Source organism: Aedes albopictus, chromosome 1, assembly GCF_035046485.1.
Source record: "Aedes albopictus strain Foshan chromosome 1, AalbF5, whole genome shotgun sequence".
Classification (NCBI taxonomy): domain Eukaryota; kingdom Metazoa; phylum Arthropoda; class Insecta; order Diptera; family Culicidae; genus Aedes; species Aedes albopictus.
Genome location: NC_085136.1, coordinates 132,162,290 through 132,234,378, shown reverse-complemented (window position 1 = coordinate 132,234,378; position 72,089 = coordinate 132,162,290). Strand labels below are relative to the sequence as shown.

Genomic DNA, 72,089 nt, shown 5'->3' with positions numbered 1-72,089 from the left:
GTTCGAGTATCAGGGACACTCTCGAGTTGCTTCGATTTTCGATGAGGGTTACGGCAAGGTGATGGTCTTTCGTGCTTGCTGTTCAACATTGCTTTAGAGGGTTCAATAAGGAGAGGGGGGATAAACACGAATGAACGATTTTCACGAAGTCCGTTCAGCTGCTTGGTTTTGCTGATGATATTGATATTATAGCTCGAGACGATGGTGGAAACGTACATCCGACTAAAGAGTGAAGCCAGGCGAATCGGCAAAGTACATAATGGCAAAGGGCTCCGGGGAGGAATCTCCGCGCCCGCCACTCCGAATTTATATCGACGGTGATGAAATCGAGGCGGTTGAAGAATTCGTGTACTTGAGCCGACAACGACACCAGCAGAGAAATTCAGAGGCACATTGTGACAGGAAATCGTGCTTACTTTGGACTCCGCAGAACTCTACGATCGAATAAAGTTCGCCGTAACACGAAGTTAGCCATCTACAAAACGCTGATTAGACCGGTCGTTCTGTATGGGCACGAAACATGGACCCTACGCGCCTTTGGAGTTTTCGAACGGAAGGCGAAGGCGAATGAACCACAAGCTGCATCAGCTGCTAGGAGAACCAACCATCGTCCATACCGCGAAAGTCGGGAGGCTACGGTGGGCGGGTCACGCCATCAGGATGTCGGATAGCAACCCGACTAAAATGGTTCTCGAGAGTCATCCGACCGGTACAAGAAGACGTGGAGCGCAGTGAGCCAGGTGGGGCGACCAAGTGGAAGACGATCTGCGGACCCTACGCAGAGTGCGGAACTGGAGACAAACATCCATGGACCGAGTGGAATGGAGGCGGCTACTATGTACAGCAGAGGCCACCCCGGCCTTAGCCTGATCGGTAAGGTAAGTAAATAATTGAATTGATAAAAAAAACAGTAATAATTACTAGGGCTACTTTGGGATTCGCCATACACGTACAAAAGTCATTTGCTTATCCGGTGAGGAAGATGAAAACAAGCGGGAGAAGTATAAAGTTTAATCGATACGTAGGTAACGAATTTGCACGCGGGGAGAAGTTTTCTCGCACACGCGTTGACGATGGTGATGAAAGAAGTGTTACCGGTAGCCGGAGGGAGAATTACAGCAGAGGGTGACCTACTCCGAAACAAACTTGCCCATACTGTATGGAAGCCCCTAGCCCTACGCACCAACACAGTTGTGCGTCACAACGAGAGGGTTTTTTTTAGAAAATTTATTTTGGTAAAACCTGTATTTTCAACAGTTTGCTTCAATGTTGCTTGGGAATTCCCTACTAATTTTCAAATGTGTGTACAAAACTGACATAATTAATTTCTATTATTCATCATAACGTGAAGCGAAACTATCGACTTTCGCTTGCACAATGCAGAAGTCCAAAATTTCGTATGATCAGTTCTTGCCAAATTTCTGACTTCATAAAACTTTCACATTAAAGTAGTGGTTCAACATAGGTACTACCCACTCTTTTCCCGATTCTTTGCCTATGAAACTCCAAGTATAATGCTGATCATGTCATCCTCTAGAACAAAAAAATCCATTTTAACAAGCCGTTTACAAAAAGCCGAATCATGATTCATCTATCGGTCATACCGTTCAACGCCATCCGAACTAAGTTGTCCTGTTCTGAAGAGAAGCAAGCACATTTCCCATAAATCAGCTCACCCCTCATCCAACCGTTTACCAATCAACATGTTACGCTTCACATGTTCATCCCCCATTGAACACTACTCGGAAGGTATCTGTTGCATTGTCCCACCTGACAGCACCAATATCATCACTCCAAACAAACATGTTGTACTTACCAATTAACTCTAATACTCTTCAAACGGGGGAGGACTTCCAATCCCCTCCCCAACGGACGGCCCATTCTCTATGACTACGAGGACACAGTCATTGCAGTCACATTCGATGCTAACCTGCCTGCCTCTACCTACAATGTGGATACACACGGTTGAAAGCCGGAACGACAGAATCGCGCACCGTACAAAACCAAACAACTAAAACCGCCACCAGAGAAGACAGGCCGTGTCATTCCACGCGACCACAAAACCCACCACGCCACGGCACCTTCACCGCACCAGTAGGAGTAGCTCAGTCAATGCTCTTCCAATTCAACCATTGAGGATGTGCAACAGACTATAGAGGACGTTGCGACCGACCGACAGCCGACCGTGGAGGATTCATCCTCAATTCAAAGGCCGAAAGGGAGAAATCAACCAAGCAAACAAACGATGGATGACGACGTGATGGCCAATTCAAACAAATGCACTTTTTTGTGTGCGATTCCGTTCGTATACCCGGTAGCAGTAGTACCAGTGATGAATGCCGGAAAAATAAAAGAAACAAAACTCCCCCTCCGGTTACTGCTGTTGGCTTGGCGCACACAGTTAGCCAGCATAGTGCGCCTGCCGGCCACCAGTGAAGATGGGCTCCAGTGAGTGATATGAAGCCGTGTGAAGTGTCCAAAATCCAATATATTGATTGGATATCATGGTTGTTCAAACATGAACCACCTCATCAACTCTGACTACAATCTGGAGATGGTCAAGCTGTGCCTAAACTCTTCGTCATTGACAAAGTACGGAACCGACGGTCGCCTCAGAACGACATAGAGCGACAGAAGCAACCGGATTTCGCCTTAGCATAAGCGCCAAATCTCGAGCCAGTATTGAAGAACGCGGGTGACCTGGATCTTACTCATTTACTTACCAACTTACCAACCGATCAGACTACGGCCTGAGTGTCCTCTGCTGTACGTAGGAATCATCCCCATTCAACTCGGTCCATGGCAGTGGATCTCCAGTCTCGCAGTCTGCGAAGGATCCGCAGATCGTCCTCCACTTGACCGATCCACCTAGATCGCATCTTGTACCACGGCTTCTTGTACCAGTCGCTCTCGAGAACCATTTCGGGTTGGTATCCGACATCCTGAGGACGTGATCTGCCCACCGTAGCCTTCCGATTTTCGCGGTGTGGACAATGACTGGTTCTCTCAGCAACTGATACAGCTCGTGGTTCATTCGCCTTCTTCATGTCCCGTCTTCCATCTACACTTTGCCGTAGATGGCACGCAACACCTTTCGTTCGAAAAATCCAAGGGCGAGTTGGTCCTCTGCCCGTAGGGTCTATGTTTCGTGTCCATAGAGGACGATAACTTTGTGCGACGGCGAACTTTGTTCGATCGTAGAGTTCTGCGGACTCCAAAGTAAGCTCGATTTCCTGCCACAATACGCCTGTGAATTTCTCTGCTGGTGTCGTTAACGGCGGTCACCAGTGAGCCCAAGTACACGAGTTCTTCAACCGCCTCGATTTCAACACCGTCGATATAAATTCGGGGTGGCGGGCGCGGTGATTCCTTCCTGGAGCCCTTTTCCATCATGTACTTTGTCTTCGACACAATAATGACTAATCCGAATCGCCTGGCTTCACTCTTTAGTCGGATGTACGTTTCCGCTATCGTCTCAAATTTACGTGCAACAATAACCAATCAGCTGAACAGACTTCGTGGAAATAGTAGTTTCGTGAACAGCAAGCCCGAAAGACCATCACCTTGTCGCAACCCTCTGCGCGACTCGAAAGGACTCGAGAGTGTGCCTGATACTCGAACTACACACATCACTCGATCCATCGTCGCCTTGATTAATCGTATCAGTTTATCCGGGAATTCGTATTTGTGCATAATCTGCCATAGTTGTTCTCGATCGATTGTATTATACGCTGATTTGAAATCGATGAACAAGTGATGTGTGGGAACGTTGTATTCGCAGCATTTCTGCAACATCTGGCGGATGGCGAACATCTGATCCGTTGTAGCGCGTTCACCCATGAATCCAGCCTGATATTGCTCCACGAACTCTCTTGCGATCGGTGATAGACGGCGGCATAAAATGTGAGAGAGTATCTTGTAGGCAGCAGCGCTCAGTAGTAGGATCGCGCGGTAGTTACCGCAATCCAACTTGTCGCCCTTTATGTAGATGGGACACACGATACCTTCTATCCATTCCTCCGATAATACTTCCTCCCGCAGACACGAATGCCACTACCAAGCGTGGTAAAGTGTCTTTAATAATAATAATAATAATAATAATAATAATAATAATAATAATAATAATAGGAAGTAATTCAGTAGGGGAAACGATCGAGCATGTCGTTGCAGGCTGTTCAGTGTTAGCTGGATCAGCTTACCTCGATCGTCACAACGAAGTTGCCAAGATTGTGCACCAACAGCTTGCTTTAAAGCACAACTTGGTCGACAGATTTGTACCCTACTACAAGTACCAGCCGGACCCGGTTCTGGAAAATAGTTGCATAAAGCTGTACTGGGATCGCGAGATCATTACGGACGTCCTCATTCGTGCCAACCGGCCTGACATTGTGGTTTTCGACAAAAGGATGAAGCGAGTAACTCTCATCGACATCGCTGTACCGTTAGACCATAATGTCCAATCAACGTTCTCCGGCAAGATAACCAAGTACCACGACCTAGCGGAGGAGTTGAAGCAGATGTGGCACCTGGAGGACGTCCGTATAGTTCCGGTTGTCCTCTCGGCAACCGGAGTTGTCCCTAAATCTCTCCTGAGGTCCCTAGACGAGCTGGAATTGAAGAAGGACCTGAACAGCATCCTGAAAGCGGTGATTCTTGGAACCTGTAGTATAGTTAGGCGGTTCCTGAATCATCACAACTGAAAGTACATCCAAAAGCAGACTCATTAGGATAAGCTAAAAAACCGGCTAATGAGATCCACAGAGCCTAATCCCCTTTGGCATTCCGATTGCCCGGGGTAGGTGAAAGTTTCCAGCAATTTTTGCTGAGAAGTGCCAAAACTCTATAATAATAATAATAATAATAATAATAATAATAATAATAATAATAATAATAAAAAGTGCCAAAACTCTATAATAATAACTTCCTCCTCCCAAGTCTTGGTAATAATCCAGTGTAGTGCTCTCACCAGTGCTTCTCCACCAAATTTTAGAAGCTTGCTTGGTAGTTGATCTGCTCCAGCGGCTTTGTTGTTTTTCAGCCGGCCAATTTTCTCCTCAATCTCTTGGAGGTCATGGGCTCGAATTCTTTCACCCTACGCACGTACTTCATGATCTTCTACCACAAGCACCGACGGTGGCTTGCAACGTCACCATTGAGGTGCTCATCGTAATACTGCCGCCACCTCTCGACCACCTCACTCTCGCTCATGAGAAGATTTCCGTGATTGTCTCGGCAGTCGGCACATGTCGGCTTGTGACACAAAACCTCTGCGAGAGCGGTTCAGCTTCTCGTAGACCTTCCGTGTGTCATTAGCGCGGTACAGCTGTTCCATCGCTTCGCGATCTCGTTTTTCCTGCCGGCGCTTCTTCCTCCGGAAGACTGAGTTCTACCTGTTTCGTGCCTGTCTATAACGTTCCTCATTCGCCCTCGTACGGTGTTGCAGCATTCTCGCTCATGCTAAATTCTTCTCGCTTTTCAACTGTTCACATTCGCCGTCGTACAAGTCGTTTCTGTGATTCGGAATCTCGAAGCCTAGTAGTAGTCTCGAAGCCGAGGGTAGTACCTATGGTGGATCTGATGTCCCTCCAGCCATCTTCAAGTGTAGCTGCGCCAATCTGCTCTTCCGTTGGTAGGGCCACTGCTAACTGCTGCGCGTAGTCTTGAGCCACTTCTACGTTACGCAGCGATTTCGACTTCGACGCGTGGTAATAACCGTCGAAAGTTATGAGCGCATGCATACAGCGACTAGGTAGCGATCCAGAACTATATTCTCACTGCGGTATGTGCTGACATTGGTTATATTCGAACGTGATCCATTTGGTTTTCTGTTTGATGATCAGGTGATCTCCAGGTGACTTTAGGGATATCTTTGCGGGAGAAGAAAGTGCTTTGGACTAGCATACCACGGGAGGCTGCAAAGTTTGCGCATCGCTGCCGTCATCATTCGATACGGCGTGCAGGCTGTTTTGCCCGATTACCAATATGTACATTTCCTCCCTTCCTACCTGCGCGTTCATGTCGCCGACAACGATTTTCACGTCACGCGGCAAGCAACTATCGTATGTTTGCTCTAACTGCGCGTAGAACGATTCTTTCACGTCATCAAGTCTCCTTTCTTATGGGCAGTGCACGTTGATGATCCTTGCGTTGACCATTGGCCTTCCGATCAAACGTTGTCGATTCTTGTCCACCACTATAAATCCTGTTCCTAGTTCATTGGTGGTGTCACAGCTTTGGTAGAAGATTGACACTCGATGCCCGCTTTTCTATACTTGCTGTTCAGTCCAACAAAGTTCCTGCAGCGCCACGATGTCGAAGTTGCGCGGATGTAATTCGTCGTAGATTAACAATCCTGTCGCATCCTGTGAAAACAAGTGATTTGCAACGCTAGGACGACCACGCTGATGATGGGGCTACGCTACCACATTGGATCTGGCTGGGAGTGATGCAGACGCTGTTTGAGCCGCACCTCCTTGGTAAACAGACGCTCGGGACGTACCTCCTCAATCTAGCTGAAGTCAGAAGGACAGCAATGGCCAGACTGTACTACCAGCTAAGCAAACATCCCTTAGCTTGCGGTCTTTGTAATCGTTTGAACTGTGGAAGCATAAGGTAGGAACTAGCTATGTCTGGACCAGAGCTATGTTGGACGCTCTTCTTATCGACTAACCGTTTTGCAGCCCTTGCTTTGAGGATACAATGAGCAAAGGTTTTCCGTAGTGATAACGTTCAGTTACGAAAAAGAAAACTTTTTTTTACCGAGATTTATTCTAAATTTTCCCACTATATGTAGTGGAATGATGACTCCCGTTACGAAATCTCGTTGGCGATGAGTCTTTGTTTCGGTCTTTTTTTTTGCATTGAGTGCCGCAGGTGCAGGACTGTAAACTGCCTTCCTGACTGCGTTGGTTGGAATGGCAGGTAGCGGAATTGTCAGCTTGCCGTCGGAAGTCTATCACCGCGCCATTATTGGCGAAGGCATCGGCATGACTTTCTTGTCTTCGTTTTTTCCGCAAATGTTTCATAGCTGGAAAAAATGCTCTGCGATTTTAGAACGAGCTTTGATGAGTGGGGAGCGAATGGAACTGGGAAGGGGATTTTGCTCAATTGACAAGTAGGAAATGGCTTTTGGTAACACAAAAAAAGACGTGTTGACTATTTCACAGTAAGATGTCTACCCTTTTTGCACCTTCACAATTATGATTGTGCTAAATTGTATTTGAAGATGATTGCCCGTGATTGCCCGTGTAGTTGCCGGCTTAGAACAGCACTACGGACCACCTGTTCCGGGGGTAAAAGTCCACCAAACAGGTAACCCCAATCCAAGGTGTCAGGCGACCCGTGCTGAGGGATGAATGGTTGAGGGGGTTTAAAAGATGCTCGATCTTTAACGGAGCCCGTAGCGTGGGTAGATCGCCCTTATGGGTTGCGTTGCGGTGATAGATCTACCAAACCGAAATCTAGTGTCGTCCTATTTTCCAATTTTGGAATATGTGTTCTGGCAATTCATGAAATAATAGTATTTAGTCCTTATTACTGGTGTTTTGGAGACTTCCAGTTTTTGAACAAAACTGAGTTTACCAACTTTACTTTGCATATAGTTAAAAACCTCACCATCTGAGGCTAAACTCAATGTAAAGGAAATCAAATTGGGTTAGGGATCCATGTATGTACTAACTCTTCGAAGACTGGAAAGTGCTATTACGCAAGGAACATACTAGAATCCTTATTACTGAACATATGTCCCATTATTTAAATGATATTGCTGCTAATGTTAAAACCCGGGCCCTAAAATTCCTACTGGGGAGAATTTAGCAGTAAAACAAGAGTGATGCTAGGTTTCCGATGCATGGCCAATATCAGTACTCTTGTTTTGTTTTCTAAGAAAACAAAACAAAAACTGTATCAAAATCGATACTTTATTGCCCCTCAATGGCAATTGAGTAATGCAACATGCACTACACTAAGGATACGGGTAATATCACAATAGATCTAAAAACTGGTCGCAGTGTCAAACCCGAACAGGAATAAAAAAAAAATAAATTTGAAGATAAATGCTGTTTTTTTACAATATGTCTGATTAAGGTGAAACATAAAGAAATCCCATTGCAATTTTGTATACAAACTTTGGAGGCACAAATCTAAAAACGAAGCATCGAACCAAGAAGCACTTGTTTATTCTGGCTTTGTTCATTTGCAAAGAGAGGCAGATTTATCAAATCGAGCGCATTAATTAACGAATTCTCAAGACAGGTGCTCTTGAAAACGTTGAAAACATGAGTAATGGTCCAACTTGGCCATTGTATCTTCCATATTTGTATTCTCTGATGTTTATCCTTAAAGGAAGTTCAGATTTTGGCACGATGTTTTTTTTTCGATCATACATATCACGTTATGATAATAGGGCCTCCAGTTAGTCTAGTGGTTAGGGCTATGGGTCGCCAATCCGGAGACGGCAGGCTCGATTCTCAATACGGTCGGGAAAATTTGTCGACTCTCTGGGCATAGTTTATCATTGTACTTGCATCACAATATATAAATTCATGCAATGGCAGGCAAAGAAAGCCCTTCAATTAATAACTGTGGAAGTGCTAAGTTGAAGCGAGGCAGGCCAAGTCCCAGTGGGGCCGTAGACCATGAAAGAAGGTACAATGTCTACAATGACAACAGATCAAAGCACATCAATGGAACCTTTTATTTTACATGAGAAAAAAGGTGGGCCTAAAGCCACGCAAATTATACTCGGCGAAGGATTGAAAGACATCTACTAAGGCCAATCAATTCTAAACACGGTTATTCTCGCAGAGAGTGTCTGTCAAGCCAATAGCTTTCGAAGAAAAACCAACTTCTTCCCAAAGCAGTTCTGCTGATAGACAACTGCAGTGCACATTACTGCGGCGGTGATACCTTATCATCTGATAATGGTATGATATCGCATCGATTGTCCAATGATAAATTATCCACTGGCATTCGCAAGATTACACTTAAAGAGGTGTTATGGTTGCACGAACCTTGGGAAAGTGTACTACCGAACTGGAAAAACTTGTAATTAGAAGGCACGAAATGTTGCTAATTGACAAATTGAGGGATGAAATTTGTGAAAAAAATCGCATTCTGGTGGGATTCGAACCCACGACTCCGTATTCGCTAGACCGGCGCTTTAACCAACTAAGCCACAGAACAAGTAATGGTTCTGCGGAATAGAAAGCCAAACTGATTCCGAAGCCGCACCGTGAACACTCCTATTTCACAAACTCATCTCTCTTTTCGGCTTAGATGCCAATCCACAACACACTCCTATTTGTGCCCACTAACTACAAGTGCGAGCGAATTATTTATGAAGCCGAGACTTACTCTCGCACTCCGCATACCTAGCCACCAGGCAGTTTGTTTTGCTGGTGTCTAATTAGTATGCGTCGAGAGCTCGGCACGGTCGGACGCTCGGACGACCGAACTGCGCCATGTGGCGCAAGCAAGAGTACTCTCGCAAGAGTATGTTTCTGACATACCAGCAAACCTGGTAAAATGCCAGTAAAATGGGCAATATGTATCATTGTTCTACCGAACACAATTGCAAAATCTTGAAAATATATTGGTTTGGTGCACAACGGTTATTTTATTGGTTAACCTTGGCGTACCCGACCCCCGACAACTTATTTTCAAAATGCTGGCATTTCGTCAATACTCATTCGATTTTTTTGAAGTCGCCCCCAATCGATCATAAATTGGATCACTTTGGTCAGGGGGTGGGGGAGCAGTCTGTTTTGACAAATGGCTAAAAATGATTATTTTGTGTGTTATTGTCTTTGAGAGGCCCCTGCGGAACCTTTTCCAGATGTTCTGGAGCAGCCACATCAGTTGATACATACTTCAGTTAATTTGTTGTGCCCCATGCTCTCAAAATCATGAAAACTAATACGGCGCATGGCATGTTTTGGTAGCATATCAGAAATGTCCCCGATGAAACCCCCGTGGAAACTGTGCTAGATGTTCCTGGGTGGTCATGTGTTGATACAGACTTCAGTCTATTGTTTCTGACTTAGTCATTCTAAATCATGAAGATTGATATGTCGCACGGCATGTTTTGGTTTAGAAGTGTCATGAGGCCCCGCGGAACCTGTCACGGGGATCCGGATAAGTCGACTTATTCAAATCTGGTTATCGCAGTTGTTTTTCACTGTTTGCAGTAAAATATCCGCTGAAAATCGATGGTTCAAACACAATACCACACGAAATAATCACTTCTAATCAAAATAAGCACAATCCGGAGTATCCCCGGAATGGTCCCAGATATTGCATGGCCACTCGAGTATAATAAACTAGCATCGATTTATGATCGATTGAGGGCGACTTCGAAAAAAATCGGATGAAAATTGACGAAATGCCAGCATTTTGAAAATGAGTTGTTGGGGTTCGGGTACGTGGAGGTTAGGATGATGTTTCACTAGCATTTCTGTTTCAATGTGCTAAGAGCTGAGACAGAAGGAAATTTCTTTGAAAAATTAAAAAAAAAGACGTGTTATAAACATTATTGTGATAGCCAAAACGTAAACATGGTGCTCGGTCAATCGATGATTGAATCTGACGATTTTAATGACGAAAAATGGGTTTACGTTGATATGGAAGAAAACTATAATGAAATGCAAAAAAAAAGATTAAATCTATCGTAGGAAATGTGCACACACAAGCTGTTAAATCATTAGACAAAGTTATATGCTGAGCAGAACATTGCTATCTAGATTAAGCAAATAAAATTAACCTCAGGAAAATTCGAGAAACAGCAATGAAAAAAACATTACAAGAATATTTTTTTACTCCTATTACTCGGTCTGATGTTTTGTTTGTTTACTTTTTTTGCTGTTTTTGTATGTTAGTGTATTTTGTTAATCAATCCATAAGAAAAAATACATGTTTCAATTTTATCGCACTCATGCATATCATGCGTTTTTTTTTTGTTCGTAATATAATCGAAAAAATATTATTCTGCTAGCTAGATAGTGTTGATCGCATACTCTTCTGTCTCAAATATTATGTCATTCAGTTGGTCGGCGGTGAGTCAGAGAGGACCATGTGTCTTTTACTTTATATCTAGAAAAACGACTTGAAGTTTGCAACTCTATAAGTTTTGAGTTTTTCAACTGATGTTCTTGAATTTTTGCCATGAATCTTAATAACTATGCATCACAGCATCGCTCTGTATTGATCGCGAAAAAACGTAAAATAAAGCCTGAAACCGAGAAATTGCTTAGTAATTGATTATACTTAGTCCACTCTGACTGAACGGTTTTTGGAAAATCTTCAACCAACTACAGTTCACACTCAAGTTCTTACATATTTGATGAAAAAATAATGCACAAATAGGACAACAGTTAATAGGAGTGGTGTATAATGTGAGCAGGAAGTTTGAAGTTTGATATTTCTGTTATTACACTGTTGATTACCATTTTCAATTTTTATGTTCAGTCAGAGTGGACCAAGTACAACAGATCAATATCACATGAAGGGTAGTCAATTAAAGAGCTTTTTAAGAATTCTTAACTTGAACATTTAATAGCTAACAACTTATGAATTTATTTTCATAGTTCGGTACGTTTTTGGAATATTGTTGTTACACAGTTCATAATAATTTATTCAGAGGACTGGCATTTTTCAAAAATTCTTTCAGACAGAGTGAACCAAGTACACAATTCTTAAATCTATCTATCTATATATATATATATATATATATATATATATATATATATATATATATATATATATATATATATATATATATATATATATATATATATATATATATATATATATATATATATATATATATATATATATATATATATATATATATATATATATATATATATATATATATATATATGTATATATATATAAATGCAGTGGCATACGTGGGACCGCGCATAACTTGCGAACGGATGGTGCGATTTGGGTCGTCTGAGTTTTGTTCTGTTAGTTTTCACCCAAGGAAGGTTTATGAGGCAAATCAACATGGAAAAATTGAAAGTTTTTGAACATCGGGTTTTCATACATTTTAAACGGGGACTCGGACTTGGCAAGACAAAGTTTGCCGGGTACAGCTAGTAATTGGTAAAATCAATTTCTTCATGAAACGGGTATTGGTACATTTAAACATGATGCCCAACAGCTACTAAACAAACATATTTTGATTTGGAAAGGATTACGAAGAATTAGGTAATTTCAACTATTTTTCTTAGAGACACATGGTACACTCTGTCTCACGCGAATATGCTTCAACACGATGATCTGTAAAATATGGCAACATCATAATAAAATGAAATTTCACGTGCTTTCTTGATCAATAATCATCAGAAAATGCGTTACGGAGTCATACGATTTGGAAACATATCACATTTTGATGATAAACTATTTTATTTATTGGATTCTAACCAATACATATTTTTTCAACTTTCTTGACATCAAGCATATGGTCCACTCTGACTGCACACTATTATCGATTTTTGCAGTTCAATCAAAAGAAAATTATGCTATAACTCTCGTTAACTGTAACATTAAGAAAATTGGGTGAATGTTCCAAGTAGCTTAAGTAATTCTTAATCAAATGCCCTAAAAATCTAATTTTCTCAATTTTGTTACTTGGTCCCCTTTGACTTAACGCCGACCAGTTCAAGTTCCATCGTATCAACATCTGAAGCTTCCTCCAATTCTTCGGAACAGCCGTTTTTGCTTTGATCGTCATTTTTCGGTTCAATATTGGCATTGATTTGGCATGGTAAAAGCTGGGTATGCTGCACAAGTCAGATCCCATTGTGATCCACTAGCCTCTGCCCAGCAACGCCTATCCCTACCTCCTCGTGGTACCGGCCGGAAACTATGAGCAACCTTAGGGAAGATCGGGTAACCAACCCCGGTGGGAACTTCAGTCGTAGGCTGACAGGGAAGGGGGGGTTTGCTTCGGCAAACCTGAGCGTCTGTTCTCCAGGAGGAGCGGCTCACAACAGCATCTGATCCCCATGTTAGGGGCGGCTGATCAACGTCCGAGTGCCAGGGAAGACTCTAAGCTCAACTGTGCATTATGGTCCTCTGGAAAGTAGGGGGTTGGTGTCAGGCCCTACGAGCCAGCCGTAAAAAATACATTGTAACGGAGAATCAGCAACAGAATAATACGAACCGAGACCAACGGCAACGACCCCAGCGAACAAAAAGAACTTGCGATTGGAAACTTGGTACGTGGAACTGTCGATCTCTCAACTCCATTCGGAGCACCCGCATACTCGCCGATCTACTGAAGGACCGCGGATTCGGCATCGTAGCGCTGCAGGACGTGTGTTGGACAGGATCCATGATGCGAACGTTTAGAGGTAATCATACCCTCTACAAGAGCTGCGGCATCACACGCGAGCTGGGAACAGCTTTCATCGTGATGGGTGATATACAGGGGCGCGTGATCGGTTGGTGGCCGATCGACGAAAGAATGTGCAGGTTGAGGATCAAGGGCCGATTCTTCAACTTCAGCATAATAAACGTGTAGGGGCATCTGGGGTAATACGCACTGTCGAGGCAAAACGCACCCCCTTTGTTTTTCAGGGATTATCGGTTTTAGAGCTTTGAAACCTTATCAGTCTAATAGAACGTCTTAATAAATGAGCATCTGGAAAATTTTACATATCTGCGTTACGTAATTAGTGAGAAAAATGAATAAAATTGAAAAGCACGATTCTGATGTAATTTTCCCGATCGTTTGTCGAATGATTTGATGGTGAAAACCGACCAAACATCTAATGCTGTTGTGTTTATTCAGTTCATTGAGGGCAATGCTAAGCAGAGGAAACATAACTTAAACAGTAATCTACGTAAATTATATGTTTTAAACTATTTTATTTTTTGCTATTGATTGGGGCAATATGCACTCCATTGGTTGGGGCAAAACGCACCTATAGAAAACAAGCTGTAATAATATCTATGAGTGCTCTGTAAGTAATCGCAAACTAAATTGAGCTATTGTTTGTCTTAAAACCTTATAAAACATGCATTTTGTCTAAGAAGTAGAAAGATTTCTAAACTCGACGGTGCATCTTGCCTCAATGTTGTGGTGCGTCTTGCCCCTTTGTTTGAGTGCATCCTGCCCCATTGTTGTTGTGCATTTTACCCCGAGCAAGGGTGCATACTGCCCCGCATAAACATACGAAGCCGTAATGTTAGTCTTTACAAAAAACGTTATTTTCAAGAGCTGAACTGTATTAAGGCTGAAATTTTGTTTGGTTTCTCTTAGAATGAAAGTATATGCAATTAATGCATGCATTAAACCAATAAATTATTGCCTTTTTATATGCATTTGGACGCATCTTCCTTAAGTGGTGCGTATTACCCCAGAATCCCCTACAGCCCACACTCCGGAAGTACTGATGATGACAAGGACGCATTTTACGCGCAGCTCGAACGCGAGTACGATCGCTGCCCAAGCCACGACGTCAAGATCATCATAGGAGATTTGAACGCTCAGGTAAGTAAGCCAGGAGGAGGAATTCATACCGACGATTGGTAAGTTCAGCGCCCATCAGCAGACGAACGAAAACGGCCTACGACTCATTGATTTCGCGGCCTCCAAAAATATGGCCATACGTAGCACCTATTTCCAACACAGCTTTCCTTATCGTTTCACCTGGAGATCACCACAGTAGACGGAATCTCAAATCGACCACGTTCTGATTGACGGACGGCACTTCTCCGACATCATCGACATCAGGACCTATCGTGGCGTCAACTTCGACTCCGACCACCAACTGCGCCCAAAACTCTCCGTCATCAACAATGTACGGTACTGGCGACCGCCACGGTACAACCTAGAGCGACTGAAACAACCGGATGTCGCCTCAGCATACGCGCAGAATCTCGAGGCCGCGTTGCCAGACGAGGGCGAGCTCGATGAGGCCCCTCTGTAGGACTGCTGGAGTACAGTGAAAGCAGCCATCAACGACGCAGCCGAGAGCACCATCGGGTACGTGGAACGGAATCGACGGAACGAATGGTTCGACGAAGAGTGCAGAACGGGTTTGGAGGAGAAGAACGCAGCGAGAGCGGTAATGCTGCAGCAAGGGACTCGACAGAACGTGGAATGTTACAAACAGAAGCGGAAACAGCAGACTCGCCTCTTTCGGGAGAAAAAGCGCCGCCTGGGAGAAGCGGAGTGTGAAGAAATGGAACTGCTGTGCCGTTCCCAAGAAACACGTAAGTTCTATCAGAAGCTCAACGTATCCCGCAACGGCTTCGTGCCGCGAGCCGAAATATGCAGGGATAAAGACGGAGGCCTCTTGACGGACGGACGTAAGGTGATCGAAAGGTGGAAGCAGCACTTCTATCAGCACCTGAACGGCGTGGAGAACGTAGGCGCGGGAGCCCACGGCGACGGAGGTAACGACGACGCCAGTGCAGCGGAGGACGGAAATGAACCAACTCCTACGATGAGGGAAGTTAAGTATGCCATTCACCAGTCCGCTAAATGGGCTCGTTCAGAAGTTAACCATCAATGTTTTCACGATCAGTCTAGATAGCTGTGTAGTGTCGGTAGCGGTTGTCTCAATTGGGTTCTTTAGGGGTATACAGATTATTGCATAATAGGAATCTCCATCCAAAAATAAGTCGAAATCCAAAATTCCATCATTTTTGGGGCCTGGGAACTATCTTTAAAATGCATTTAAAGTTTGTATGGGGAAATTTTTTTGTTCGGGGCGAACTGTCGCTTTATCGATTGAACTGTCATTCTATCGACGGAAATTAAAACTGTTTTGTTCATTAAACCATCAAAACAAAGGAATTGAAACGCAATAAAATCACCTCATACTCAGAAAAATGAGCTCTTTCGATTAGGCTAAAGAAAATGGCAATATTTAATTCACTAAACAACCCAATTGGCTAAGAATAACACTACAGGTGGTCAGGGGGTAAAAGTCCACTAAACAGGGAACCCCAATCCAAAGTGTCAGGTGACTCGTGCTGATGGATGAATGGTTGAGAGGGTTTTAAAGATGCTCGATCTTTAACGGAGCCCGTAACGTAGGTAGATTGCATTTTTGTGTTGCGTTACGGTTAAAGATCTACTGAACCGAATCCTAGTGACATCCGGTTTGTCAAGTTGGGGTCATGTGTTTTGGTAATAAGGATTCATGGTACAAAGTCCTTGTTACTGGTGACAGTTTCTAAAATTGCATTTACTCTGCCTTACTGATAGTTAAAGAATCGGACTTTGCCCACCCGAGACTACACTTGATGTTAGGAAAACAAACATGCTTTACGTATTTAATTGCGTACTAGTCTTTAAAGGACTGTTAAGTTCTGGTAATTCAAGGACTCACGTGCATTCTTATTGCAGAACACATTCTCTAATTTGACAGAGTTTTGCAAATAGCCTAAAGTCCCGGGTTTTTCTTTGTTGTCTTGTGACTAAACTAGAAGCAAAACATGGATGGAGCTAGAGTTCCGAAGCATGGATGAATATCAGTACCACCGTTTTCTTTTTCTCAGAATTCAAATAGATTGTGTTTGATTAGGGGGGGGACCTTTTCATCGCAATCGATTTCTCGCACCTCTGGGATAACAAAACAGGAACTGTACAGAAATCGGTGCTTCATTGCCTCTCAATGACAATGGAGTACAGGTACTCTACGGTATAACGTACAAAAAAATGTTTCTCTTTGTACGTTATATCGAAGTGTACGTTATATCGAAGCAGAGATAAATTTAATATTTTTTATGCTAGTGTTGATGTATTTGACGTGGAATTAACCCCAAATAATGATTTCCATGAATTTCACAAAACCAATAATGAAAAACATGAGTTTTCAAGAAAAACTAATTTCGTTTTTTGTACTTCGATATAACGTACACTAATTTTTTCCCCAAATTGTGCTAATTTTGGGTAACAAGGCTAATGCTGCAACACATCACTGATTTGAGTGAATTCGTAGTTTATCTGAGGGTTATTCCTGGGAAAAAAATCGCAAGAAAGGCGACCATTTGGAATGTGAGAACTTCATGGCGATCACTTTTTTGAATGCTGCCTACAAAGTGCTATCCCAGATCATCTTCCGTCGTCTGTCACCTAAAACGAATAAGTTCATGGAAAGTTATCAAGCCGGCTTCATCGACACCCCCTCCCCCTCTTGTAAGATTTTTTGTATGACAACCCAACATTTTTTTGTATGGCGCGTAAGATTTCTCAAACCCCTCCTCCCCCCATAAACCCTTACGTAATTAATTGACAGCCCCTTAGTGTTAGTTCTTTATATAGGGGGAAGATTACAAGTGGTAGTCGAAATACGCTTATCTGTTCATAGGATAAGCATAACTGGGCGAAACTCAAAGGCACAAAATTGATTACATTCATTCGAAGAGAGTGCTCTGCTTAGGGGGATCTAAAAGTCGGTAAAAGAAACTCTACATTATTTTATTAGCGCTTTTGCTTAAAAGTACACGCGGCATATCGCTGAGGCAAGGAACAGTCCAACTCTAACTTCATTCTTATAGGAGATATTTTTCGGCGTTTCCTCAAACGCGACTGCTTCTTCCATGGAAATACGCGTGTCGAAACATAGCAAGGGCCGTTCGGAGTATCATATTCGTGCGTTGAACTCAATACACTCAATACACTCAATACTGCGTAGCTACTTGTCTGCCGCTTCACCGGGCTCCAAATTATTCATCATGTGTTAATAAATAGTCATGAGTTAAGGTTTCGGTTATGTCTCAGACTTTACCCTCCCCGAGTTTTTCGGTACATCCTAGGTTAGGTGGATGTATTCAGATACCATGTTGGCTGCCATTACTGAACTCCTGTACCTATGTACTTAAAACCTAGGAGATAATGGATATGATCATCTGTACAAATAAGACTTCTTCGATTTGACTACAATACTTACCATTTGTCATCATGTTCTATTTTCTGAACTTGACTACTAGTTTGCACAATGCATTGAAGGTACAATTCCGTTTGAAAAGTATCGCATAGAAAAGTGGTAATCAACTCTTGTACGTTGATGTTCACTTCATCAGGCACATAATCTAACAAACGAATTCTCTTGTATGCGAGAGAATGTTAACCTGCGTCTCCCCTTAACAGGATTTCTTTCCGAGCACGAAATAAAATTCAAATCACTCGCGAATGTTAGTATCACAAATATGTAATTTTTATTATCGTTATTAAAATTCATAACTGGGTTACATACAATAATGACTTTTTACAATTTTGCTAATGTGTTTGCTGCTTTGGATTCTTATTGGAGATTTATTTTCTTCACAATTATCCTTACAGTTCGCTGACTTCCACGAATTTATTCCACCAATTTACGACGTACTTAAAATAGTAGCATTTCAATGGTTTCCGGTAATATTTTGTTGCTTCTCTGTCTTCTGTGTTGCCTGTTTCATTTTCATATATTTATAATTAAAATGAGTTCGTATAGCACATTTCAACTAGGTTCACTTCTCTTCATTGTTTCTGTGTGTTTTGTAATGGTTTAAGATGTAATCGTTATAACTTCGTCCACCGAACTCAAACCGAACGTTCTCACGGTCCACAACTACTGATCAATCGATGTTCGGCTGTCATTTAGTATACAGTTCAAATTGTTCATTTTTTTCACATTCACTTTCCTCTCTCACGCCGAGCCCCACACATTCACAATCCCATTCATGCGGAAACTAAAAAGCTCTAACAGGTCAGGAAATTTCATGTGATCCCCCGAGTTCCGATCTCGAGGAGCTTCGGCTCGTTGTTGTTCAGCTGCGATTCCATCGCGTTGATGTTCGATTTCAGTCGCAGCATCTGCAGCTCGACGCGGGCATTTTCTCGCTTGAGCTCACTGATCTCCTCGTCCAAGGTGAGAATGTCTTCGTTACCGCCGGGTCCGGCATTGGTTTGCGACTGGGACTGTGCCGGATTTCCGCCGATTGATCCCGGAAGCGACCCGATCCCACCGGAACCGGGTACCGAGCCCGAATCCGACGGGTGACTGCTCTTCGGGTGATGGTCATCCGAAGAGACGCTTCCGAGGACACCCCCAAGGGACGGTCCCGTTGCGATGGCCGATCCTCCGCTAGTGCCAAGCAGGCCATTCTTTGTCGGGTTATAATTCGTTGCCAGGTCTGTCGAAGCAATAGAGATCCAGATCTTTAGGACACACCTACACAATGGGTCAATCTTCGATCAGCTTACCGTTGAAAGATTTCGCTGCCGCCGAGGTCGAGTTCATAAGGACCTCGTCGCTGTAGCGTGGCTTCTTGTTTGCCTGCTGGCCGGCGGCGGTAGCTTGGGCCGTCGGGCAACTGGCCGTCGTACGATGGGTACTAAATGTACCATCGATGTGGCCGTTTCCGTCGCAACCCGGTGTCTGACACTGGAATGGTTCGAACTTACCGGCTGCGGCTTGGGCCATCGCTGCCTTCGCTTGCTCGATGGTGCCGCCACTCTCCAGGATATGCATCTTGTTGCGCAACGCTATCGGGCAGCCGGACGCACTGTTGAAGAAACCGACAGACATTGGTAAGGTTTTGAGGGTTTGGTTTGGTTTAGCTTTTGATGACTACCTTCGGTGTGACAGGAATTTGCCCGTGGAGTGACCGGATCCATCGCAACCCGGAATGGGGCATCTGCTTGGAGAAAATGGAATCGGAAGGAGAGAAAACACACGGCACAAATAAATCGTTGGAATTGTGAGCGGGCAACATTTGGGAATTACCTTAGCGGTTCCGATTCCTGGCCGTCACGTGGTTTACTTTTGGGTTTTGAGGCCCGCGGGCATCCGGAGAGACTTCGGTGTGAGCTGTAGTTGCCAGTTGCGTGTCCAGAGCCGTCACATCCTGGCGTTGGACATTTCAGTTCTTGCGATTGGGAGGGGAATTGTGGTCGATCCAGTCGTTGATACCCGGTTAGTCTGTCGGAAGGAGAGAATATAAACATGCTCAGAGATAAGTGCAATAGGTAATCGGGATTATATGGGTAAACAAATTAACCCTAGCAGGATGTTGGGATCAACATGACACAGACAAGCACGCTGAACGTACACTACGCCATCTTGTTGCAAAAATCCTAAAGGTTCCATTAAGCAGGGGTTCTCAAACTTTTTCAGCTTGTGACCCACTTTTGATTGTTATAGGATTTGGCGACCCACCAACATGTTTTTTCTAACCTTTTTTTGCGAAACATATGCAATGTTAAAATATTTAGACAGACTATTTATTCGAAAATTAACATTGTAGCACGTTCATAGGATTTTGATAAACTAACGTCACGTATCTCCTAATCTTACAAAATTTATAGTTTATTTTTTATGTACAGTAGTCGATTTAAAAATAAAGAAATCATAAAACTTATACACGGTTTTAATTAAATAAAAATTGGCAGGAAATGAAATGAAGCATTTTGTATCGTGTTTTCTTGTGCAAACATTCTTCAATCCAATAAAAAAGATTGGGCTGGAATTGCTAGTGTGTATTTACTACGAATTGGTAAGATTCATAGTACTGATAGATGGTAGAATTTATTCACTTATATTTAATTGATATCACTTTCAGCTGAACTGATTTCTGTAATAGTTCAGTTTTACGAAATTCAGCAGAATTTTACCGAAGTGAAGCTTTACCGAAGTGTGGTAAAAATAAATAAATGATTCGGTGGAGATAAATAAATGTTCTGCGATTTCTTCTTGAAATTTGGTAATTTTTCTCTGATTTTTGGTATTTCTGGAATTTTAACGGCTGAACTTGGTATGCACATCTTATCGAAAATGCAAACTACAAACAACAACTTGAGCTAATTTTCATTATAACACAAGGAAATCTAAAATTTTACTAGAATCCTGAGCCTTCTGATTGAAAACTCGTAGTTTTAGATTTGATTTCAGAAAGCAAACAGTAGTTCCAATATCTTTTGTACTCCAGACTAAGACTTATGATGCAAAAGTTTTAATAGAATTAAGCAAAAACCTAATTCCTAGAAAAAACTCCCGATTCTCCAAGAGAGTATTATTAAATGACTAACAATATTATTTGACAAGTCAATTAAGGCATATATTACAATATCGCCTAAGCCTTCGCGACCCACCAAAAATCAGCCCGCGACCCACCAGTGGGTCGCGACCCATAGTTTGAGAAACGCTGCATTAAGCTGTTAGTACACAGGGTCAAATATTTGTCCAAAAAGAAACCAATGCTCAAACATCTTGTTTGACTCGATCGAAATTTCATTAGTGTCAAACTGATGTTGTTTCTTGAGTTCTTTCCTTATCAAATATTTGACCCTGTGTACTACTGGCATGATATGACAAATATTTGGCCAAACAAGCCCAACAAATGACCAACACAACGTGAATCATAGCAAGCTTGGATGAATGTCCGGCTTCAATGGCAAATATTTGTCATAATGACAAATATTCTTATGGCAGCTTTAGAAGAGTTAAATATTATTATTTGACGAAAAAGTTCATAGAAATCCTCATCATATATGCTTATTAAGAACAATGATGGATATCAATGATTGAGCTGTTGTTCATTTTCTGTTTCCAAGTGCATTGAAGACTTTCTAGCTAATACTAGCATTCTTCTAAATTGATCGATTTGTTAGTCTTCGCTCCATCTTCTTCTTCTTCTTCTTGGCGTAACGTCCTCACTGGGACAAAGCCTGCTTCTCAGCTTAGTGTTCTATGAGCACTTCCACAGTTATTAACTGAGAGCTTCCTCTGCCAATGACCATTTTGCATGTGTATATCGTGTGGCAGGCACGAAGATACTCTATGCCCAAGGAAGTCAAGGAAATTTCCTTTACGAAAAGATCCTGGACCGACCGGGAATCGAACCCGTCACCCTCAGCATGGTCATGCTGAATACCCGTGCGTTTACCGCCTCGGCTATATGAGTCTTCGCTCCATACAAGTGTTAAATTTTCGTGGAGAAGATCATTGCTGGGCAAATCCTTCATTGGACCAAACTCAAGAGTCTACGTCGGAGGAATGGGCCAACGGAAGAATTCAAAATCCTCATATCTCTTGCAATTGTAGATCACTTTGCCTCTATATTGAGCTATGGTAAATCTATTGTGCCGTGCTTGAAAAGCTCCCAGCCTAAAATAGATATATGAAGCTTATTTTAAGGGATTATTTTCAGCCTCGGGGAAAAAAATACATCAACACCTCTTTAGTAAACAGTGCTCATTTGTACTACCGTTCTACGCCCGATTGTCCCATGTTATATGGGAATTCCATATAACATGGGGCAATTATGCGTAGAACGGCAGTGGATGTTGCTTTTGGGCAGATAATTTTATTTCTTTTTCCGGATACATCAAAGCCAAAAGAAAGATGGTGAAAGATGGACCCGATTAGGGTGGTGCTTCGACCCCATTCTGCAGAATCGTAACTTGTTCCGTGGATTAGTTGGTTAAAACGCCGGGCTTGCGAAGCGGAGTCGTGAGTTCGAATCCCACCAAAACAAGTGGTGATTTATTCACAAATGTACCACAAATTGTGAGGTTAATTTAATACAAATTGCACAATGAAAACAAAATGCCAAAATCAATTGTGCGGTAAAGTTCATCACATCAAATCTCGGCTAAACGCTTGATGCTTAATGTTCGATAATAGCGGCACCTACACTCCTAAAAAATTAGGAATTTACACGTGACGTAAACCATCAACGTACGTAAACATTTCATGACTGAATGGCAAATTTGACTCAATTTTACATCCATCATGTAAGTTTGAATTGATTGCACAAAATGTCAACTAACCTTTCTGACCAGATAGGTAGAAACAGTTTTTCATTTATCGTTTGTCTCACACCTCGGTGATACAGCCGAGAGGTATAGTACGTACCTCTCAATCAGCGCACCAGAGTTCGAATCCAGTTCATTATTTTTCTTACATATGTTTTATCTCTCGCTTCGGCTCTAGAGATTGCTAGCTCGACTTTATTTGTGATAGAAGACGTACATTTGTGTCAAACGGGCCCGCTCCTTTTATGTGCATCCAAGTAAACTTAAATTTACATGATTTTTTCTAAGAGTGTATGTGTGCTGCTATGGATAAACTTAACTTTTTTGTTGATATCTCAGTTAAATTACGTTGCGTACACAGCGTTCGGCTGTGTGAATCGCGACGAAAGAATAGAAATTAGCCGCGCTGAACTGAGTGTGTGTGTCTTCAATATTTGAGTGTTTTCGTCTTTGTGTCTTTTAATCAACAAATTGATCAATTTCAACTTCATAATTGGCAGGTTTCAAAAAGGCTAAAAGTAACTTCCAGTTTTAGCGCCTACTAACAGTTACTTCTTCTCGCTTTTCACATTTTAAATGTTTCAATGTGTATTATAATATCATGATAATTATCAACTTGCGTCCCTGGTTAGGAAGGGAAAGGAATGTTAGAGTGTGATGGTTGTTACTACTCTGCATCTCGACAAACATCACGGAAAGAGTATTTGTTTTTGGGGTTGGATGTGAGATCGAAGAGCCATCCTTGATTGGTGATGCGATCCATGAATAGGGCAATAGGGGGTATTTACGGCGTTTAATGTCGCGGTGACCTGGAAAGCCATTTATTTGTCCTGGAAGAGCTTTTCGGAGGTTGCACAATGCCGATCAAGCCCTGGATAACTTACTGAAGCCAGCAATGATCTTGCGAAGTTTGCCGGATTCACACATCAGCCTGGTGAGTCTGTTGAAGAGTCGATCATACCCGGGTCTGATGCTGCAGCTCGTAAAATCAAAGCTACTGGATGAATACGTGAGGTGTAAGGATCGTTCCGGTGGATCGTCGAGTGACAAGGCCATGGAAGTAGGTGTGAAATCGAGTTCCACTGCGGTTGCGGGGAAGACATTTTTTTTTGCAAAAGAAACGACACTTCGACGCCGACTGTTCCAAGCAAAGCAGCGATGAAGGCCAGAAGAGCGAAATCCCGAAAGTGAAGCAGGTGAGCAGTACGGTGCTGTTTATGGTCGGCTGCGGCTCGAATCACCGCAGTATTCTGATCATGACAGCGGTGCGTCATATGAAGCAACAGGTAAGCACCACAGTGATTATTGCCGACATTCCGGTAGTGTTACGGACGAAAAGTGCTTGGTACAATGGTAGAGGAAGCACAAAGTGAGTGCTACCATTTGGCGCTGTTCGATGGCAGCCATTTCAACGCTTGGAAGTTCCGGATGCAGGTGTTGCTCGAGGATCACGACCTGCTGGAATGTGTGGAAGTGGAAATTGACGATGTCGACGAACTAAAGGAACTGGCTGGTGGTAGTGCAGATGTGATACACTTCGTCCTTTTTTACGTCCATGCTTGGCTAAGAGACAAAAAATTCTACCGCCAAGACAAAGAGCAAACTCCACATTTTTATATTTTTTAAAACATCTCCATGGTAAGGAGAAGTGAACAAAAATATAACAATGTCTATTTAGATCATTGTTTTGGCACTAGAATTTCATTTCGCTAAGCCAATAGTGGACGTAAAATAAGGTTTAGGTGTAGTGGAGAAAACGAAGTTGCGAAAACAGAGGCAGAAAAATGATCGGAAGTGCAAATCACTAATCATTTCCCGGATCCATGACTCGCAACTAGAATATGTGCACGGGAAGAAAAGCTCGAAAGAAGTGTGGGATGCCCTTCGGCGAGTGTTCGAGAGGAAGAGCATTGTCAGTCGGATGCATCTCAAACGCGAAATGTTGAGTTTAGGTTTCGGTAGTGACACTCTGCAGGAGCATTTCCTGCGCTTCGATCGGCTGGTCAGAGACTATCGTATAACAGGAGTTGCGTCGTACTCAACAGTGGTAGGTAACGGCTCTGGAGGCTATGCCAGAGGATAATTGCAGTCTCGAATTAGTTAAATGCCGTTTGTTGGACGAGGATTTTAACCGTCATGGAATAGGTATGAAATCGTTGTCCCAGGGCGATGGCGCCGCATTTTCCGGATCGAAGCAACAGTTCAAGAAAAAGATCAAGTGCTATGGGTTGCAAGCAAGAGGACCACAAACAAGTGGACTGCCCTGAAAAGAAGAAGTCGTCGTTGCGGAAGCCGCGAAAGCGAATTTCTTGGATAACAATGCTTGTTTTGTTGGTGTCAGTGGTGGTGTGGAATTACAGAGTGGCCATCGTTCTCGATGGTATCTAGATTCCGGATTCTGGTCAACGATCGAAAGCTTTTGAAATTGCTTTGACATCCATGTGCACAACAGAACACGTACCCGATGAACAAACTGAGACTTGAATTATGAAAAGAAATCCCCGTACTCCGATGAGACTCGAACTCACGACTTGCAATTCGCTAGACGGGCGCTTCTATTCCTTCAAGCTACGGAGTCACCCGACTATCTCCGTCGCCAGCAGGCCTAGAACTAAACTCGATTCCACAGTCGCACATGGTTATCTTCTTTTCACAATCCAAACCTCGTTCGGATGGGATTAGATGAACATCTGACACATACACTGTTGTGCACATGTATGTCAAAGCGGGAGAGGAAGTTATTTTTAATTGTCGAGAGCTTCGGGCACTGCCTCCCAATAACTTATTGTCACAATTGTCATACCAATAAGTGATTGGGAGGCAGTGCCCGAAGCTCTCGACAATTAAAAATAACTTCCTCTCTCGCTTTGACATACATGTGCACAAAAGTGTATGTGTTAGATGTTCATCTAATCCCATCCGATCGAGGTTTGGATTGTGAAAAGAAGATAACCATGTGCGACTGTGGAATCGAGTTCAGTTCTAGGCCTGCTGGCGACGGAGATAGTCGAGTGACTCCGTAGCTTGAAGGAATAGAAGCGCCCGTCTAGCGAATTGCAAGTCGTGAGTTCGAGTCTCATCGGAGTACGGGGATTTCTTTTCATAATTCAAGTCTCCATTTGTTCATCGGGAACGTGTTCTGTTGTGCACATGGATGTCAAAGCAATTTCAACAGTGTAATTTCCCACATGGCTTGGTTAGCCAAAGCAAAATCAAGAAATTGACATTTAATCGAAAGCTGTTCACGGAGCTTCGGCCACTGGAAGAGTCGGTGGAAATCGCGGTGGCAAAGGATGGCGAAACAATTCTAGCAAAGCACAGTCAGTGGCACGGTGAAAGTAGTTTCGGCGATAAAACGATTGATTTTACAATCAAATAAGTGTTGTGCGTTTCGAAGCTTCGCTGCAATTTGTTTTCAGTGGTAAAAGTTGAACGCGCTGGCATGAAGATTGTGTTCGCAGCGGGAAAAGCGAAGATATACTGTGACTCTGAAATCGTTACGTGTGCGGAACGTCGAAATAAACTATATAAACTGCAGTTTCAATTGGTCGGGCATGGTTCGAGTTCTCTGTTGACGTGCGGCCGTGTTCGGAAAGACCTGGAACTGTGGCATCATCGGTTCGGTAAACTGAGCGATAAAAATCTTGAAAAGTTGATGCGAAACGCTCTGGTGTCGGGACTTCCGAAGAAGCACAGTTCGGTGAAGAACAATACCGTCGCTTGTGAACCGTGCATTGGGAAGGCAAACCAGAAAACCCTTCTTGGTCAGTGAGGGTAGGAGTTCATCGCGTGTTCTTGAGTGAATGCTTACGGACTCGTGACACCAGTTGGATTGAATGGTGCCAAATATGTTGTGTAGTTCTTGGACGATTGGAGCCATTTCACGATGGTTTATTTCATGGAATCCAAGGACCAGAGGTGCTGGAATACTTCCGGCAACATGAAGCGCTGGCTTTCGCGAAGTTTGGAGTCGAGATCGCAACCCTGCGATGCAACAACGGCAGTGAGTACCGTAGCAAAGAATTTGAGCGTTCGAATAGAAATCCGACGAGCGCAGTTGACATAAAGAAGACACCTTTAAAGCTGTGGGAGTCCAATAAGCCAGAAATGTCGAAACTTTGGGCTCTCAGGAGCAATGTGTTCGTTCATCTACCTAGGGAGCATAGGACAAAATTGGACGCGAAGACTTGGAAGGAGATTTTCGTTGGGTATTCACACAACGGATATCGCATTTGCGACCCGATGAAAAAGCATATAATCATTGCTCGTGACGTCTATTTGGTTGAAACAGGCGAGTGTTCCGATCGGAATATCGACGGCGGGATTTCGGATGACTATTTTCGAATGAGGAAAACGGAAGATGACCACGAAGAAGCAACGGATGCAGCGGAAGCCGCTGAAGAAGAAAATGATGAGTACTTGGGACATTCGACAACCGAGAATGAAGAGTACAACAGTACTGCCGAAGATGATGGAGCCGAAGAATCTGGGGATGAACGTACTGATGAGGGTAAATTACAACGAAAGCGTACCGAACCAGTATGGCACTAGGGTAATTTTCCAATTGTTACACGGCTAAAAACTCGCCTATTGTTGCACACTCCATGTTATTCTTATGAGGTGTGCAACAATTGACGAATATTTAGCCGTGCAACAATTGGAAAATTACCCTAGGACTTCGAAATGGAATATGCTGGTTTCGCTTTGAACGCAATGAGTTTTGTAGACAATATTCCGAGCACAATTGCTGAGCTGAAGAAGCGCGATGATTAGCCGCAACGGGAAGATTGCGATCGATGAAGAAATGGACTCGATGAAGCGAAACAACACTTGGACATTGGCGTAGCTTCCCAAAGAACGTTCGGCGGTTATATGTTAATGGGTTTTAACGATCAAACGAGGAGTTGACGGGCAGACTAAATGGTACAAGTCAAGGCTGGTGGCGAGAGGCTTTAGCCAGAAGCCTGCCTTTGACTACACGGAGACGTACTCGCCTGTCGCAAAGCTGGACACCTCGAGAGTAGTATTAGCGATTGCTAATCAGGATCGAATACATATCCATCAAATGGATGTAAAGACTGCATTCCTTAACGACGAATTGGATGAAGAGATTTATATGGTGCAGCCTGACGGAATTCAGCAGGGGAAGGAGCTACATTATTGGTGTCTAAATCGTTCACTGTACGAATTGTAGCAGTCGTCGAGGGTGTGGAACGATAAATTCCACAACTTCATCGAAAAACTGGGATTTGTACGAAGTGTCAATGACCAGTGCCTCTACGTCCGATGAAAAGAATTAAAGAAAGTTATACTAGTACTTTATGTTGATGATATATTGCTAGCTTGCTCATCAATGAAAGTGCTGGAAACGGTGAAGCGACTCCTATCGAGGGAATCCGAGATGAAGGACATAGGAGAGATTCAACACTTTCTTGGAACATAAGTTGAGCGGAACCTGGAAGAAGAACGATTGAAGATAAGTCAGTGAAACTATTTGGAGAAGTTGCTGAGGCGTTTTGAGATGTTCAAGTGCAAGCCAATATCGACGACTGTGGAGAACAAGCTACGTCTGCGGAAGGGCGTAGAAGAGCTGAGGACAACAAAACCATATCGTAAGTTTATCCGTTGTCTGATGTCTCATTAACAACCAGACCGGATATATCAGCAACAGTTAACTATTTCAGCCAATTACAAAGCTATCCAAACGAGGGTCACTGGGTGCAGCTCAAGAGAGTGCTGAGATACATTAAAGGTTCGTTGATGGTTAGACCAGTATACCAGGTGGATGCAGATGTTCCGGTGCTGATGGTGTACTCCGACGCAGACTGGGCCAATGATTTGGTCGATCGTCGATCTGTCACAGGATTCGTTTTCAAACTGTTTGGCCGTACAGTTGGCTGGATAACCAGGAAGCAGAAATTAATTTCTTTGTCATCAACCGAGTGCACGGCTGCCTGCCATGCAAGCTGGACGATACTGTGTGGTACTGAATCTACATTGTTATCCGACTAGACTTCTAATGTACGCTAGTAGCACATGGTTTGCCGTGCGTGTGCCGATATTTCGGCTTTTCTGCTGAAATTTTCGACCCACATCATCGAATTCATAAGCATTTGGACGAATTATGACTCTTGCCATCCTCAGAGTAGAGTTTCAGTTGCAAAACAATACAAAAATCACGATGTGAATAGAACGAGATAAATATTCCTACCGTTTTTGTTGTGAACAAACTTGGGAGCGATTTTGTCATTATCTGCTAACGAAAAAACAAAGCGTTGTTGCCGTGCCTTCTTTGTTGTCTATTTTTCGCTTGCGGTGCCATATTCTGCGTATACTGATGCAAGTCCCGATCAGAAAGGCATAACAAAATTATAACCGATTGAGTTATTTATTTCAAAGATTTTTCATAACAGAATGAGTTATAAAAATCGCCGGTTAGGTGTTAAAATAACAAAAAATATAACTGAAATTGCTCTAGCCATAACATAATTATAGCAGGTGTTGATACAATTTTAACAAATTTATAACAAAGTGAGATATAAAAAATATTGGAATGATCAATAAATTATAACACATTTTGTTATAAATTAGATATAAATATATTGGGTAAAAATTAAGTTGGGTAAAATTTAACTCATTTTTTGGGTAATTTTTATTAAGAGTGTTATTTATTTTAAGCGCAAAGTTTTTTGTATAAAAAAACTTGCCCCACGTAGTATATAAAAAACCCACACCCAGACGGGAATCGAACCAAGGACGCCAACCTTCACCTGCAATCCGGCGCCTTTATCAATAAGGCCATTGCAGCACTTGAAGTGAAGGGCGGTATATGATCAAGTGGTTCTTCGTTTTGGCGGCTGGTCTATAAATAGACTTATTTGTCCAACGTACAGGGGAGAGAAAATATGACGTCACACAAAAGTGTTCTTGATACATTTTATCGCAATTACGTCATCTTAGAATATAATAACAAAAGTGGATATAATTTAGTTATAATTGTAACTCAAGAATTTGCTCTGCATTTTGGCATGCTTTACCTCATGATTCAGACCAGAAATAAATGTCGTATCCTCATCAAAGTTGTAGGGATAGTTAATGGCTCTTAAACAGTGGAAAGAGTGGCATACAATTTCACCTTCTCTTGGTACTTGCGAGCAAATAAATTAGAACATTTTGACATATGTTATTAAATAATTATCTAATGTTCTCACCATCAAGGAACTTCTTGGCTATGGCAAAGTTATGCAGTAGTCTGGTGGTTAGAAATTTCACTGCTTTGTGGCGTTAGTGTGCATTTCTGTGAGATTGTCAGATTTAGATGGCTTGTGAATTAAAAAATAAAGTATTTAATGCACAATTTTAACATTACATGATACAAGAATTGACATACTGATGCAATTTTGTGGCGTTTGCTTTGCCTCGTGACCTCATATAATGTTTTCATTTTCAGCAAAAAAAGAGTTTAAACAAGAAATTCTTCCACTAGTTGAAAACACCTGTTCGGCATTTGCTTCGGCATTTGCTCAAGATGCATGACGATGTCCATATAGGTAAAACAGAAATAGCCTTCTGCTATTGGTTGGTTTTCCAAAAGCTTTTAATAGAGTTTCTTATTTTGAACTACTGCACAGGTTATCACATCTATTTGATTTCAGTTGAGATTCTGTTTTATTGAGTAAATCCTATTTGAATAACCGCTTTCAAATTGTGGAAGTTAAAGGAAATCATTGAAGCCTGATCGGTACTCTATCGGGAGAGCTACAAGGATCGGTTTCAGGACCATTGATGTTAGCCTTATTTATCAACAGCCTTCTTTCATCTTTGAAAGTATGTAATACCCACACCACATGTTTGCAGATCATAGGAAGCTGTATTTCTACTGAATTAATATGGACGTTAATTGCATGGCAATGAAACGTGTCTCAACTAGAAATAAATTTCAAAGCTCCACAAATAATTTGTAATCAATCAATTCTTCAAAAACTAAGGTGATTTTCATTTGCAGACGACTAATTGATCCAGTTGTATCATGTTAATTCAATATCAATAATAAAACTTCTAATTTCAGAATAAAAACTTTCATAAAGTACAGTGAATATATTTTCATAGCAAAGACTTTTGTTTTGATCGAAAAAACTGCTTTCAAATATTTGATGATGACGATGATTTCAATCACGATTTTTTTGTTGTTTTTACTAATGTGTATTTTAACACTAAGCTAATTCTACACTTCAATGACGAATTGTTCAACGTTAACCAGCCGCAGTTTATCGCGGAAACATTGCGCCCGTTTGATTTGTACAAGGCGGCTGATTATACGTGACAGCTCCCACCCGGCGGCTGCAAAAACAGTTTTAGACAAGGTGCACACCATGTACAAACCATAGGTGCGCGGTCTAGCGCGATCAAATACTGCGCGTTTCGAACGCAGCTGGCTGAGAATCCAAGATTAACGCGGCAATATCTACCTGGGCTTTCTTAAAGGTTTAGATCATGATTCAAACATGTCAAAAATACTACATTAGTTTATTTAAGGTTTGAATTTCAATTTGTGTTAGTGAATTTGAACCTAGATAATCAAGAAATCGATTTTGAACTTCCAATAAGGGATAATCCTCAATCTACAAGTATGTCAATAAATAAATTTAATGAGTAACCTGAATTTTCTTAAAGGTCTGGATCATGATTCAAACTTGTCAAAAATCCTGTATTTTACAAGCACAGTAGCACCACACAGCGGCGTAACTGCGTACCAAACACCACTTGTAAAATGTTCATTTGATATAAACTGCATTTTCAAAATTATAACTGAGTTTGTTATAATGTTCATATAAAGATGATCAAAATGAATTTATTTGTATTATAACTGACTTTGTTATAGTTCTGATATAATTAAATCTGGGTTTCAAATCCTTTTTGTCAAATATATCTAAATATAACAAACGTTGATATATCTATCAACCGCTGATATAAATTTGTTACATTTTTGTTATGCCTTTCTGATCGGGGTACCATATGAAAAAGATAGGAAGATGGCAAACAGTCAAATCAAAATCTAATGCAAACACAGAACATAATTTGTTAAACGACAGACAACACCACACACCCACAATACACCCCACGCTGACTGCGCTTAGTAGCCGATGCAGTTTGACACTTGGGCAGCTAGCAATGGACGGAAAAAGGACTATTCGCCGGTTCCGAGTAGGCCGGAAGCCCGAGACTCGTCCACTTGCTAGAGGACTACGCAAGCTTCAACACCTCTCGAAGATTAAGTATAACCAAAATAGATAGTTGTTTTAGAAGTATTGGGAACGTTTAGATTCCCTAAAGTGAACTGTAGCCAGTGACTGGCAGCGAACGACAGTGCCAGTTCGAACGGCAAGGCCCACGAACCCCACAGTGCTGGCCAATAGTCACCGTTCGTAGACCGCGTGGATGTGCTGCGCCAATCCGGCCCAATCCGTGGTGCAGAAGAAGACAGAGTCGGGTTCAAAGCCGTGGTGCCAAAGGATCCACGAGCTGGTGACGAATTACACCCCGAGCAGTGAACTGCATCCGAAGCGTAGGACGAAAGTGGAGAAGTGAAGCCCAGGTTTTGGACTGGAACCTACTTTGAGAGCCGTGCCGACACCACGAGGACCATTCTGGACGAGATGTGCCAAGCCAGCCACGGCAGGATGCCCGTGAGCCCCACGTGAAACTCTGGCCGGCGAGCCATTCCACGAGGACCAAGCGACGGTCAGGACGGCAGCACGGTTCCAGGCAGCGGCATCAGGCCCCCACCCTGACACCACACACTATCGTAAGTACTGCGTTTGGGCAAAGATAGGGCCATGGGTGTGGAGCTTGGAATTATTGTGGACAAGCGGGTGCCCCCAGGAAGTAACTTGTGTTTACACTTTGACATTCGCGAAGTAGTGAAGCGACGACAGATTGCGCGCCTACTAGATTGCTTGATGTGCATTTGGCAAACCATGTGCTACTAGCGTACATTAGAAGTCTAGTCGGATAACAATGTAGATTCAGTACCACACAGATACGTCTGCTAAGGTATCTTGGGAAGAAACCAACTGTACCTGTTCAAATGTTCGAGGACCATCAGTAGACCATCAGGATTTCGGAGGATTCTCATGATTACGGAAGACTGAAATATGTGGATAAAAAAATCCTCCTCTTGAGAGATTTGCTGCAACAAGGAACGATCTAGATCAAGTACGTGTGAACTCAAGATCAAGGGTCTTCCGGAGATTACGTTTAGGCAAATGTGTTCAAAGATTGGACTGGAAGGTTGCTGCGTTTGAGCAGGGGTGTTGAGATGTACATGTAAAACCACTGCAACCAGAGCTACATGAAATGGAGGCTTGACTGTTTTTTATCTTGTCCTATACAAAAGACATGACTGTAACTGTCATAATGTTTTTGTTATTATTAAAAGAAACCCGCGATAGTTAATATACACGTTTTCTATTTTCGATGAATTTTTCTGTAATCTATTCTAAACCAAACCACTTTATAAGCATACAGAAAAACACAGGACAGGTAATGATTCTGAGGAATAGAAAGCCAAACTTAACCCGAGCCCACACCATGTACATTCCTTTTTCACAAACCATCTCTCTTTCAGCTTAAATGCCCATCCACTACACACTCGCGTTTGTGACTAGCTACTGTTTTGGTGCGTCCCCATGTAACAAAACTAGCTGAATAACACTTTTTTAAGCTAAAGTTTGCTTAAGAGTTGTTTGTTCCACTCTTGTACAGCAAAAATGTTTGTTGGGTCATTGGCAAAGGTAAGTTGGATTATCCTAAATTATTGTGTATTTTCCATCTGATATGACGGGAATTGGCACATGTGACGAAATAAATTTCTATCCTAAACCGATTCTTTTCTTCGGACGAGTACGAGTATCGTACGACAGTGTAAAACCAGTCGGACATTGTCACAAAGATGGGTATCATCGCGCCTGAAACCGGTCGACAGAATAGGTAATTTTTATGGCCTTAACAAAACCTTTTGAACTCAAAGTTGGCCTCAAATCTTTCCCAACCAAGCTAAATTATTCGAACAAATTTTAGGCAATTTGATCTAAAGAAACCTCTCATGACGAAGCTAGAACGAACCCAAATATACAGCCTGTTTGGTTGATACCATATTGGGCTGCTTAGCTGACGCCAATTGCTGATGATTTTCAATAAACGTTTTGTTTAATATTAATATTTCTTACTGTGCAGCTATTAATATACAATCATGCAGATTCTGTTTTATAAAAACAAAACTTACCCAGCTTTCAGCAGATTGTCATGCGACGAAAGGTGCTGCCCCAGCGCCGGTGGTGTCACGAAGCTAGAACCCGAGCTCGGCGGGTAACCCGAAGCTACCGACGGTGGATAAACGCCCGAACCGAGCGAACTCGCGTACGGGCCGCTGTACTGGTACGCATTCGGCGCGTATCCCGGATAGCCGTTGGTATAATCCGGCTGCACCACCATGCCGTAGCTGGCGTGCGGACTGTAGCCTGCAGAGTACGGAGAAAGATTCTCGCTAGAGAAAAAGCTCTGGCTGCGATCCGTAGCCGCCGCTGCCGACGAGGAGGAAGACGGTGGCACGTTGCACTCACCGCTGGTGTCGCGATAGGTGTCCGCGTAGTACGACCCACCACTGTCCGGCGTGGACTCGCGGCTGTAGGACGCCGAAGGAGGTTGCGGCCTCGCGAACCCGATGCCCAGTGGTCGTTCGCTGTTGCCGCCGTTGAATTCGGTCTGGTTGACGTCCGAGTTGTTGCGCGATTCCGGAACTTCGTTCGTATACACGGGGTTGTTGTTGGCGGTGTTTGGGTTGTTGTTGTTGTTCGCAGTGGTTGGATTCGAGGCGGGGTTGCTTCCGTTCGATGGACCTGTGGTGGAGTTTCTGGCGAAGTGCGGACTCGTTCCACCGCTGAATGGAAATGAGGGAGCTGGGTGTTACAGAGTGGTCAATTTATTACAGGGGAAGTTCACTTACCTATGGTTGGAGCTCAAGTCAAGGCTGGCTTGGGGACTGCTGCGCTGCTGAGGACTTGCACCAGGTTCGGGACTAGTGGATGAAATCTTATTCGTTCTTGGGTCATCAGGTTTTCGGCTGATGGGATTGGGGGAAGGAGTACCGCTGGTTTTGTAAGGAATTGGAGGGCTAGCTTCTTTGACGCTCAGGTTGATGGCTGAGAATCCGGGAGGCATTGTTCCACACGTAGGGTCGTAATGGTACATGGGTCTAGGGTAGATGGGACCGGCACTTTCATCCATTTCAACTTTCATCATGGGATGAAGCCGATCTGTCGGACCAGTGGGTAAGCCTAAATGATGTTGACTTGGTTGAATTTCTGGAGGAGCAGGAGGTTCTGCCGAAATGTATTTCTGTTCTTCGTCTAAGATAGATTGCGAGTATCCGTAAGAGGAATAGAGATTGCTACGTTGAGGAGGGTAACTGGTGTCGTATCTTTCGAAAGCCGTTTGCGGAGCGGGTTCGTATGGTCTATGATTAGTCAAATGTGATGCCGTTGTGTCGTATTCGCCCAGTCGATTGCCCATAGAGGGCGGTGATGAGAGTGTACTCATCTGAGCATAGGAGCGCCCATCGTTGAGATCTGTGTAGCGCAGGTTGTCGCGCGTGACGTAGGAGTAACTGTTATCAATCATTTTGACTTATGTAGGTAGCACTGAACGTGGGATAACACTTAGAAATACACAGTAACGTAACACTCTTACGATTAATTGGTGATATTAGGTAGAGATCGTATAAATATTGCACTTGTTGTATTGTGTATTGTTGGTGATTTCTTCTAACACTAACAGCTGTCGTTAAACCAGTAAGATCTGAAATGGGAGAAGAGAAATTCACAATCAGTTGAAATTATCTGGCATAAAGCGTTGTTCTTTAAAATGTTCTTTTCAGCTTTAATTATTGACCGCCTGCGGTTGCCCAACCTTCACCCTCAGCTGGGGAACAAGTTTCCATTGAACGTTTTGATTCGCTTCCAGCGCTATTCCTTAACAACCCTCTATTTGGAGCACAAGTCTCCGTTGAACGTCAAATTTGCTTACATTAAAAATCGGCCCAGACTACCCTACTTTCAAAGAACCATCTCGTAGTCGTAAAAAGATAATGAGCAACTAGAGGCTTGCACCCCTTTCACATCCCTCCCTGCCACCTATCCACCACGCCAGCATTCCCACTACGGGCATACATGCCCGCGTAGAACACTCGGCTGAGAATCCGGAATTCGCCGTCGGCAGGACCATCTTCCTAGACTGCACACACCGACCGACCAACCGAAACCGAGAGATAATAGGCAAACCATCATATTTATCTCTGCGACGGAAATAAAATCGTGTTCCTCCGACTCCGGGGCTCCGTGGCTGCGTGCCGTGTCGTCATGAAATGGCAAGCAGCAGAGCAGCGCAGCGCAACGTAGCACAGAGAGGCATGTGTCCTAGAGGAATTGCCAAAGACATGAAGGATATGATTTATCGTTCTGCCTTCTGCTGCCAGCCAGCCACCCTCCAGCGCGCGCGACAACCGGAGATGACAATTCTTTATTCTTATCCGCTCGCTCCCTCCCTAGCCTGGGTGTTCGTTGTTGGACGGACGGACGGACGGACGAAGGCTTTGAACCCCTTTTGCTGGCTATAACTGCACAGCGCACAGGCAGGTAGGGGTTCTACCGAATCGTAACGCAACACAACGCTGATATGTATGTTCGAGGGGAGAACACGGAAGGAAAAATAGTGACGATGACAGTTAAGAGCACTTGTGACATTCATAATTTTTATTGATTGTACGGACGATAAAGTAGACGAGTGAGAGTGTGCTTGGCTGAGAGTTTCACGCGGTGCCGGGCGTTCAGTTCAGATCATGTGTAATGTAGCTACCTGAGTTAGGTAGGCTAGGATGCTGTCTGTCTGCGCGCCGGGATGGCTTCATTGATGCAGCGGAAAATCGTCCGGGAACAAGTGTGTTTTTTCCTGTTTTTCTTTTTTATTCACTCTGGGAAAGGTGGATTTGGCGTGTTTCCTGTCTCGGGACATTTTTCTCGGTATGTAATCGCATTGTTATACATTTATTCATGGGTGCATGTTTTGAAGTGGATTTCGATAAAGAGTTTTGTGAATAAAGATGATTTAGTGGAACGTATTCTGGTTGACTATTGCGAATAGCTGGCAATTTATTTGAAATGATTTATAGCTTTTGATTCGCACTTAGTGGATCCATCGCTTTATGATTTTTCTTGATGGACTTTGAACTTGTACTACCTGCCGTATTGGTCTTGATGAATAGTCTTAAGCTAGTAGAACTTTTCCGGTTTCAACATTATCAAACATGTCAAAATCAAAGAAGTATTGATTTCAATGGGATACAAGCGAATTTCTCAACGATTTAGCCGAACAAAATCTAACAAACGATGATTCTCCCTGGATAATCGTTCTGCAAGTTAATCAACTCAAGCACTTCCTTGACATCTCTGAACCATCCCCCTCGTAGGCTTTTTTACATACAAAATTTTCGAAATTTGTATGGAGCACAGACTTCGACCAGACTCCCCCGTCCCCACCTAAGAGTCTACGCAGTTTATGGACAGACCCATTATGGATGCTGCAGATTCAGATATTCAGATGCTGGGGGGTCATCATCAGTGCTGTCATGGTTAAATTTAAACTGGTGACTCAAGGTTACCAGATAGAAGCACCTCATACATTGGTACGCCCCCATGGAAATTATTTCACTATCGCGCCTAATTAGAGAATTATGCCGGAGAACTCCTCAATCCACTATTATGTCACATTTTTTTTTTGGAAATTTATCGTAAAAAAAGACGTTCTTATTGAATTTTCTTATACGAACTTAGCAAGAATTCCTCCTAAAATTTCAAGAAAATTCTCTAGGATTATGTCTTTTGGGATTCTTTTAGGACTTAGCGAACATTAGCTGGAAAGCAGACAGAAAGCAGACTCTCGCATGATGTCTTAGAATGGTTTCAGCAAGAATTCCTCTAAAGATTCCTCTCCGTGTCCCTTCAGAATGCATCCCGGCCTGGTCCATGCATTTATTTAAAATTTTCTCCAGGGATTCCTCCAAAGATTCTTTCAGGTAGTTTCCCAGGAATTTTCCTGGGAACTTCTTCAGACATTTCTCAAGAAATCATATTGAAAATGGTACACGAGTTTTCTCAGAAATTCCTTTCAAAATTTATCCTGGGATTCCTTAAGCGATTATATAGGAAATTTCTTCAAGTATTGCAACATAAGTTCATGCATGTATTAATTCATGTTTTTTTCAGATATTTCTGCAGAAATTCCTCCTGAAATGTAGTCAAAATTGTTTCTATGAGTTTTTTTTTTGGATTTTCTCAAACAATTTATCCTAGGTATTGCTCCAGAGATTTTTCAGAAACTCCTCCAAACCTTTTTCAAAATGTGCATTTCCATGAACAATACTTCTACAAAGATTCCTCTAGGATTTTCCTTTTAGAAATTAAGAAAAAAAATCAGGCTCTCTTTTAGAAAATATTTCTTAAATTTCTTCAGAGTTTCCTTCAGGTTTAACGCTATTTCTTCTGGGAATGAATTTGTCGGATATTTATTCGGAAAATCTTCTAGAAAATTCTCAAGAGATTCTTTTGGAATATCCTCCAGGGGGTTCTTCAATAGTTACTTCTGGTATTCCTTCAGACATTGCTTTGGATTTATTCAGACCTTCTTTCAGTGATGCTTTCAAATTGCTTTCAAAGTTTCTCTCAACAATTTTTGAAACGAACCAGCCAAGGGCTGAAAGTCTCTTTAAAAAAGACAAATCAATCAATCAATCAACAATTTCAGCAGAACAATTCTGTTCCTATGTATTTTTCAACTATTGTGTTCAATTTTTTTGAATACCTGTATTTCATTCCTTTCGTGTATTATTCTAAAGATTCTTTCACTTGCGAGTGTGAATAGAGTTCTTTCTGTTCTTTTGTTTCTGCAGCATTTCCTTCAGAAAGTTCTCTGGTAGTAGTTTAGGAATTTTTGTGTGCAAATTTCTTTAGAAATTGTATTAGATTTTTTAAATGAATTTCTTCAGGGGTTTCTCAAGGAGTTCTTCCAAGAATTCCTTCCGAAAATCCTCCAGTGATCTCTTTTAAACTTTTGAAGATTGATATAAAATAAAATACCAGCACCTCTGTCTGTGATTAGTGCAGATATTCATACAGATATTCCATTAGAAACTCATCTTTAGATTCTTGAAATCCCTCCAGAAATTTTTAAAGCAGTTTTTCTACTACTTGTCGAGTTACTCCAGAAGACTCTCATGTTTTTTTTTTCTGAGAATTAATAGGGTACCTTTTGGTGTTTCTTCAGGTATTATTCAATGTTGTATTCATAGGTATTATTCTTTGTAGGCATTCATCCAGAAATTGCTCTAGAGGTAACTTCAGAAATTGCTTCCGAAATTTTTGTCCAGGAATTTCCTCAGAAAATTTTCAAGAATTTCTTCTAGGAATTTTAAAAGGTGCCTCCTGGAGTGTTTTTGAAGAATTTCTTGAGATAGTCATTAGAAATTCATTCAAGGATATCTTCTAGAATTCTTCAGTGATTTTTGTGAAATTTCTGGAAGAACTGTTTTTAAATTCCTGAAGAAATATCTGAACAAATTCTGCAGGGATCTCTAAGACCATCCCAGCAGAACCGCAAGAGTAGTTTCTGAAAAGAAAATTCAGGAATTTCTGCAGTAATCACTGAAGAAATTTCTCAAACAATTCTTAGAGAAACCTTGGACAGAATTTCCAAAAGAATTCCTGTAGCATTTTTAAAGACATTTTAAGAAGAAATTCTGAAATAAAATTCCATGGGCAAATTTTCAAAAAAATCTCTTGCTTAAATTCCTGAAGAAATCCCTAACATCCTGAAGAAGTGTCTGGAGAAAAAAATACCTCCTCGAAGGAATTTCTGAAATCTTCAGTAGTATCGCAGTAGGAAGCTTAGAAAGTAATTCTGAATAAATCTCTCTAGGAGTATCTGAAAACAACACAGGGAAATTCTTGAAGAAATTTCACCAGTTATTTCTCAAGAATTTTATGGAGAAATTTCTCGGAAAACGCTTATGGTAATTCCTAAAAAAATGTGTTGAGGAATTTATAGGTAAATTCCTGAAGAAAAATCTACAAACAACATGCTTGGAGGATTCCCTGGAATTATTTCTAGAGGAATCTGTGGAAGTATTTCTGACAAACATCCTGTAGCGAAACGCATAGACAAGCGTCTGCAAATATCCTTAGAAAAAGTTCTGGAAATAGTTTTAAATGTATTTTTTTAAGAATCCGTGGTGAAATAATTGGAGTTATCCTTAGAGGAAATGCCGGATAATTTTTTGGAGAAATGCATGAAGAAATATTTGGAGGTGTTATGTCCACCAAATGGACTAGATATTCTTTCATTTGTGCGGACTAGCAGTAAAACAACCATGCTTCCTGAGAGTCTAAACTTAACTAAATCTTCATTATTGATCGATGACCAACATTGTTGAAGTTCCCTTTTTGTATCAGCTGTCAATCCTCTTATGATTCTTTTTATTCAGCTATTCTAACCTTCGAGTGGTCACTACAGTCCTTTCCCCTTAAGAAATAAATTACACACAATAGCTTTGCAATTTGAAAGCTATTACATCTAATAGAAAACTAAAATTTGAACTTATCAATTTAGCCTTTCAACAAAAAAACTAACCTGAAGCCCAGGGTACGAAAAACGGATCACGCCGAAAAACAAACGCTTTGTCCTAAGCGGTGCATGTCGGTAACAAAGGCGCTCCGCAACAAACGCATGTCAAGCGATGAGAGCAATAAAACAAATATCGCTTGCCGTGCGTGTGCCGATATTTCGGCTTTTCTGCTGAAATCTTCGACCCACATCGTCGAATTCATTTGGACGAATTAAGACTCTTGCCATCCTCAGAGTCGAGTTTCAGATGTAAAACAATGCGAAAATCACGATGTGAATAGAACGGGACAAATATTCCTACCGTTTTTGTTGTGAACAAACTCGGGACGATTTTGTCATTATCTGCTAACGAAAAAACAAAGCGTTGTTGCCGTGCCTTCTTTGTTGCCTATTTTTCGCTTGCTGTACCTTATTCTGCGTACACTGAAAGCAGCTATCTTAAAATGTAGCAAAACTTGCACACAATACAAAAGGGGTTTTTACACACAACACAAATTGGCTACCGCTGTTACCATCTCCTACTGCGACGAAGTTGAACCGCACTTATCTTCCATGGTTGAACATTGAAATCAGCGATCAGCAGCGATGAAACAATCATGAGAAGATAAGCAGCTGCAGTGGTGTATCTCATTCACATATATCTTTCTTCGTCGAGTATTGAGAAAGGTTGATTGTGCTCCAGTTGCTCACGAGTCCATTACATCTTTACACATTTTCTAATAAGCCGTTGGCATGCGCTACTCTTCAATCATTGTAAACAAAGCATGCAAAGCACTGTGATGAAACTGCCACCCATCGCCATAGCAAAAATGGACTAACCCAGATTGTTTAGGTGTTTTCTTAGATATCAAGGGTGCCTTTGACAATGTGCCTTTCGATGCCATATTGGAAGCCGCACGGAGTCATGCTATATCTCCAATGATTTCCAATTGGATTCATTAAATACTTAAAACCCGATATCTCTTCTCGACATTGCGTCTAGCAGGGATTAGGTAATTGAGTGTTTGCGGATGCCTCCAAGGGGGAGTCTAATCCCGCTTTTGTGGAACATCGTAGCAGATACGCTATTGAGGTAACTCAATAATAGCGGTTTTCCTACATATGGTTTTGCCGACGACTACTTAACATTCTTATTTGGTATGTGTATCACCACCCTTTCCAACCTGATGCAAAACGCACCTTTGCGTCTCTTTGATTCTGGAATCGATGTGACTGAACAGGTAAAGTACGATATTCTTGATTTCAAGCTCTCCTAGACACCTCACATTGAGTTCAGAATCAAGAAAGCTTGTATGGCCTTCGGGCCATGGTACAACTTGGGGTCTAAAACCCAAGTATATCAAATGGATTTACACAACTGTTGTTCGGCCAATATTGGCCTATGGATGTTTTATGTGGTGGCAAAAGGGCGAAATGAGAACGATCTAATCAATGTTAGGCCACCTCCAAAGGATGTGCTTAATGGCGATGTCTGGAGCGTTCTCTTCAACTCCCGCGGCAGTGCGAGAAGTTCTCTTTGACGTTGCCCCACTACACATTCATCTCAAACAAGAAGCACTTTCTTGCAATTACCGTGTACGGGTACTCGGTCCACTAGAGGAAACTCCTGTGAACCGCACATCAACACACCTCGTTGTTTCCACTTTTGGTGAATTGGGTTGGGACAAAACTACCCTTGCTCCACGAAATTCCCTTCCCGGGAAGAGCGGGCATCTGGTTATCTGGAGAGAAGTATTTCAGACGGCATCGTATGTTACACTGATGGTTCCCTTCTCGAAGGTCGAGCAGGTACTGGTGTTTATTCTCATGAGCTAATGCTGTATCAGTCTTACTCATTAGGTAGACACTGCACCGTTTTTCAGGCCGAAATCTTTGCTCTTATGGCGAAACTGGAAGCATTTCCTCACTTTTTGGTTTTTGATTTTTCATTAAATAACGAAGCAATATTTTCAAGATCGGTTTTCGTGCACATGTAGAGTATGGATCAAGGTATCTTCTGAATTTTTTTGTAGTGAAAAATATTTTTCGTTTTTGCAGAAACCATTTTTGAACAAAATTTCACGAAAAAATGGTTTCTGCAAAAATGGAAAACATTTTCCACCTCAAAAAAATTCAGAAGATACCTTGATCCATACCCTACATGTGCACGAAAACCGATTTTGAAAGTATTGCTTCGTTATTTAATATAAAATCAAAAACCGAAAAAATGTGAAAATGCTTCCAGTTTCGCCTTATGTGCGGAGTGCAATCGACACTTCAGCAGCACGTAATGGGCAAAGATAGCCAGGCTGCTATTAAAGCACTTGCTTCGGCCAACTCTCGGTCGAAGTTAGTTATCGCTTGTCGAACTCAAATCAAGGAGCTGAATTCAGCAAACTCTGTTCACCTTGTATGGGTACTTGGTCATTCATCCATCGCTGGAAATGAATTGGCCGATGAGTTAGCTCGCACTGGAGAATCACATGACTTCATTGGCCCTGAGCCAGCTTTTCCGGTATCCAAGTGTTGGGTAAAGCTTCAGATTGACACCTGGGTTTCCACTCAGCACAAACAATACTGGAATAGTTTGGAGTCATGTCGTCAAACAAAATTGTATTGTACTGAGCCATCTCTAGGGGTGGCAAAGTATCTAACAAATCTGTCAAAGCAGAATTGCAGCATGCTGGTCAAAGCATTGACTGGCCACTGCCGGCTCAGTTATCACATGATGAATATTCAGCAAGCTGATTCATTTGCCTGTGATAGCTGTGAATCCGATTATGGAACTTCGTATCATTTGATATGTAACTGTCCAGTTTTTGTGCAATTGCGTTTCCGAGTACTTGGAAAACACTTTTTAAGTGAATCTGACTTCAGAAACCTGAATCATCAGAACGTTCTGTTGTTCTTGACCCGCTGTGGTAAAGAGCTATAGGCTCTTTTTATGCTTTACGCCTTATCACAGTGCTCTTTTCAGGGTGCTGTTTGAACCCAGTATGGTACGCTTATGCGATATTACAGTGTCCTTTTCAGGACGCTATGTGAAGCCAGTGTGGTACGCTTATGCGTGTATGACGATCCTATTTCCTTACCTATCCTTCCCCCTTCCCATCTTTTTTACCTTCCCTTCTCCGTCAGGTAAATCATAAATAGGCTCGTGTTCATGGCGATGGCACAAATATCCCAAATTGAGGAGATTGTGCCTCTGGAGCCGACCTACTGATACCTGATGTACAAAACGCTGATCATTACTTTTCCATATTCTCTATGAACACGAAGCATGGATTATTCGTGCAGAGGATCAACGCGTGGAAAAGGCGAATGCATCACTGCTGCTGAGAGAACCAACAATCGTCCACACAACGAAAATCGGGAGGCTACGATGGGCGGGGCACGTCATCAGGATGTCGGATAGCAACCCGACTAAAATGGTTCTCGAGAGTCATCCGACCGGTACAAGAAAACGTGATGCGCAGTTAGGTGGGTCGATCAAGAGGTGGACGTATCTGCGTTTCTGAGCAGATACTTCAACAGTTTTTAACTGAGAGCTACCTCTACCAATGATATTTTTGTTTGTGTATAACGTGTGGCAGGCATAAAGATAGTCTGTGTCAAAGGAAGTCAAGAAAATTTTATGAAAAATACCGAAAGCAAATGGAACCTGTCTCCTTAAGCATGGTTTTGTTTAAAACCTACGCGTTTACCGCTTCGGCTGTGTCGGATCTCTTCAGGGGTTTCCACTGCTTTTCTTCAAAAGTAATTCCTCCAGGGATCTCTTCCGCGATTCTTTATGAAAATTCTTCCGAAATTCCATCTGGATCCATTCCGAGGTTCTTTTTGGGACCGAGATTCTTCTCGGGATTTTTTTTTTCAGGGTTTCCTCTCGGTGATTTCCCCAAGGACTCCTTCCGGGATTTCTACAGAAATACCTACAAGTTTTCTTCCTGTATTGTCCGCCTCTAGTTTCTCATAAATGACCCAAGAATTCATCTTTGAACTTAATGACTGCATAAAAGTCTAGGACATATTATACATTCACAGCAATTTTTAGCTCTTACGCTAGCCTCTCACATATCAGGGTATATTTTTAACTAGGCTTCTGAACGTTGTTTTTTTTTTGTACTATCCAAAAAATCGTGCCAAACTCCAACGACGTTCGTGTCAAACAACGATTAATGTTCCATTTTTTTTCCTACCGCCTGTAAAAGCAGTCCTAGTGCCAAAACACATGTTTCCCACCACACAAAACCATGTCTTAATAAGCAGTTCCGTTTATAGTAATTTCCCACGGATTGTGTCACTGTCGACGATGGATCATAAAACACAACGTGGTAGGAACATTTCACTCGCTAGATGTCGTCAACCTGTCAACCGCTACTGCCAGTGCAGTGGTTGTAGGCTCAGTAGGTATACAACCGGGAGTGACGTTTGATGGGCAAGCATCAGAATTGCGGAGTCATGACGGCACGCACGAGAACTTACAATAATGTTCACTTGTCCACCCGTTGACAGCCGTGTGGCGGCGCGGCGTGGCAGCCATGGTAAACGTTCCAAAATGTGACAATGTGATTTCGTCAGAAAGCTTTCAACTACCGAACGCTAGTTTGGATTAAGGCTAGACGGAAATTTCTTAGTGGTGTCGTTTATTTGGTACCGTACAATGAGGGAAACTTGATTGCTTGGACTTAGTTTTTGAACATAGCGCGAACTTCCAACTGTCCGAGGATGTCTCTATTTTTTTCGCAGAATCGGAGATGGTTCTCATATTTCTGTACCTATTTTAGCAGCAGAAGGAATGAATAGATAGATTACAAACATGGATTATTCGTTTTCACTATAATTCAGTCTGTCCACAGATTTAACAAATTGAATTGTTCATATCATCTGATTTTTTACAATGCTACCTCGTTTTACAATTCTGTGTTGTGCTTTTATACATTTCTTACAAATTAATGTAATGTATGTAGGAAGACTAATGTACAAGTCGGGTCTGGCTCAAGGTATGAAAATAAACTCACCTCTAAATCCAAGGGAAACAAAAAGCCAAAAATAAAAGGGTGCCTCAGTCCACGACGATCGTAACGATTAGCACCGGGTACAAGTGTGCCCACGAGCAAACGTCCCGACTGACGAGGCCGCCGTCCGACCAACATCCACCCCCTCACCCTGGAAAAGCCAACCAAGTCAGAGGTTTACGTGATGACATGCAAGGCTTTACCGTAGCGGACACCGAACAACGCCAACGACGAGGACGAGGGTCACGACTCGACGGCAAATTTCTTCTTCCCTAATGCATTGCTCTCTAGCCAGCAGCTACCTATAGTTGGGAATCCAACTGTTTCGCCACGAAAAACGTGGCGGCGGCTGTCTTAAGACTCGGCAGCAGCACTAGTGGCTGACAGTCAGCAGTTGATTGAGCTTGATGAAGAAATTGAACCGAACCGCTTATACCGATTTCCGGAAGGAAATTGGAATTTGAGCCCCGGTTGGTGTGTATGTTCGACTGGTGCGCATATGAATGGCAATCCGGAAGCAATATCCGGGCTCAGGAAGCTTCAATCAATTTCGAATGTTCGATTTGCTGCTGTTGTTGCAATTTCTTCGGGAAGCATGTTGGGGTATTGAAAGCAGAAGCTAGTGCGTGCTTATAATCAAGTTGGGTGGGATGAGAGATCATAGATGTTTTAGAATAAGCTAGCAGACATTGTAGTTTAGGTTTCCAAGTAATTTCAACAAATTTATGAAGAATGAGAAAATGAAAACAATCGAAATTACTTTTTCACGACGTTCTCATTAATCGTTACAAGCTCAATTATTGGCCAGGAAAAAAAATCTAAATTCGTACTTGTAGAACAACTGGAAGAGTTGAGGCTTGGGAACCGCCTCTGAAGAATTTTGAATTCTTGAGGAACATCGCCCAAGACCTACGAAGATGGTGCTATACTATACGGCACTGCATCGCCACGGTAGCTGTAAGATAATTTCTCCTTGGTCATTGACGTTTCGTGGCCTCATTGTCAACGTTTCGAAATTTCTCCAGCTTTTCTTGGGTGGTTTGATTTAATTCTAAATGTTGGGTACACGAGCGTAGAATAGTGTGCTGATTTATGATTTAATGGTGGCACGGTGGCACCCCTCCAGGAATTCTATCCAGGGTTCCTCCAATAAATCCTTCGCAGTTTCTCCACAAATTTGTCCCAGAACTCCTCCAGGAGTTCTATGTGGGATTCCCAGGGAGTTATTGCTGATTCTCTGGAGTTCATCCAGGAGTTGCTTCTGGGATTCCTAAAGAGATCGGTGTTTCCATCAAGAGCTGTTGCCAGTATTCCTCCAGAAGGTACTCTCGAGACCGTTCCAGATTTTTTTTCCTGGATTTCTACAGGAATACTTTCTGAGTAGGCATCAAATTTTTCCCTCACTAACAGGATAAATCCGAGGAATTTGATCACGTGAAATTTGACGCCTGAATCTGAGACTACTTCATTAATTTCTAGATTTTTTCATCCTCCCAGGAATTCCATTTTCGATTCTCCTAATAGTTTTTGGAATGTCTTCTGAAGTTTTTTGCTGACTTTCCGAAGGTATTCCTGGGAATTCCAGAAATTTCACTCGGGTTTTTTTTCGAGATTCCTCAAGGAGTGGATTGGGAGGGTTCGACTGAATGGGATAGTTAATAACTATTAGTTATTTTACGTAACCGGATAAGCAGGGAGACAGCTTAGCCGGTTACGTAGCAATTCATCAAGGAGTTTTCTCAGGAATTCCTTCAAAAACTTCAACCAAAATTCCTTCCAGTAATTCTACGTGAGATTCCTCCCGGATTTCTTCAGGAATTCCTTCTGAGATCCTCCCTACAAGAACTTCTCTCAGTATTCCTACAAACACTTTTTAGGGAATTTTTCAACAATTACTTCCGGAATTGCTCCAAAGAACTCCTTCCGGGATTCCTCCAAGAGCCTCTTCCTTTCAGGAGCTCCATCAGGGATTCCTCCAGGATTTATTCTGGGTTTGTTAGGAATTTTGTTAGGAATTGCTTCTTTGTGGATTTCTTCTGGAACTTTTTCCGGGATTGCTTTTGAAACTCATTCCGAGAAGTACTTCTTGAATTCTTTCAGAAACTGCTTCCAGGCTTTCTTCGGGAATAATAATGCAGGATGTTCTCGGGCACTGTTGAAACGGGATTTCATGATGAATGAATGTGGAAAACTCGATCTGCATGCAGTGTTAAATTTAACGTACAACAGTTTTCCCAAAAAAAACTAATATAAACTGTTCGAACCTTGACACTCGAAGGAAACAATTTGATTTGGGCTCGAAAACTTCAAAAAGTACTCTTACTCCACTAAAACTTTTGCCCCAATCTATAAGGTAAGGTGTAGCAAAAGCTCTATTGGGGCAAGAGTTCTTTTGAAGATTTTTAGCTCAACCAAAATGTTTTCCTTCAGGTGTCAAGGTTGTTCGAAACCTTTTTGAATAAGATTCTTTTACTCCAAAAATTTTATAAATGGATTATAATATCGAAAATGCATGGCAATTTATGGTTGGTTTTTGAGCAAAACCTTTTAATTTGCGATGGTCCTAGGTATATTTTGAAGATGCTTTGGCAGTAATAGTTTTTTTTGGAAAATAGATTTGGAAGCCACATGGAAGTCACATAGTGGGGTAATAGTTGGAGTCATTTGACAACACCAGGTAAAAACCTAGAGTTCTTCTAAATGTGAAATTTATCTATAAAAATAGAGAAACTAATGATCAGGCATTAAAAAAATCTGAATTTGGCGAAAAACTACTATTTTTTCGTGTGTTAAATTTTACCCTAGTTTAGGTAGAATCCAGATCGAGTGTATTCTACATCTGACATCAAATATTAACTAGTTTCAGGTACTCCTATTACTAAAAATATTACAATGTTGTGTTACGGTTAACTTTTGCCCCAGCGGTTTAGGAGATCAATGAAGTATATGATGGATTTGTTAGTGTTGGGATGGTCTTAGGCGTGACTGGTTCTGCGTTGACACCGTTAGAAAACCAGTCAAATCACTATTTCCGCCACGTGTCATTTCAGCCTTTTGATATTTTCAGCCTTTTGTATTCAGCTTTCTGTAATGTCAGCCTTACATGTGTTTCAGCCTTTCATGAGGAATCACTTGATTTGGCAAGCTATTTGTGCATCAGTTTTTGGTTTCTACTGACGTTTCGGTCACATTTGGGATCTTCCTGGGGGACTCCATTATCACAGATTTTTTGTTCAGTGTGTATTGTTGAATAAAAGTTGTGCAGAGGATTGGATTTTCCCTCACTGCAGTTCCTAACGGTTGAGACTCGGTAACTGTGGAAAAACCCTGCCGGAATTTGACAACTCGCGCTTGATCGAACACCATTTCTTTTGCAATGGAAAAGTAATTGCGACATTCAGTAATCACACTACACGACAGGGAACAAGATAGGGTAAAAGCACTAGACTTCGCCACTGCTCTAGTCTTCACCCCCTCCATACAAATCCCATTTTTTATGTATGAAGGGGCGAAGATTAGAGCATAATTTTAGGGGGCGAAGTCTAGTATTTTTACCCTATAACGCTTTTTTTCTTACAAAATGAGAAAAGAACATAAATTTACCTTTTTTAACGGGCAGTTTCTGGTTTGCTGTTACCACCAGTTAGTGGTACACTCAGAAAAAATAACATATTAAATTAAAAAGTTCTGCACTTAGATTGAGACCAGTTGCTTTTACACTTGGAAAATATGTGCAGCGCAATCAAATCTTTGCCGATTCAATCATGATAGAATTAATGTGCGTCGCTATTGGTTTTCAATCGTACAATGCATAGTTTTCATTATGACGAATGACAACATGATTTCCACGTGGGATTAGCTTCGAAATGTAAATAAATCAAAATTTTACACCATTTACGACCAAGCTGATTTTATTAAACTGTATACTTAACACTAATTCATTACGAATTTTAGCATGTGAGTCGCAACTGCAAGCTTCCAGTCGCACCTGTATCCGGCAGCTCCCAAATCGTTCACGAAATCGTCCTTGGTGAGGGTGGCGAAGTGGCCAACATTGTAGTGCAATTCTCTACAGAAAATACAAAAGGGATGTGTAGTTTGAAAAAGTTTGTACAATCAGAATGTTGGCTTCTTACCTTCATAAACAGCAAGCAACTCGGTCAACGGAGCACCACGTATGAAAATGAAATTTTTCACGACAAAGTGTGTGTTTTCTGCACGCGCCATGTTCGTTCCATGATTGTTATGCTTGTATTTGGATTTTATGTTGACAGGGTTGCTTTTTATGATGCTGCACTCTAAATATATTACAGGAAGAATGAAATTTAATAATGCAACTTTTAAGTTTCATTTGTTGCACATAGAATGATTTTTCTCTCTCTCGTTCTCAATTTATGTGCTTTCTGCACTTAGATTCTATCAGTAAATTAATTTGAGTGTAGATTATTTGATTTTTCATTTCGGAAAGAGAAATAGTTTAGCTGTGATTGGAGGTTCGTATTCTTTTTTCGTCGACGGCTGCTCGGTAATAGCGATGTGCATCGACTCCCTTGCGTTGAGGTGTGAGACTTCCCGAGCAAAGTCTGACAGCAAATTGAAAACAAATTTTGATGTTGTGATATTGCAAATTCTGATTACTCAGGTTGATGTCGTTTTGGTCGTTTTAACGGTTAAAACATCAAAAATGAGAGCAGAAAAATGTTCCTGTGAGAGCAAGTTGAAAACAATTCCTGCTATCAGTGATGGCAAATTGATTACTGTTTTGCTATCAGTGCGAAAAAATGAAAAAAATCGTTAAATGTAGAGTTTTTTCGAATAATATGTAAACCTAAATGCAATACGTTAATTTCACTGATGGTATATCATAAGATGCTTTATACAAGGTCGCCAAGAAGTTTTGAAATGACTTAAATACTTAAATATTTGTAATAATTTTAAATGACAAAATATGATATGAATTTGCTGCTGATCCCAGTCTACTGAATGATTTAGCTCAGTTGTGTGTACTGTTACGCTTGAATAATGGACTCTCTCTTTCAACAGCGTTTCCCGGTTCCCTCAAACGGATTTTGAAGTTAACTTAATGAGAACAGCTGGGCAGCATTTACATGGAATTTTGTAGATCCCGGATAAGTCTTCTTTGGGAACTTTATCTTTGAGGGAGCAGGGGATTGATGGAAAGCTCTACTCTTCTAGTTTTTAAGAAGTCCGACAAAACATTGATTTACTCAAATAGTAATAAAATAAATAGTTTTTTTTTCTATGCCATCTTCCCGTTTGTTACCAAAGCACTGAGATTTGGGGCTAATCACTGACTAATACTATGACAAGATTGACACAATCCTCTAACGGCCGAGAGCTGTCCTGGCTGGCCGCGTCTTTGCAACAGCTGAGAGATAGGAAAGGAACTTTTTTTTCTCTGTTCGGGGCATAACAACTGTGACCCGTGTCCTTTATATACCATGTCGTGTTATCACTCTTGAGGAGTTATTAAGTACATATTTGGTTTTGTTACAGTAGCTCAGTTAAAGATCGAGCATCTTTTAAACTCCCTCAGCCATTCATCCATCAGCACGGATCACCTGACACCTTGGATTGGGGTTACCTGTTTCGTTTGGTGGACTTTCACAACAGGTAGTCCGTAGTGCTATTCTAAGTCCGTAGTGCCAGGGATGGGAAAAGTACTGGAAAAACGGTTACTGGCTCCACATTTGACATTTTCCCACACGAACATCACAGGCCCATCCAAACTTAAACTGCTCGAAAAAAAAATGTCATAACATTTTTATTCCGGCAGCCTTTTCTCTCGAAACAGTTTCCAAGCGCGAGAGCGCCAGTACTCGAGCACAACGATGACAGAATTTTCTGTCTCTCCCATTTTCGCATTTTTCTACGTTTTAAACCGTGTTTAGAGAAACTTCTTTACATGTATCACAAAGTTAAGAATGCGCTCTAGCTATTGGTGCAGATAGATTTAACCTTCCGTAACTCGCGCGGTTGACTACCTGCGTCAACACCACGCTAATGCTGAGTACAAAAAGCGAGAATTTTTCAACGTGTTGTACAAAATACAGCGCGATCGCTCGAGGGTTAAATTATTCAATAAAACAAGTGAGTTATTAGCAATTGAACATATTTGACATTTTTCGCAATCACCCACCTCGGCATGACTGCTCATAAATATTTTTGTGGGGGAGCGAAAACTATCAAGCGTCAGCTTGAGTGCCGACGGCGCGGCTGCTGATGGTGTTGCTGCTGCCGTTGTTTTGTTTTTATTTTACTGCCGGTATCGATAAACGGAAAAAAGAAAACAGTCTTTTTGCCATCCCTGCGTAGTGCTATACTATCATTCTTACTGTTCCTCATCGTAATCGGCGAGATAACATAGGAGGTGATTGACCGTGTACCACATCGTGAGTTACTTTGGTAACCCATCACTATGGATCATCTATCTGAACGACTTCGATTTGGACGATTTGTATTAATCACAACGACCTGGGCATCTTTATTTTCAGCCTTCGAAACTCCGTTCCAGACAGAGTACCTTGGATTTGATCATTCCTTGTCGATTCCCTTCCAAGATCGCGGCTCGTTTATGGATTGTTTTCCGGAGGAGCCTTTAGATATAGTTTATATTGTAACCTTTTTTGAAAAGATAAAACGACCTGGGCAAACGCTTATATGCGGTAGGTTATCCATCTACATCAGAAAGACCAAATGGTTCGATGCCAACACGGGCTGCAGGGGTTAGCAATACAGCATCTAGGCAAGCAGTGGAGAACGTCGACAATTTTCAATATCTTGGCAGCCAGATAGCGCCAGATGGCAGTACCAAAATCGACATAGGAGCATGGATCAAGAATCAGGACTGCTAAGGCTGCTTTTGCGAGTTTACGAAAAATAATCACTCGTGAGTGCCACTCCCATACATAAAAAGACTCGCGAGGCTCAAAACACACTCATCCGCACGAAATCAACATCATTTGTTTTTTCAATCTCCTCTTCCTCGCTCGGTTTTTATTAGCTCTCTGTTTGGTCGGAAGAGCATGTTGCAAAATTTCGCAAGTTTGGTGTTGAGGAGTTTAATCAATCCTGGAGACCAGATAGAAGCAGGCTTTCATCAACTGATGTCTGCGATTTTTAATTCGAGCTAATGCCGAAAGGCGTTCAACTGGATCTCGAATATTGAGCTCCATCGACGATTCTATCAGAAACCGAAATCAACAGAAAATCAATAACTTATATGGAGGTGGGTCGGCCACACACTACGAAAGGACTGATACGAAATCTTCAAGTTAGCAGACATCGTAGACCCATGGGGCTCTTGGCGACGAAGCTTCAACAAGGAAATTAGGGAAGTCGATAGGTATCTGACCTGGGCTCAGGACAAAGTTAAAGGCCGTCCCTATTTTTGCAAAAGTTGGAAATGTTAAAAGTTCAATATTGCAAAACGATCGTTTTGGCTAAAAAAAAAGCATCATGGCATAATTTGAAATCCGTATCTCAAGCTAAGTAGTCCCCAAGATGCCTAAAGTTCTCAAAAATTGTATGGGGTTAAAAAACATGAATTTATTTGAAGCCGAGTTTGGGTAGTGGCTACAGTTAGGATAGCTCAGATCAATCTTCACCACAAGAGAACAGCACTGATCAATCTTTGCACACAGATCGAAAAGATTGTGTAAATTTCTGTGACATATAATGCACACGATTGGAGCGTGGAATTTCACTGAAGTTTACATGACATGTAATACAAATCTCATGACATATCATGTAAACTTCCATTATATGTCATGTAATTCAGCATGACTCAGAGTTTTTACATGACGTATAACACAAATTTACATGATATATCATGTAAACCATCATAATGGTAAGTTTACATGACTAAAATGAAGCTTACATAACGTGTAAACCTCATTATTTTTATCTGTGCAGACTTATGCAAAATGGCACAGCCCAAGTGGCTTTAGGCCAAAAATCTTACTTTCGTATTGGATACTTCTATCAAGGAAACCTTGTGAATCCTGTGTTTGCTACTAACGATAAAAATTAAATGGCAAACTCCCATGACATGCCTCGAGCATGTGTGCTTGTCAACAACGCAATCGTTGCTACACTTGTCTCTGAATTAACCACACAGATCGAAAAAAAGAGTGTAAAATTCTGTGACACACGATGCACATAATTGGAGCGTGGGATATCACAGAAGTTTACATGACATATCATGTAAAGTTCATGAATCATCATGTAAACTTCCATTATATGTCATGTAATTCAGCAAGACTCTGAGAGTTTACATGACATATAACACAAATTTACATGACATATCATGTAAACCATCATAACACTAAGTTTGCATGATTAAAATGAAGTTTACATGACGTGTAAATGGAGGGCCCATATAGCCGAGGCGGTAAACGCACGGGTATTCAGCATGACCATGCTGAGGGTGACGGGTTCGATTCCCGGTCGGTCCAGGATCTTTTCGTAAAGGAAATTTCCTTGACTTCCTTGGGCATAGAGTATCTTCGTGCCTGCCACACGATATACGCATGCAAAATGGTCATTGGCAGAGGAAGCTCTCAGTTAATAACTGTGGAAGTGCTCATAGAACACTAAGCTGAGAAGCAGGCATTGTCCCAGTGAGGACGTTACGCCAAGAAGAAGAAGAAGAAGAATCACGTGTAAATCTCATTATTTTTATCATGGAAATTCTGGCTTTCTCAGTCTAGGGAATCCAAACGATTAAATTTGCATTGCCCTGTGCACCAGGGAATGAAATTATCGATCACGATCGCGATTGTAGAAAACTCTCTCCCACGCATTATCGGCGAAAAAAGACGTGCGATAAATGCAGACCCGGGCTTCTCCCGAGAATGTGTTTTCGCTCGTTCTGCAGCGCCGAAAATCGATTCACGGTGTGCCAAAAACCGTTATTAACAAATAAAAATGTCCACCCAAGTGGCACCCGGCATTCGAAAGATATACTATTCTGGTATCTCCTCTGAAAATTTGAAAATGTTTCATCGAGGGAAACTAAAGTTTTTTGTGATTTGAAGATTTTGAGCCATTTCTATAGGATTTTCTTATATGAGTAAATATGCACACACGGTGTGCCTGATACCATTATTAAAAAACAAAAATGTACTCCAAACTCACACCCGGCGTTCGAAAGATATACCATTTTAGTATCTCCTCCGAAAATTTGAAAATGTTTTATCGAGGGAAACCAAAGTTTTTACTGTTTGGAGATTTCCCTATATTTTCATAGAATTAGCTCATATATGGGAATATTGGAGCGGACCTGGTGTGATGGTTAGAACACTTGACTATCACGCCGAGGACCTGGGATCGAATCCCAGTCCCGACAAACTCGCAAAATGTGAGTTCTTCCTTCGGAAGGGAAGTAAAACGTGGGTCCCGAGATGAACTAGCCAAGGGCTAAAAATCTCGTTAATACAGATTAAAAAAAAAATGGGAATATTGGCATCCGGTGTTCTTCATATTTTAAACAAATAATAACACTGCTAAACAAAATTAAAAAAAAATCGTATTATGAGATGAAAAAAAAAGAACAGGGTTTTGGAACCCTAGAAGTGTCATAGTGAAAGAATTTTCGAAAAAAATATTGGACTTCACAGTTAAAGACCGAAGTTTGAATTGAGAACTTGGGGTGTTCAATTAATATACGTATTAGAGTTTCTAGGGTCCCAGACCCCTTTTATTATTTTTTCTCATCCCATGACACGAACTAGTGTTGAACGGCGTCATGAGTTTCACAAATTCCAAAAGTACAATAAATATTCAAGCAACTTCTTTGAAAATTTGGCAATATTTTGTTTTATCTGTATTAACGAGATTTTTAGCCCTAGGCTAGTTCATCTCGAGACCCACGCTTTACTTCCCCTCCGAAGAAAGAACTCAAATTTTGTGAGTTTGTCGGGAGTGGGATTCGATCCCAGGTCTTCGGCGTGATAGTCAAGTGTTCTAACCATCACACCAGGTCCGCTCCACATTTGGCAATATTTCATTGAGAGGAATGTCAATTACCATAGTTTAATATTTCATAGTTCTACCTGCTACTCGAATACAAATAAAAATGTGGTGTTATCGTGAGTGTTGATTACATAAACTTTCTAAGTGTTTGGCATATTTATGGCACAAATGTCCCAAATGGAGGATAACGGGCCTCTGGAGCCGGCCTTCTGATGGTGAAACGAGAGTTGAACTGAATTAACAGCCCAATGTTTTGGTATTCCTAGGAAGCTATGTCAATCGTTTGTATAATGTTTAAAATACTGAAGCTTTTAAAGTAAACCTAAATGCTTATCGTTTTACTACCCAGCTTTTATACGTCATGTTACTAACATGTCTTCCATGAATTTAGAAATTTTACATTTGAAAGATCATCAGTAACAACAATTTTAAGCTTTCAATTTCAATTTCATTGGAGATATGCTACCGCTTTATTTATAAACACGTTAAAAACACCTACTGATTTTTGTAATAGTATCGCAAAAAATGTGATGTATAATCAAAGTTTTAGATGAGTTACAAAATATATATTTATTGCGAGGCATGGTTAACATGAGATATTGAAATAATAATCTATGAAGTTACTACATTTTCAATACACTTTATCAAGATATGGTATGATATTTGTAATATGCGAGCGTTTCAATGAAATGTTGTCAAATTTTCAGAGAAGTTGTTTGAATGTTGTATCTTTGGAATGGTGTTTGTGAAACTTATTAATATGTATTTGTTTATGATTTGAAGAGCCAATGAAACATCCTATGACAATATTGCCATATATGAGCTTATTCTATGAAAATAGAGGAAAATCTTCAAACAGTAAAAACTTTGGTTTCCCTCGATAAAACATTTTCAAATTTTCGGAGGAGATACTAGAATAGTATATCTTTCGAACGCCGGATGTGAGTTTGGAGTACATTTTTATTTGTTAATACTGGTATCAGGCACACCGTGCGTGCATATTTACTCCTATAAGAAAATCCTAGAGAAATTGCTCAAAATCTTCAAATCACAAAAACTTTAGTTTCCCTCGATGAAAGATTTTCAAATTTTCAGAGGAGATACTAGAATAGTATATCTTTCGAATGCCGGGTACCACTTGGGTGGACATTTTTATTTGTTAATAACGGTTTTTGGCACACCGTGCGATTATCATCAGCAATGAAAAGTTGACTGGTTTGCTTTCTGCTCTTTGTTCGCCTTTCCGCAGTGCCGTCGTCACCGACTGTAGCTTTAATGTATAAAATTTCTGTCCTTTCTCGAGCAGCCTGTGTGGTCGTGTGGTTATGGTGATCCAACCGTTACCTCCACCAGGTGTAGTGCGAAGAATTTAATTGCTTCATTAAGTGAAATTAACAAAACTCGCTACGTTTCACTTAATATCCTACATCCAATGTTCAATAGTTTAGACACCGACAGTTCAATATCAACCCAAACGAAACACGATTAATTAGAATTATCCCCTGAAGAAGACTCTAATACGAGTCGAAACGTTGGGAAAAATCTAAAACTATCGTTTTAATTCCCCAAGACTGCAGTGCCGAAGTAGCTCTATGTTAAAATTAAAGTTGATTTTTTTCACAAAACGTGGTGATATAATAATATTAGTAGAAGGTAGTAAAGTCGCCTGATTCCGTGGTGGGTCACCATTCACCGTGTATCAGATATTTTATTCTTTTTTTGTTAAAAAACGATCAAAACAACCCAGCCAAGTGAATTTTTTGCTTTTATATTCATTTCAAGTAATAACTTGGAAGATTTTATTAGAAAAACGAATGTTCCAATTTTCAAATTTTTCTACTTATATGGGACAATATGGGGCACGGTGAATGGAGACCATAGATTTTTAATTTAATGTTTCAATTAAAAAGTACGAGTAGACGTACTTTCTTGTTAAACCTGCTTCGGTAATGCAAAAAACATACCTGATATGTGAATTTAATTGCTTCTTGGTGCAATAAAAACGTTACTACATTTAGTTTATCGCTTAAGTCACCTTAGCGCAGTCTTCGTTTTTTGACTATGAATGCAGTGAACGAGCAAAAAACCACTTCATGTAAACACAATTCAGTGTCAAAATGATACTTTAAAAAGTTTTTTTTTATATATATCTGTATTATCGAGATTTTTAGCCCTAGGCTAGTTCATCTTGGGACCCACGCTTTACTTCCCTTCCGAAGGAAGAACCCACATTTAGTGAATTTGTCGGGAGTGGGATTCGATCCCAGATCCTCGGCGTGATAATTTAAAAAGTTTCCAATGAGTGTTTTGACATGGTAGCAATTCATTAGTGTTGTATTGGTGAAATTGAAGGGAAATTATCATACCATTCAATCGTAATATGGAAATAATGAAAAAATATTCAAAGGCACACGGTGAATGGAGCCACCATGGTGAATGGCGACTTGACGGTACATATGCTGAGATTATTTTCCACATTTTTTTTAAACTGAACCTTTATCGAAAAGTCACCACCTAGTCTATATAGGGTACGAGTGCCATCAGTAATCTCACGCTCCCATTTTCATCCTATCCGAGAACAAGCGATTCCGGCACCGATTTATTCCGTTCTTTTGTGTTTCATGCGTGCTCACTTCTAACAAAAAATATAAAAATAAGAAACAAAACAAACAGCGCTTCATTCCTTTGTTTTTAGTAGGATGAAAATGGGAGCCACATGCTTAATAAGGGAACCAATACCCTATTTAAAAATGAGTTTTAATTCCCTGAGGCAACAGAACTCACGAACGGATTAACAATACTGCGTAACTCTTGCACGGTTCGATTCGTATTCATGGTGGCTGTGTTTACAAGTAGAAAAAGTTACGAAAATCAACCAAAAAAGTGTGGAGCGGACCTGGTGTGATGGTTAGAACACTTGACTATCACGCCGAGGACTTGTGATCGAATCACACACCCGGAGTTCTTCCTTCGGATGGGAAGTAAAGCATGGGTCCCGAGATGAACTAGCCTAGGGCTAAAAATCTCGTTAATACAGATAAAAAAAAACAAAAAAGTAAGAAATTTGAAAAAGTACTGGTTTTTTATTAGCTGGGAGGAATATCAACACTATCGAAATGAAACCAATCTATAGTGCGGTGCTGTTATTAGCAGCTTACAGTTACAGCTGACAAACCCCCACAGCTTGGCAAGACAAAGTTTGCCGGGACAGCTAGTTTTGAATAAAAAATGATCGAATTTTGTATTAAAAATGGAAATAAAGGAATGGGTGCTAGAAAATTATATCATTTCTGAAGCTTTAACCTTCATCCAGCCAACGTACATTTTTTTTTTATTTTTTATTTTTTTTTTATCTGTATTAACGAGATTTTTAACCCTAGGCTAGTTCATCTCGGGACCCACGCTTTACTTCCCTTCCGAAGGAAAAACTCACATTTTGCGAGTTTTGTCGGGAGTGAGATTCGATCCCAGGTCCTCGGCGTGATAGTCAAGTGTTCTAACCATCACACCAGGTCCGCTCCACAAAACGTACATTTTCCACCTTCGGAAAAGCACAAAAATGGTCATAACTTTTTTGTTTTTCGATGGATTTTGATGAAATTTTCACAACTTCCCGAAAAACTCTTCTAGTTTATTATGCCGGGGACATGGGTGCCTGGTCCACATGGTTCCGGAGTTATTCCGGATTGTCTTGGGGTACCAAAATTGGCCACATACTTTGCGCAACATATATCTCAAGATCCCGATGAAATAGAAGTATAGTGTCTTCGGCGAATTTGTTCAGCAGGCTAAGAACTAACTGGCAACGGCGACTTTGGTTCGCGATTCGGCCGCTAGGCGGCGCCAGTGGCAAAAATGTTCTAAGCCTCATATCTCAGAAACCTGATAAGATAGAATGATGCTGTCTTCGGCAAAATACTTCAACAAGCTCCGAACTATCCGATAGTAAAGTGTTTGGTTTGGGATTTATCCGCTAGGTGGCGCCAGTGTCTGAAAAATTCAAACACGTTTATCTTGATATCCTAACGAGGTACAAGCATGCCGTTTTCAGCAAAGTTGTTCAGCAGGCTAAGAACTATCTGGCAATGGCGTCTTTGGTTCCAGAATCGTCCGCTAGGTGGCGCCAGGGTAAAAAATCTTCAAACTTCTATATCTCAGAATCCAGATAAGATAGAATGATGCCGTCTTCAACAAAGTTCTTCAGCAAGCTAAAAACTGTCTGATAGTTGAGTATTTGATTCGTGATTTATTCGCTAGGTTATTCACTACACCGTCTTTGACACCCTGCAGACACATTTTGTCACCCCACAATATTGCTCCGTTTTTTCTTCCGGGAATGTCTCCGGGAACTTCTACAGGAACTTTTCCGGGAGTTTTCCAGGCATTTCTCCGAGAATTTCTCTAGAAATCCCTCTGGAAATGTCTCCCGGAATTCCTTCGCAATTTTTTCCAGGATTTCCTCTAGGACCCACATCAGGAACTCCTGCGGAGATTCCATCAGAAATTCCTTCGGTAATTTCCCCAGGAATTCTTCTGGGAATTTCTCCAGGCTGAATTTCTCCAAGAATTTTTTCTAGGAGTTCCTCCAGGAATATCTCCGGGAATGTCTCCGGGAATTCCCGCGGGAATTCCCTCGGGAATTTCTTCAGGAAATCCGCCAGGAATTGCTGCGGAAATTTCTTCAAGGAATTGTCCAGGAAATCCTCCACAAATTCTTCTAGGAATTCCTCCGGGAATTTCTTCAGGAAAACTTCCGGTTTTTTTTTAATCCACTCAGATTTTTCTAGGATGTCTTCCTTCAGGAAGTCTTCCGTGATTTTTTTTTTCAGAAAACCCTCTGAGAATTCCTCTGGGAATTTCTCTAGGACTTCTTCCTTTGTTTTCTCCACGAATTTTGCTGGGAATTTCTCCGGGAATTTCTTCGGGAATGTCTCTGGAAATTCTCCCTGGAATTTCTACAGAAATTCCACTAGAATTTCTACAGAAATTCCACTTCAGGAAATCCTTTTAATTTTTTTCCTGGAATTCCACTAGGAATTTCTTTATGACTCCATCAAGGAAATCTCTCCGGGAATTCTTCTAAGACTCCCATCCAGTGTTGGTAAAAACTCAAATTCTCAAATCTCATGGTTGAGTTGTTTCACGCGCGATTCTTGACTCGCCAAACTCACCACCGAAAAAATCATGCATGAGTTGACTCGTTATTTCACTCATTGCTTTATTTCTTAGTGTTCTTATTATTTACACCGATGTTTTCAGGATTGTATGATAAAACAAAAGCAAATCTAGCATACAACAACATTGAATGCCGTTCAAATTAATGTTGTTTCGTTTTACAAGCGAACGAGATTTCGATGCTTCACTCGTGAGAGCGAGATTTTGCTTGAAAATCTCGCACGTGAGAAAATGACTCAGAATCGCGCGCGAGTTTGCTCATGCAGGAGCGGTTCATGAGTGCGCTTTGAGTGTGAGTTTACCAACACTGCTTCCATCAGCAATTCCTCCACTGATTCCTTCAGCAATTTCTCCAGATTATTTCCAGGAATTCCCTCAGGGGATTCCTCCACAGATTCTTCCAGAAATTTCATTCGGAGAATCCCCCAGGAAGGAGGATTCCCTGAAGAATTTTCCAGAGGAATTGCTGGAGAAATTTCCTGTGGAATTCCTGTAGGAAATCCTAGTGGGATTTTCAGAGGAATACTTGGTGAAATTCCCAGAGGATTTTCTGAGAAAATCCCGAAGATTTCCTTAGAAAATTCCCGGTGGAATTTCAGAAGAGTCCCCGGAGGAATTCCTGAAAGAATTCCCGGAGGATTTTCTGGAAATTTTCAAGAAAAATATCCTTAAACCATTCCTGGAGGATTTCCTGGAGAAATTCCCGGAGACATTCTCGGAGGAATTCCTGGAACAATTCCCGGAGGAATTACAGGATAAATTCCCGGAGGTATTCGTAAAGAAAATCCTAGAGGAATTCCGGGAAAAATTCTCGAGGGTTTTGTGGAAAAAAAAAATCACGGAAGACTTCCTGAAGAGATTCCTGGAGAAATTCCCAGAAGTTTTTTTTAAAAAAAAACGACCGTTTTCCTTAGAAAAACCCCGGACATATTCCTGGAGAAACTCCTGGAAAAAATCCTAGAGAAATTCCTAGAGGAATTCTTGGGAGAATTCCTATAGATCATCCTGGAGGAATTCCTGGAAAAATTCCCGGAGGCACTCATGGACGAATTCCTGAAGAAATTTTCAGTGAAATTTCCGGAGAAAATCTTGGAAAAAAGTCCGGAGGAATCCCTGGAAAAATTCCCAGAATAATTCCTGCAGAAATTGCCGAAGGAACTCCTGAAGGAGTTCTTGATAGGAGTCCTAGATGAAATCCTGGCGAAAATTTCCGGAGGAATTCCTGGAGGATTTCTCGGAGGAACTTCTGGACGATGTCTCCTAGAAGAATTTCTGGAAGATTTCCTGAAGAAATTACTGGAGGAAGTCCTTGAGGAATTCCCAGTGGAATTCTTGGAGAAACTCCCAGTGGAATTCCCGAGAAATTCCTGGAAAAATTCCCGGAAGAGTTCCTGTCAAAATTCCCGGAGACATTCCCGGAAGAAAAAAACGGAGAAAAAGAAGCAATATTGTAGTGCGACAAGACTTGTCTGCAGGGGGTCAAAGACGGTGTTAAAGTATTGCCTCTTATACCACCGTACTCGACCGTCTACTATCCTGCCAAATGGCTCCTTAGCTTGCTGAACAACCAGATACGTCTTACTTCCTCTTAACTTTCGGAACAATTTGCTGCACGTTTTCCGTTTTTGGAGATAAAATTGTTTGAATGTTTTGATTGCTGGTGTCACCTAGCGTCGCCATTGCCAGATAGATCTCAACCTGCCGAACAATTTTATAGAAAACGCCATGCTTTTAGCTTATTACAGTAACGAGATACACGTATTTAAATATTATACACAAGGTACCCCCTAGCGAATAAATCACGACAGTAGACAGCAGACAGTAGACATCATTCTATCTTATCAGGCTTCTGAGATATAGAAGTTTGAAGATTTTTGACCCTGGTGCCACCTAGCGGACGATTCTCGAACCAAAGACGCCATTTCCAGATAGTTCTTAGCCTGCTGAACAACTTTGCCGACTCATTAGGGTATCGAGATATACGAGTTTGAATTTTTCAAACACAATGCGCCACCTAGCGGATAAATCCCAAACCAAAGACTTTACTATCAGATAGTTCTGAGCTTGCTGAAGAATTTTGCCGAAGACAGCATCATTCTATCTTATCAGGTTTCTGAGATATAAGGATTTGAACATTTTTGACACTGGCGCCGCCTAGCGGCCGAATCGCGAACCAAAGTCGCCGTTGCCAGTTAGTTCTTAACCTGCTGAACAAGTTCTCCGAAGACACTATACTTCTACCTCATCGGGATCTTGAGATATATGTTGCGCAAAGTATGTGGCCAATTTTGGTACCCCAAGACAACCCGGAATAAGTCCGGAACCATGTGGACCAGGTACCCATGTCCCCGGCATCATAAACTAGAAGAGTTTTTCGGGAAGTTGTGAAAATTTCATCAAAATCCATCGAAAAAACAAAAAAGTTATGACCATTTTTGTGCTTTTCCGAAGGTGGAAAATGTACGTTGGCTGGATGAAGGTTAACTACATTAGTGTTCGTAAAACACAAAGTGTAGGAAAAGGTTCTTCATTAGCTGGAATGTTGCGCTAGCAATAAAAAGAAGCAAAAATGTTAATCCTCGAGCAGCCGCGTCTTTGACCACCCTCAGTGACACCACGCTCACGCTGCGAACAGCAAGCGAGCTTTTTTTCATGGTGCGTGTACTCAGCACACGACTCTGCCGTTCCCTGGCTGATACTCCTGAAATTGTTTGTTGGGTTGTTTTGTTTGACTACATTCCAATGTTTTTGAACAGGTCTTCTGACAGATGGCAACACGACGTTTGGCCGAAAGACATTTAGCAGAATTACACAGAAAGAACTTCCTGTGCCCAAAAAAGTTTGGAATGACCATGTAGGCCATTTGTCATTCGGCCAAATATCTCATGGTCATCTGCCTGTGGAAACCTATTGAAAACACATAATATTCTTTTTCGTTGGGACAAACGGGCTGAATTTTTGACGTTCAAGAACCTTCCATAAAGAGTTACTAATCAAATTGATTTTATTTCTTGAATGGTTATTCCAAGTAGAGCAACATAGTTAAGAGATTGCTTTTGGGTGCAAAAAGTTTTGGGAAACTACATACCTTAATTGCAAACTGTCCTAAACTATCACGTATCCACTTTATTCACTTTTTCACTCTATTGCAGCTTTCCCGCGCTCGTTGTTTCCACACTAAAGAATCATATTCTTCACGCAGTATCACTCCAAACACCGAACGATGGTTTTCCTTATTGAATTTACAATAGGGCTACTTTTCTCGCGTAACTGGTTCCAGTCAAATATTTTGTTCATAACTTTTTAGTAAACATTTTGCAGTAGTTTTATTTGTCTTCTTTAGACCACTATTTTACAATTAATGAAATTCTCGCGGTCAGGTATCTCACGCTCGCTCAATCGATGATTTTCCGCGTGGAAATCTACCAGCAGTCGTAACTTTTCCACCCAGCCTTTAACCGTTCGAAGGTGGTATGCAGCCGTCGTTAACTTGAAAACTTTCCGTTCCCTTAATTGCTGGCCCCAAAACAACTCCCCGCAAGATTATTGCACGTCGTCGTCTTCGCAGACTTCAATGCCGCTGTCGATGGCGGGCAGCCAAAAATAATTGTCTTTTTTACTTGCCGCTATTATGCCTGGAGCCACTCACTCGCTCTTTCTCTTCTGCACCGGCACCAAACTTTTACCCCACTTCACTCGGAAACTGCGGGTGCTATATTTGTCAAACTTTTCCCTCGCGGAACTCGCTCTGTGGGTTGGCGAAAAGTTTTGGCGAGTTTTTGAAAAACTTTTCGGGGTTGTGTGCAGTTTTGCCACCCAAAGTCGAAAGTTTTTCCAACTTCTCGAAGGAAACTTTGCCGCTGAAAACTTTGTTGGTGGAAACTTTTGGCTGGGAACGCCACACTCACTCAACTGCACTGCACAGGTTCACAGGAGGACCGACTCAACGGCGGGACCACGGTGAAAACTCATCTTTACCTTCACTGGGTTTACAACGTACTGACGACGGAATTTCCACCGAACCGGTGGAACACGGGTATACCGTGCACTCTGGGCGGGTGGCTGTGTGCGTGCGCACTCACACTGTCCTACCCCGTGGTTCTGCAAAGGGACTTGCAGACTTCGTCCGGTCCTGTTACAACCGAGCGCCTGTGTTGGTGAATGAATTCCTCTTGCAGGAAAAACCGTGCTGCACCTACTGAATCACGGAGTGCAACCACCTAGCGCCCGTCCATTCTGCCAGCCAGCAGGGCAAGCGAGACGGCGCGTGGTTTCGCATTTCCCACGTGGGAGGGTTGGAAGGACGCGTGCGCTTTGCAGCTTTTCCGTATCGTTCCGAATTTGGAGGCACCGCCGACGGCGGAATTCATCCAAGGGATCCGCCTCATGACTGAAGTGGTCCACGGCGCGTGAAGGATTGCATCACGTCACAACCGAACGCAACCGTGGATTTTCTTGTGTTATTTTTTTCTCGGTAGAAAACTGTGACGGAAAACGTGGAGCTGGTGCGGGTCGTAGTGGTGCACTGAAGGGACCTCAGCCACGGCAACATCGCGCAGTCATGACACAGGAAAATTATTTTGTTTATAACAAATTACAAACAGTTTTTCATTCGGTTTCAAGAGCCTTTTCGAAGCACAGTGGACAATCTTGGTGTTCTGTTCCGGCTGGTTGGATGGGAAGTGTAATTAAATCATACTATTTCGCGGAAACTCGATGAAAGGCTCTTGTTCAGATATGTTTGTAGCTGGAATGCTGTAAATTGAGTTTATTTATTCACATTCAACTAGTACTTAAACGATGAAATGCAATATTTCTAGTAATCAACAATGAACTACGGTATATATAATAAACACATTAACACTCGAAATTCTAAATGTTTAGCTGTCTACAAAAAATGGACAACCAGAGAACATTTGACAGGACTTTGATCATGCAAAAGGATTTGCACCTTTTAGAAGTGTGATCATTTTACGCATCATCCACAGCGAAGCCGAGAAATACGGTGTTCTACTACTGCCTTGTCTTTCAAAAGTGTCACAGTTTGCAATCAATTCGATCAATACTGTATGAACAACCTGTGATGTTAAATGTCATGAATTGCACGTTATTTTCAATGGAAGTATTGCTAATATTGCTCCCTGTTTAAAACGTAGTCTATGGAAATCGCTTTCAAACCACCTCACGTCTAAGTATTGCAGTCTTTAGGTCCTTAAAGAGCAACTCAAATTGGCGAATTTTCAGTACAGGAAATGCAATTTTGTCACAAATGTTAATCTCAAATTACACCAAAAATCATTGAAGAATTTAATTTACCGAGTGAAACACTCTCTTAAACATTATTTATCCCTCGAGCAGTCGCATCTTTGGTCATCCTCGGCGGGATCACGCTCAAGCTGTGTATTACAAGCGCGATTTTTTCATGATGTGTGTTAAGTGTAGAATTAGCATTTAAGTTAAAATACACGTAAATACAAACAAAAAAAAAAAAAAAAAATGATGCGTGTACTCAGTACCAGAAGTGACCAGCAGAAAGTATATCCACAGGTATCGAAGACGGCGTGGTTCAAGGGGTTGGACATGGGTCGAGATTTTATCAAGATAATGTGCCGACTTATGTCCAATCACTACTCTCTGGGCTCGCATTTCTATCGAATAGGGCTCACAGATAGCAATCGTTGTAGCTGTGGTGCAAGCTATCAAGATATCAACCATGTTGTGTGGGAATGCCCCGATTGCCAGATATGGGAATGCCCGGTATTGCCAGATCCGATTTATGTGCATCCCTCAGGGCCCGAGGGAAACCAGAAAAGGAAGACATTAGAGATGTGTTGGGCAAACTTGATCTTGTGTACATGAATCTTGTGTACGACTTCTTGAAACAAGCCGAAGTCTTTGTTTGATATCCCTGTCTTGTTTTTCCGCTTATCCACCTCGTGTCTTCGATTGATACCCCAGTCTTGTTGTTCCGCTTGTCCACCTCGTGTCCCTTCGAAAATCGTCTGTTTGTATCGTTACAGGTTGTTTGTCTACTCTACGTTTGACCAGCAGCAATAAGCCACATCATGCTGTCATTTGTCAACGCAAAGCTCTCATCACCCTATCCTTTCCTCAAATATTATTGTTACCCCTAACCTCGACCAAACCGCGAGTTTTACGGTTCCCCAAATCTAACATAGTTTATAAGTCAAAAACTTAAAATTGTAAACAAAAATAATTGAATTCGGCTCCGTTATGCGCATGAGCCTCAAATAAATGATTAGGTAAAAAAAAGAAAGTATGTCCACCATATAGCGATTACAATTTTTAATCGAAATCACATGCAAAATTGATAAAATATACCTTTTAATGTTAGTAATTTTTCCATTTATCTGAAGTTTCACAGGATTTCAAGGGATTTCAGAGTAGCTCATGGTGGCACGGCATACAAAAAGACAAGGCAGGTTATCTATCAAAGTTTTACCCATTCTTGACGTAAACATGTAACGTCATTGTTACATGTAACGTTACATTTGTTCAGACATTTGAACGATTCTCAGGCAACATGCATGTCATATGAAAGTTACGGCAGCGCAAGTTTGGGTTTGAAGTACGTCATAAAAAACTGTCAGTTTTCCGAAATTTATCACTTTTTAAATGTTGCACACCATTCTCGGTAAGGGCTCATATAGCCGAGGCGGTAAACGCACGGGTATTCAGCATGACCATGCTGAGGGGGACGGGTTCAATTCCCGGTCGGTCCAGGATCTTTTCGTAAAGGAAATTTCCTTGACTTCCTTGGGCATAGAGTATCTTCGTGCCTGCCACACGATATACACATGCAAAATGGTCATTGGCAGAGGAAGCTCTCAGTTAATAACTGTGGAAGTGCTCATTAGGGCAGTTCAGACTTTAAACATGTCAAAAATCCAAAGCTCCCATATGTTTGTTACAATCCTTGGTGTAAAATTAGAGTCCTGTCAAATTTTCAGCCAGTTCGGTAGTGATTTAATGGTGGCCCAAGAGCAAAATAGGTTTATATGGGAATTATTATGAAGAACTTTTGAAAAAGGTTCTCCGCGCTGTAGAGCATTACCACATGGATGAAGTCATAGGGTTAAGGCCAAATTGAATTCTTCAAATCTCAATGATGAATGCTGCCGAAGACCGGAACTTATTTCGACAATCGGGGAAAAAGTTATTAAACAAATTCTCACTCGCATGCGCATCTTTATACACGATGTCCTGCAAGATGTGTAAGAAGGTAACACGCATACTATGATTGCGTGTCAAGCGTGTCGATCGAGCTGTGGTCTTCTGTTCAAGCACGTGTAACGGGTGAATTTTGCTCTTAACCATTCGCAGCTTAAGCGCCACTTCCGTCAATGGAAGGCTACGAACGTAAATTTTAGTCCGGCTAGAGACTCTCTCCCGAAGGCGGGTCTGTCGTTCGGCTCAAACACCTACGTTCTTTTGATCACCCCCCGAAAAGACTCTGAAGATTAAAGATCCGACTAAGGTTAATAGAGGTGAAAATAGCCAAATAAAATCAACATCAACTAGATTAACGAACCGTCATTTCAAAAAAAGATTGTATCCGCCGACGGATTAGTAATACGTACGACCAGAATTTCGATGCATCTACATGTATTCTTCTCTCTGGTTTCCTCCTAACCTGTCCCGGGACTAAAGATGGGCCCTATTTCTTAAGCTAGGTACATTAGTTAGATCTGACCTGGATTATATGGTGCGTTGACTCCTGCAGCGCTGGAACAACCCTTCTCCTCGCTACGGTACTTTGACGGGGTCCCTCGTGGTTCAATACCCAGAGGACGCCACGAGCCACGTGGTTGGTGTTTGGGCTACTCGTGGTCTTCGTGGGCGGTGTAATAACGTGTTACGTGGGGTAACTGGATAATGGCGTTGTTCGTGGAGATCTACTGTGATCCATGCACTGTTTAGTTAGGACACCGTCTCAGATCACAGAGGGTGGTGTTACCCCGTAACCGTGGGCGAGGTGGAAGATTAAGGCCCACAACACGTTTTTCCACCAAGGGGCTCACCAATGCTCTCGAAGCTCTCGTGGTTTGGTGGATTTACCAAACCCCAACCAAAAACCCACGGAAGCGCGGGTTGGTAACCTTCAAATCCTATTGCTGTCGTGAACACTCTTCTCTGCCTACTTCTATTTTTAATGAAAGTATACGGCGTACAAAATGTTTCAGAGCTTATCACTCACTTAACTAATTTAGGACCGTCTATGTCTGTTCACTGACTTTCAACTGCCACTTCAACGTGTAGTTTTATTTTTGCTTTAGAATTCACACATCCGATGGCTTCGACAATCTCCACTGAAAAAATCACCCAAAAACTAAACTGGGCAAGCCTCTCGTGATCCCGAGAACAATAGCCTGTTTTCATCTCCCTTTTACCCGTTTAGATTCGCCTCCCCATTGTCTGTTCGCAAAAGGAAATCAGTTGAAGTTCAGTGGAGCCTTTTAATTTCGCGTTTCTATTTTTTTTTAACGTTAGTAAACTTCATATTTGACATGCAGATGGCACTGTCCACATGCTGTCGGTTTAGAGATTTATATTCATCGTTACATACTCGTCCCCACACAATTTCATAAAAATTTTGAAATTTAACAAAAATTAAATTTCAAAATTTTTATGACTTGAGGATTTGTTTTTGTTTTGGTTCTGTTTTTTTTTATTATTATTTTTTTTTTAAGTGGATTTGTTTCAGTTGTGAATATTGATATATTTTGCATTTAGTTCTTATTATTAATTTACTTGTAATATATATGATTGACTTCTATTATCCAACATAATACCGAGTAAATGCTGCCATCATTTCCTTTTATATTTCTTTTTCATACATGCACTCCCTTACATTCTTTCACATTCACACAGTTTCGTCCTAATTCCAATAAACTCCAGAAAAATCTAGAATATAATTGTTTTATTCCAATTACTTCATTCTTTCAATGAAATTCTTATTTCCAACCCAAATACTTCAGAAACTTCTGAAACAATATTCATTACACCGATTGATTAATCGATAAACTTATGTGTATTAACTTTCCTTTTTTCATTCATTCTTGAGTCCCATTCATTCAATCAGTCACGCCCTTTTTAATTATTCCTGACATTTTAGGCGTTACTCAGCGTAACGCTAAGTTGGTTTTTTCTTTGACAGCTTCTCTTCGCGATCGTTTAGGGAAGATTCAAATATTACGTCCATCATTTTTTGGGATTTCTAGACCCCCCCTCCCCCCTCTGTCACGCTATTTTCCTATACCTTATACACGTACTGTCACACTTTTCTAGACCCCCCCCCCTCCCCCAAATGTTGGACGTAATTTTTGAACGTTCCCTTACGCTGTCAACATCAACGAAACAAACATCTAAACAAGATTCCAAAGCTGCTTACACTTGCATATTCGATCTTAATCCTAAGTTTTCATGATTTGTTTTGTAGAATTGGTATTTAAAACGCCAAGGTGATGAAGTTTTGGTGTGTGCGACGAATCGGTTGCTCTCGGTACCCAACTAGTGGGAATAAATTGCGAAATTACTAGGTAATCTGTCTGGCTGATTTTTTTTTGTTTACATTGGTGATTTGGCTCTTATGACGTGCGTTTTATTGTAGGTGGGTGAACAAGTGTGATGCCAAGATGATCCTCCATCCGTGGCTGTAGAATACGAGTATCTCTCCTAAACACGAGGTTGAGTCTGACGTCTCAATTGCTGGAGAGCATGATGTGGTGCCTCTAAGAGTATGTTCTTGCCATTTGGTCGTTGTTGCTGTGTCCCCACAGTCGTCATAGCTATTTCATCGATCAGGCTTTCTTCAGGAATGAACCGTGGAATGTTCCTGAGATACGGTGCCCTTCACTGTCTTCCAGAACGTAAGTATTTGTTCCTAATACATCGCGGATTCGAGCTTTCGAATATTTTTGCCCAAATTTGCCAACGAAACCCTTATCCTTGTCGGAGTGATGAATGTTTTTCTTATACACCCAGTCTCCCTGGGCAAACGTGTGCTTCACATTGGCGCGGAGGTTATACGATCGCGAGTATCGTTGATAGGCCCGTTGAAGATTTTCGCGGACTTCTTTATACAGTTGGGTGGTTCGCTCATCTATCTCAACTGCCCCGATTTCTTTACCATCAGATAGCTCTCTTAAGTGATCGTATTCGGCTCCCGAACTTACCATATTTCGCCCAAAATTGACGAAATAGGGTGTATACCCGGTACTTTCGTGAACATTGGTCCGAATTTCTCGAGCAATTTCGTGGACTGAGTCATCCCAATCGCGGTGATCAGACTTTTTGTTTAGCGCACATCGGATAGCCGTTACTAGGACTCGATTGACTCTTTCTGTCGGGTTCGGCGCCGGGTGATAAACTGCTAAGTTCCAGTGCGTAACCCCATAATCCTTAAGAGTCTTTTGGAAGAGTCCGGACAAAAACACTTTGGCGTTATCGGTTATACACACCGAGGGTACTCCAAATAGGTTAAAGATAAGATTTTTCAAAACCGTGCACACCCCAGGGGCAGTGGCCGTTTTAAGGCATTGCACAACTACAAATTTCGAAAAGTAGTCACAAATGACTAACAGCCATACATTGCCTTTCCGAGACCGGGGATAGGGACCCAGGAAATCCATGGAAATGATTTCCCATGGCCTTTGACACAGTTTTGGTTTTCCACATACGGGTTGCATATTCGCATTCGGAGTCTTGGATTCCTTACATATCCCACATTTCTGTACAAATCTTTTAATATCGGTGGCCATTTTGGGCCAATAAAATCGTTCCCGAATTTTGGTTAATGTTTTTAGAAACCCTAAATGAGCTTCGTTATGTACCGCTGCAATAATTTTATCTCGGTCTTCCTGGGGTATTACTTTTTTCCAGCGAAAGGTGGAATCTTCCACCAATGTGGAGTTAGTGACAAATTTGAATACCTCTTCATTCACGATTTTGAAATCTGGGTACCGATCCGGTTCTCGTTCAATCTGTTTCTTTAACCCTTCCAGGTAGGAGTCCTGTGATTTTACTTGAATGGTATGAAGGCTTCTACTCAGAGCGTCCGCCGGGATGTTGTGAGAACCTCGCTGGTATTGGTATTCTACATCGTATTTGGAAAGTTTTAAAGCCCATCTGGAAATCCTCGGGCTCTTCGACTCGATGGACATTGTTCTTAAGAACGTTAGGCTAATCGCGTCCGTTTGAACTATAAATCTCGTCCCCTCAATAAAGTGTCGGAAGTTTTCAATGCTGAGTAGGACGGCCAAACATTCCCTCTCTGTGGCACTGTATTTCTTTTGGGTGTGGGAAAGTTTTTTAGAATAGTACGCAATACACCGTCGTTCTCCTTCTTGAACTTGAACTAAGACAGAACCGACAGCCAGATCGGAGCTGTCCGTTTCAATAATGAAGGGTTTTGC

At 41.6% G+C, this 72,089-nt stretch overlaps 2 protein-coding genes across 5 annotated transcripts in view; one reads left to right on the top strand and one right to left on the bottom strand.

Moving 5' to 3' along the window:
• Window positions 1–18,157: 18,157 nt before the first annotated feature.
• Window positions 18,158–65,453, bottom strand: LOC109422994 (myelin transcription factor 1-like). Of its 4 annotated transcripts, none has more exons than XM_062845405.1 (8): window positions 63,743–65,452; window positions 34,764–35,614; window positions 34,381–34,697; window positions 34,044–34,278; window positions 19,731–19,925; window positions 19,579–19,644; window positions 19,208–19,509; window positions 18,158–19,137 (listed from the first exon to the last, which is right to left on the bottom strand). In XM_062845405.1, the coding sequence occupies exons 2-8, from the start codon at window positions 35,435–35,437 to the stop codon at window positions 18,722–18,724; spliced, it is 2,205 nt and encodes a 734-aa protein (XP_062701389.1). In that variant the 5' UTR covers window positions 35,438–35,614; window positions 63,743–65,452; the 3' UTR covers window positions 18,158–18,721. The 4 variants fall into 4 exon arrangements, with proteins under 4 accessions (XP_062701389.1, XP_062701391.1, XP_062701387.1 ...); XM_062845407.1 differs by having other exon boundaries at window positions 19,579–19,641; window positions 63,743–65,449; XM_062845403.1 differs by having other exon boundaries at window positions 34,044–34,697; window positions 63,743–65,453.
• A 4,556-nt stretch (window positions 65,454–70,009) lies between these two features.
• Window positions 70,010–72,089, top strand: part of LOC109414134 (uncharacterized) — a 7,345-nt gene continuing 5,265 nt past the window's right edge. The window contains exons 1-2 of the mRNA XM_019687907.3: window positions 70,010–70,214; window positions 70,286–70,544. Coding sequence (XP_019543452.3) covers window positions 70,415–70,544 — 130 coding nt within the window. The 5' untranslated portion in view covers window positions 70,010–70,214; window positions 70,286–70,414. The remainder of the gene's footprint in view (window positions 70,215–70,285; window positions 70,545–72,089) is intronic.

What these genes read in the sequence shown, in the direction of transcription:
- LOC109422994 (XM_062845403.1), bottom strand. Translation starts at nt 35,437, where the DNA reads ATGATTGATAACAGTTACTCCTACGTCACGCGCGACAACCTGCGCTAC. An exon ending in GACTTGAGCTCCAACCATAG is followed by an intron (nt 34,698 to 34,763) that starts GTAAGTGAACTT and finishes ATTTCCATTCAG; the next exon opens with CGGTGGAACGAGTCCGCACT. An exon ending in GGCAGCGAAATCTTTCAACG is followed by an intron (nt 19,138 to 19,207) that starts GTAAGCTGATCG and finishes TTGCTTCGACAG; the next exon opens with ACCTGGCAACGAATTATAAC.